This window comes from Arachis hypogaea, chromosome 20 (assembly GCF_003086295.3).
Source record: "Arachis hypogaea cultivar Tifrunner chromosome 20, arahy.Tifrunner.gnm2.J5K5, whole genome shotgun sequence".
NCBI classification, from domain to species: Eukaryota; Viridiplantae; Streptophyta; class Magnoliopsida; order Fabales; family Fabaceae; genus Arachis; species Arachis hypogaea.
This window is the reverse complement of record NC_092055.1, coordinates 57,508,984-57,581,072: the sequence shown is the minus strand read 5'-3', so window position 1 is coordinate 57,581,072 and position 72,089 is coordinate 57,508,984. Positions and strand designations below refer to the sequence as shown.

At 38.8% G+C, this 72,089-nt stretch overlaps 2 non-coding genes across 2 annotated transcripts; both read left to right on the top strand.

Annotated features, from left to right (window-relative positions):
- Positions 1–45,556: 45,556 nt before the first annotated feature.
- LOC112787159 (small nucleolar RNA R71) lies at positions 45,557–45,660 on the top strand. The gene has a single exon (XR_003194588.1). It is a non-coding gene; the product is annotated as a small nucleolar RNA R71 (small nucleolar RNA).
- Positions 45,661–59,434: 13,774 nt separating this feature from the next.
- LOC112788164 (small nucleolar RNA R71) lies at positions 59,435–59,540 on the top strand. Its single transcript, XR_003195540.1, has one exon. It is a non-coding gene; the product is annotated as a small nucleolar RNA R71 (small nucleolar RNA).
- The last annotated feature ends 12,549 nt before the right edge of the window (positions 59,541–72,089 follow it).

Genomic DNA, 72,089 nt, shown 5'->3' with positions numbered 1-72,089 from the left:
CATTCTACTCTTGAATTGCTGAGATGATGGCTGGGGTCCGAGGTACCTTCATATGACGCCATGTCGGGAGCTTTAAAATCTTTCGGAACTTTAGTTTTCATGATCTCTTTACTGAAGGGATCTTGGTCCTTATGGGAGTTATCCTTATGGTCAGAATGAGTAGTTCTGGTTTTGAGGTCGGCTTTGAGCTTTAGCAGCTTATCCTCTAAATTCCGTCGTTGCCTAGTTTCTCGGCGGAGGTCTCTTTCAGCTTCTCGCTGATGTTCAGCCTCTTGTCTGAGCTGTTTGAGGCGATCTTGTTGTTCTCGGATGGCTTACAAGATTTCTGTGTTTGTGTTGGAGGGTTGTTTGTCCCCCTTATTTTGAGGCACATCTTTTGATGTGGCATCCGTATTTTTAAGAGGAGTTCTTTCCTCCAAACCATAGTTGTGGTCGTTGTCATGGTCGTCCGCCATGGTGATGGGATGACTTCTAAGTTCCCCAGCAACGGCGCCAATGTTTCGACGGTTACCTGAAACTGTAGGTCGATCTCGGTCGAAATCTGCGGTGGTGGCTGAAGCTGTCATGTCCAACCTGCTGGACTTGATGGTGCTGCTGATCCTTCGTCACTGGAGGGTGGTAGTACTTGCAAGAGACTCCGATGCTTAAGTTATCATCGGCTTTGAGCAGGTTTATTGTGTAAAATCAGAGTATGAGTTATACCTAGGTACTCCAGTGTATTTATAGTAGTGTAGGTTGACCTCTCTAGATAAGATAAGTTAGATTGGGCTGTGTCCCTTTATTTGGGCCCGTTCGGGCCTCTCTTGTCGATTTGGCCGAACTCTTTTAAAGAAGAGGTCGGGGGTCCTGACCTGAAGAGGTCAGTTGTTTTGTCTTCGATCTCCCTAGGTCGGATAGCTCGAACCAAGGTATGAACACCTTCTCTACCCCAGCTTCATCACACAGCCTTTGGATGATGCTTGGGAAGGCTAATTGATGAATCCATATTTTATGGTGTTTATTTGCTCTATTTGGGTGGATTTCATTGACCTTTCTTGCACTTATCCATTGATATAGCATGCTTTTGTGTTTTCTCCCTAGATTGTTCCTAAATGTGAAAACATGCATTTTTGCGCTTAAATTAGTTATTTTAAGCCCACTTTTATGCCACTCGATGCCATGACATGTTTGATGAGTGATTTTAGGTCCTAAGGGCAAGTTTAGCAAGGCAAAAGTGGAAGGAAGCATGTACAAAGGGAGAAAACATGAACAAAACAAAGGAGAAGCACACATTAGATTGTGCGTGCGCACGACCTAGTGTGCGTACGCACAAAAGCCGCAAAACCATGTATGCGTACTAGTACACAAAATCGTGATCGCACACTTTTCACACAACTCCGTGCAGCTGACTAGCAAGTGCACTGGGTCGTCCAAGTAATAACTTACGTGAGTAAGGGTCGATCCCACGGAGATTGTCGGCTTGAAGCAAGCTATGGTCATCCTTGTAAATCTCAGTCAGGTGGATTCAAATGGTTTGGGATTTTGATAATTAAAACAAAAAATAAGATAGAAGTACTTATGTAATTCATTGGTGGGATTTCAGATAAGCATATGAAGATGCTTTGTTCCTTCTGAACCTCTGCTTTCCTATTGCCTTCATCCAATCATTCATACTCCTTTCCATGACAAGCTGTATGTTGGGGGATCACCGTTGTCAATGGCTACCGTCCGTCCTCTCAGTGAAAATGGTCCAAATGCGCTGTCACCGCACGGCTAATCATCTGTCGGTTCTCACTCATATTGGAATAGGATCCATTGATCCTTTTGCGTCTGTTACTACACCCAACACTCGCGAGTTTGAAGCTCGTCACAGTCATCCCATCCCAGATCCTACTCGGAATACCACAGACAAGGTTTAGACTTTTCGGATCTCAAGAATGTTGCCAATTGATTCTAGCTTATACCACGAAGACTCTGATCTCACGGAATGGAAGGCTCTGTTGTCAGGAGAGGCAACCATGCGTCATGAACCGGGAGGCTAAGAGATATGCATTCAAGCTCGTTTTCAGGTAGAACAGAAATGGTTGTCAGGCACCCGTTTATAAGTGAGAATGGTGATGAGTGTCACTTGATCATCACATTCATCATGTTGAAGTGTGAATGGATATCATAGAATAAAAATAAGCTTGAATTGAATGGAAAATAGTAGTAATTGCATTAATTCATGAAGAACAGCAGAGCTCCACACCTTAATTTATGAGGTGTAGAAATTCCACCGTTGAAAATACATAAGAACAAGGTCCAGGCATGGCCGAATGGCCAGCCCCCTAAACGTGATCAAGAGATCAAAAGTGATACAAAGATAGTCTCAAAAATGATCTAAAGATGAAAATACAATAGCAAGAGGTCCTATTTATAATGAACTAGTGACCTAGGGTTTACAAAAATAAGTAAATGATGCAGAAATCCATTTCCGGGGCCCACTTGGTGTGTGCTTGGGCTGAGCATTGAAGCTTTCATGTGCATAGGCTGTTCCTGGAGTTAAACGCCAGCTTTAGTGCTAGTTTGGGCATTTAACTCCAGCTTTTATGCCAGTTCTGGCGTTTTACGCCAGAAATTTTAGGCTGACTTTGAACGCCAGTTTGGGCCATCAAATCTCGGGCAAAGTATGAACTATTAAATATTTTTGGAGAGCTCAGGATGTCTACTTTCTAACGAAATTGAGAGCGCGCCAATTAGGCTTCTGTAGCTCCAAAAAATCCACTTCGAGTGCAGGGAGTTAAGAATCCAATAGCATCTGCAGTCCTTTTTCAGCCTCTGAATCAGATTTTTGCTCAGGTCCCTTAATTTTAGCTAGAAAATACCTGAAATCACAGAAAAACACACAAACTCATAGTAAAGTCCAGAAATGTGATTTTTGAATAAAAACTAATAAAATTATACTAAAAACTAACTAAATTATACTAAAAACTACCTAAAAACAATGCTAAAAAGCGTATAAATTTTCTGCTCATCACAACACCAAACTTAAATTGTTGCTTGTCCCCAAGCAACTGAAAACAAAATAGGATAAAAAGAAGAGAATATACAATTAATTCCAAACTTATCAATGAACTTAGTTCCAATTAGATGAGCGAGACTTGTAGCTTTTTTGCTTCTGAACAGTTTTGGCATCTCACTTTATCCTTTGAAGTTTAGAATGATTGGCATCTATAGGAACTCAGAATTCAGATAGTATTATTGATTCTCCTAGTTCAGTATGTTGATTCTTGAACACAGTTACTTTATGAGTCTTGGCCGTGACCCTAAGCATTTTGTTTTCCAGTATTACCACCGGATACATAAATGCCACAGACACATAACTGGGTGAACCATTTCAGATTGTGACTCAGCTTTGCTAGAGTCCCCAGTTAGAGGTGTCCAGAGCTCTTAAGCACACTCTTTTTGCTTTAGACCACGACTTTAACCGCTCAGTCTCAAACTTTTCACTTGACACCTTCACGCCACAAGCACATGGTTAGGGACAGCTTGGTTTAGCCACTTAGGCCAGGATTTTATTCCTGTGGGCCCTCCTATCCATTAATGCTTAAAGCGTTGGATCATTTTTATTTTACCCTTGCCTTTTGGTTTAAAGGGTTATTGGCTTTTTTTGCTTGCTTTTTCTTTTTTTTTTTTCATTTTTTTCGCCACTTTTTTCTTTCTACAAGCTTTTCACTGCTTTTTCTTGCTTCAAGAATCAATTTTTTTTTTTACTTTTCAGATTATCAATAATATTTCTCCTTTTTCTTTATTCTTTCAAGAGCCAACAATTTAACATTCATAAATAACAAATTAAAAAATATGCACTGTTCAAGCATTCATTCAGAAAACAAAAAGTATTGCCACCACATCAAAATATTTAAACTAATTTCAAGATAGAATTCAAAATCATGTACTTCTTGTTCTTTTGTAATTAAAAACATCTTTCATTTAAGAAAGGTGATAAATTCATAGGACATTCATAGCTTTAAGACATAGATACTAGACACTAATGATCATGTAATAAAGACACAAATATAAATAAAACATAAGACATAAGAAACGAAAAACAGAAAATAAAGAACTAGGAAATTAAAGAACGGGTCCACCTTCGTGATGGCGGCTAGTTCTTCCTCTTGAAGATCTGATGGAGTGCTTTAGCTCCTCAATGTCTCTTCCTTGCCTTTGTTGCTCTTCCCTCATGGCTATTTGATCTTTTCTAATTTCATGGAGAATAATGGAGTGCTCTTGGTGCTCCATTTTTAGTTGCTCCATATTGGAACTCAAATCTCCTAAGAAGGTGTTGATTTGCTCCCAATAGTTGTGTGGAGGAAAATGCATCCCTTTTGAGCATGAAAGGGACCTCAGGGATCACCTTCTTCATGGCCACAACTTCATAGAAGTGGTCTTGATGGACCTTTGAGATGAATCTCTCCATCTCCCATGACTCGGAGGTGGAAGCAATTGCCTTCCTTTTCCTATTTCTAGAGGTTTCTACGGCCTTAGGTGGCATAAATGGTTATGGAAAAACAAAAAGCGACGCTTTTACCACACCAAACTTAAAATGGTTGCTCGTCCTCGAGCAAAGGAAGAAAGAAGGGAGTGGAAGAAGAAGAAAATGGAGGAGATGGAGAGGTATGAGTGGTTCGGCCAAAAGGAGGAAAGAAGTGTTTATGATGTGTGAAAATGAAGGAAGGATGAGGTGTGTATATAGGAGTGGAGAGAGGGGTAGGGTTCGTGTATTAGGGTTTTGGTTTGGGAGGGAAAGGTTTTTGAATTGGAATTGTGAGCAGGTGATTGGTGAGGGGTATTTTAGGAGGGGTGTTATGGGAAGGTGTGAAGAAGAGAGAGAGAGAGAATTGAGGTAGGTGGGGATCCTGTGAGGTCCACAGATCCTGAGGTGTCAAGGATTTCTCATCCCTGCACCATTTTAGCGTGTAAACGCCCCTTGGAGTGCCAATCCTGGCGTTAAACGCCAGGTTGCTGCCCATTTCTGGTGTTTAACGCCAGCTTTTCTTCCCTTTCTGGCGTTAAAATGCCAGCTTTGTGCCCTTTTCTGGCGTTGAACGCCAGTCTGGTGCCCTTTTCTGGCGTTTAAACGCCAGTAAGATCATCCTCCAGGGTGTGCTATTTTCAATGCTGTTTTCCATTCTGTTTTTGAATTTTCAGTTGTTTTTTTGACTTCACATGATCATCAACCTAAAGAAAACATAAAATAATAGTAGAAAATAGAAATTTATCATAGATAAGTAAAGATTGGGTTGCCTCCCAACAAGCTCTTCTTTAATGTCAATAGCTTGACAGTGGGCTCTCATGGAGCCTCACAGATACTCAGAGCATGATGATGGCCTCCCAACACCAAACTTAGAGTTTGAATGTGGGGGCTCTGTTTGACCCTGCATTGAGCGAAGCTTTTCATGCTTCCTCTCCATGGTGACAGAGGGAGATCTTTGAGCTTTAAACACAAGGTAGTCCTCATTCACTTGAAGGATCAACTCTCCTCTGTCAACATGAATCATAGCTTTTGCTGTGGCTAGGAAGGGTCTGCTAAGGATGATGGATTCATCCATATTCTACCCAGTGTCCAGGATTATGAAGTCAGCAGGGATGTAAAGGCCTTCAACCTTTACCAAGACATCCTCTACAAGTCTATAAGCCTGTTTCCTTGAATTGTCTGCCATTTCTAGTGAGATTTTTACAGCTTGGAACTCAAAGATCCATAGTTTCTCCATTACAGAGAGTGGCATGAGGTTTATATTTGATCCCAGGTCACACAGAGCCTTCTCAAAGGTCATGGTGCCTATGGTACACGGTATTGAGAACTTTCCAGGATCCTGTCTCTTCTGAGGTAATTTCAGTTGAACCGGATCATTTAGTTCATTGATGAGCAATGGAGGTTCATCCTCCCAAGTCTCATTACCAAATAACTTGGCATTTAGCTTCATGATTGCTCCAAGGTACTTAGCAACTTGCTCTTCAGCAATATCTTCATCCTCTTCAGAGGAAGAATACTTATCAGAGCTCATGAATGGCAGAAGGAAGCTCAGTGGAATCTCTATGGTCTCTATACGAGCCTCAGATTTCTTTGGTTCCTCATTAGGAAACTCCTTGGAGGCCAGTGGACGTCCATTGAGGTCTTCCTCACAGGAAATCACTGTCTTTTCTTCCTCTCCAGGTTCGGCCGTGTGGGATATATTGATGGCCTTGCACTCTCTTTTTGGATTCTCTTCTGTATTGCTTGGGAGAGTACTAGGAGGGAGTTCAGTAATTTTCTTACTCAGCTGACCCACTTGTGCCTCAAAATTTCTAATAGAGGACCTTGCTTCAGTCATGAAACTAAGAGTGGTCTTAGATAGATCAGAGACTACAGTTGCTAAGTTAGAGTGGCTCTGCTTAGAATTCTCTATCTGTTGCTGAGAAGATGATGGAAAAGGTTTGCTATTGCCAAACCTGTTTCTTCCACCATTATTATTATTGAAGCCTTGATTAGGCTTCTGTTGATCCTTCCATGAGAGATTACAATGATTCCTCCATGAAGGATTGTAAGTGTTTCCATAAGAATCTCCCATGTAATTCACTTCTTCCATTCCAGGATTCTCAGGATCATAAGCTTCTCCTTCAGGGGAAGCTTCCTTAGTATTGCCTGATGTAGCTTGCATTCCAGACAGACTCTGAGAAATCATATTGACTTGCTGAGTCAATATTTTGTTCTGAGCCAGTATGGCATTCAGAGTATCAATCTCCAGAACTCCTTTCTTCTGTGTTGTCCCATTATTCACAGGATTTCTTTCAGAAGTGTACATAAACTAGTTATTTGTAACCATTTCAATGAGTTCCTGGGCTTCTTTAGGCGTCTTCTTTAGATAAAGAGATCCATCAGCAGAGTTGTCCAATGACATCTTGGACAGTTCAGACAGACCATCATAGAATATGCATATGATGCTCCATTCTGAAAGCATGCCAGAAGGACACCTTCTGATCAATTGCTTGTATCTTTCCCAAGCTTCATAGAGGGATTTGCCTTCCTTCTGTCTGAAGGTCTGGACTTCTACTCTAAGCTTACTCAATTTTTAAGGTGGAAAGAACTTTGCCAAGAAGGCATTGACCAGCTTTTCCCAAGAGTTCAGGCTTTCTTTAGGCTGTGAATCCAACCATGTTCTAGCTCTGTCTCTTACAACAAAAGGGGAAAAGCATAAGTCTATAGACCTCAGGGTCAACCCCATGGGTCTTAACAGTGTCACAGATTTGCAAGAATTCAGCTAAAAACTGATGAGGATCTTCCAATGGATGTCCAAGATACTTGCAATTCTGTTGCATTAGAGAAACTAATTGAGGCTTAAGCTCAAAATTGTTTGCTCCAATTGCAGGAATTGAGATGCTCCTTCCACAGAAGTCAAAAGAGGGTGCAATAAAGTCACCAAGCATCTTCCTTGCATTGTTGGCATTGTTGTTATTCTCAGCTGCCATGTCTTCTTCTTTTTCGAAAATTTATGTCAGGTCCTCTCCAGAGAGTTGTGCTTTAGCTTCTCTTAGCTTCCTCTTCAAGGTCCTTTCAGGTTCAGGATTAGCTTCAACAAGAATGCCTTTGTCCTTGTTCCTGCTCATAAGAAAGAAAAGAGAACAAGAAAGTATGGAATTCTCTATGTCACAGTATAGAGATTCCTTGAGGTGTCAGAGGAAAACAAGAATAGAGAAATGAGGTAGGTAGATAAGAATTCAAACATATGAAGAAGGAGGGAGACTCCGAATTGCTAATTGAGAAGGAGTGTTAGTCCTTAAATAGAAGAAGGTGAGGAGGGGGGAAAATTTTTGAAAATTGGAGAGAGAAAAGTAGTAAGGTGGTTTTGAAAAAGATATGATTAAAATAGAAAACTTTTAAAATCAAACAAAAAGTTAAGTAGTTAATTGAAAAAGATTTGAAAATCAAATTTTAAAAAGATAAGAACTTAGAAAAAGATTTTGAAATTAAAATTTTAAAAAGATATGATTGAAATTTACTTTGAAAAAGATTTGAAAAGGAAATTAAAAAGATTTGATTTTGAAATTAAAGTTGATTACTTGACTAACAAGAAACTAAAAGATATGATTTTAGACTTTAAAGTTTGATCCTTTCTTAATAGGCAAGTAACAACTTGAAAAATTTTTTGAATCAAAATATTAAATGCTAGCATTAATTTTGAAAATTATGAAATAAAAATAAGAAAAAGATTTTTAAAATCAAATTTTTAAAATTTTAGAAAAACAGGAAAGAAGAATGAAAAAGGTTTGATTTTTGAAAAAGATTTGAAAAATATTTGAATTAAAAACTAACTTACCTCCCTTGTGTTGTCCTGGCGTTAAACGCCCAGAATGGTATCCATTCTGGCGTTTAACGCCCAAAATACTACCCTTTTGGGCGTTTAACGCCCAGCCAGGTACCCTGGCTGGCGTTTAAACGCCAGATTGCCTTCCTCACTGGGTGTTTTGAACGTTCTGTAATTCCTCTGCTGAATGTTCTGAATCTTCAATTCTCTGTATTGTTGACTTGAAAAAGATATATTTTTGAATTTTTTTTTGAAATTTTAATGATGAGAGAGAACAACAACAAAATGAAACTAATCATGAAAAACTAAGATCAAATAAACAATGCATGCAAGACACCAAACTTAGAAATTTTCATATTAGAGACACTAATAAATCGAGAATGTACATGAGAAACAACAAAAGACACAAAACAAGAGAATTTAAAGATCAGACCCAAGAAAATCATCAAGAACAACTTGAAGATCAATGAAGAACAAAACTCTAATGCATGGATTTTCAAAAATTTAAAGAAAAAAATCAAAATATTCAATTGACACCAAACTTAAAATTTGACACTAGACTCAAACAGGAAACACAAAATTTTTGGTTTTTATGATTTTATTAATTTTTTTGGTTTTTTTCGAAAATTATTTTGGGAAGAACAAAAAAGAAGAATTTTTTTTTGTATTTTTCGAAAATAAGAAATAAAAAGCTTAAAATTAAAATAAAATTACCTAATCTGAGCAACAAGATGAACCGTCAGTTGTCCAAACTCGAACAATCCCCGGCAACGGCGCCAAAAACTTGGTACACGAAATCGTGATCGCACACTTTTCACACAAGTCCGTGCAGCTGACCAGCAAGTGCACTGGGTCGTCCAAGTAATTCCTTACGTGAGTAAGAGTCGATCCCATGGAGATTGTCGGCTTGAAGCAAGCTATGGTCATCCTTGTAAATCTCAGTCAGGCGAATTCAAATGGTTATGGGATTTTGATAATTAAAATAGAAAATAAGATAGAAGTACTTATGTAATTCATTGGTGGGATTTCAGATAAGCATATGAAGATGCTTTGTTCCTTCTGAACCTCTGCTTTCCTATTGTCTTCATCCAATCATTCATACTCCTTTCCATGGTAAGCTGTATGTTGGGGGATCACCGTTGTCAACGGCTACCATCCGTCTTCTCAGTGAAAATGGTCCAAATGCGCTGTCACCGCACGGCTAATCATCTGTCGGTTCTCACTCATGTTGGAATAGGATCTATTGATCCTTTTGCGTCTGTCACTACACCCGACACTCGCGAGTTTGAAGCTCGTCATAGTCATCCTATCTCAGATCCTACTCGGAATACCACAGACAAGGTTCAGACTTTCGGGATCTCAAGAATGCTGCCAATTGATTCTAGCTTATACCATAAAGATTCTGATCTCACGGAATGGAAGGCTCTGTTGTCAGGAGAGGCAACCTTGCGTCGTGAACCTGGAGGCTAAGAGATATGCATTCAAGCTCGTTTTCAGGTAGAACGGAAGTGGTTGTCAGGCACGCGTTCATAAGTGAGAATGGTGATGAGTGTCACTTGATCATGACATTCATCATGTTGAAGTGCGAATGGATATCTTAGAATAAGAATAAGCTTGAATTGAATGGAAAACAGTAGGAATTGCATTAATTCATGAAGAACAGTAGAGCTCCACACCTTAATATATGGGGTGTAGAAATTCCACCGTTGAAAATACATAAGAACAAGGTCCAGGCATGGCCGATTGGCCAGCCCCCTAGACGTGATCAAGAGATCAAAAGTGATACAAAGATAGTCTCAAAAATGATCTAAAGATGAAAATACAATAGCAAGAAGTCCTATTTATAATGAACTAGTGACCTAGGGTTTACAGAAATAAGTAAATGATGCAGAAATCCACTTTCGGGGCCCACTTGGTGTGTGCTTGGGCTGAGCATTGAAGCTTTCATGTGCATAGGCTGTTTCTGGAGTTAAACGCCAACTTTGGTGCCAGTTTGGGCGTTTAACTCCAGCTTTTATGCCAGTTCTGGCGTTTTACGCCAGAAATTTTAGGCTGACTTTGAACGCCGGTTTGGGCCACCAAATCTCAGGAAAAGTATAGACTATTATACATTGCTGGAAATCCCAGGACGTCTACTTTCCAATGCAATTGAGAGCGCGTCAATTGGGTTTCTTTAGCTCTAAAAAATCTACTTCGAGTGTAGGGAGGTCAGAATCCAACAGCATCTGCAGTCCTTTTTCAGCCTCTGAATCAGATTTTTGCTCAGGTCTCTCAATTTCAGCCAGAAAATACCTGAAATCACAGAAAAACACACAAACTCATAGTAAAGTCCAGAAATGTGAGTTTTGAATAAAAACTAGTAAAATTATACTAAAAACTAACTAAATCATACTAAAAACTACCTAAAAACAATGCTAAAAAGCGTATAAATTATCCACTCATCACGTACGCACGACCACCTGTGCGTATGCACAAGCGGAAAATCAGCATGTGTGTGGACGCAAACACCTGTGCGACCGCACACGTCCCAGTGTGTGATTCATTTAATGGAAATCGCTGGGGGTAATTTCTGGGCCTCCAAAGCCGAGTTTTTGGACTTTTTGATGCTGATTCTTCCTATATTAAGCAAGGCCTCACTCCATTTGAGGGGGGAGCAATTAGGGTATATTTTTATCACGTAGTTCATTTTCTAGAGAGAGAAGCTCCCCCTTCTCTCTAAAAATTAGTGTTCTTAGTTTACTTTCCTTGTAATTTGCCTTTTTAATTCTTGTTTTACTTTAGTTTCTTCTACCTTTCCTTGTTCTGTTGTCTTAATTTCATTATTTTATCCTGTCACTTTCTCCATTTTTGCCATTTTTATATATTTGCACTCTTGTTACTTTAATTTACATTTAATGCAATTTTATGTTTCATGCCTCTTTATTGCTTTCTTGAGTTGCTATCTTTATTTTCCTTGCAATTGGTAGTTGTAGCATTTATTATTTCTTGTCATTTACCATGCTTTCTTTTCATGTCCACCAAGTGTTTGATAAAATGCTTGGTTGGGTTTTTGCATAGTTCTTCTCACTCTTGGTTGAGAATTGGATACCTAGGTGACCTTGAGTCATAGATGTCCATTCGATATTGTGATTAAGATTGTTAGTTGGTTTGGTTTCTACTAATGCTAGTCTTTCACTAAGTTAATTAGTAAGTTGATTAGTATTTGTGGATTGAGATCAGTTATGCCCTTCTGACTTATCCTCGATGTTAGGATTGACTAATTGGGATTAATCCTTAGCAATTATCATGCTTGTGGTCTATGATTATGATAGGAACCCTTAATCCCCAATCCTTGCCAAGAGTCATTTTTGCCATTTGATTTCCCTTTTTGCTTTATTCTCTTTGAGCTTTAATTCCTTGCATGCTTCTTTACTTTCTTGCCCTCTAATTTTCTTGCTTCTTGCTATCACAAACCCCAATTCCCTCATAGCCAATAATATGACACTTAATTGCAATTCCTAGGAAGAATGACCCGGGAGTTTAAATACTCTTGGTTATTTGTTTTGTATTAACTTTATTATTTGATCTTGAGAATTCATTGTTGGTTTGGACTATGCTACTAACGAATTGATGCTTGTCTTGATCGATTCCGAACCGACATAAAATTCTCTTTATCACCAATCTTGTGCTGTCTTTGGTACTTTTTAGCACCCTATGAATGTTGTTGGCAATCATCTCCCCCACGTTGACATTTTCCCCTTTCATGATGCTGTATATGAGCACAGCTCTCTCCAAAGTGACCTCCGAAGTGTTGGAGGTGGGGTTGAGAGATCTCCTCACAAAGTCCAACCATCCTCTAGCTTGAGGGCATAAATCTCTTCTCCTCAATCGATTGGGCCTCCCATCCTTGTCATTAATCCATTGCACATTGAGAACACAGATTTCATTCAAAATTTCTTCAAATCCAGGGTCAACTTACTTCACCCTTTCTTCATAACTCTGGGTGGAGTTTGTGCTCTTCACCATCAGCATTTTGTCTATATTGGAGGGGCTGTAGTCAATGCTCTTCCCCCTCACATAGCTCTGATAATCATAAGGTTTCCCAGGCTGAGGCATTGCGTTGGCATAAAATTCTCTTACTAAGCTCTTCACCACCTTCTTTAGTGGATTGCACAAAAGTGCCCAGCCTCTGTTGTTAATATCTATGTTGATCTCTCTGTGCTCATTCCTTCCAAGTTTGAAGCCCACCTCCGGAATGATTTACCTCTCACTCATCCACCCATAAAACTGGTTTTGGTGGAAGAGTGAGAGGAACTTGAACTCATTGAAGCTTGATGAACCAGAGCCACTTTCCTTAGTTTTTCTTTTCTTTGATGAAGTAGCTTTTGGTGGTGCCATTTGGATGAGGAGAGAGGGTTGGACGGGTGATGAAGGAATAGAGAAAGAAGAAAAGAAAGAAAGCAAATCAAAGGTTTGCTTCAACACCAAACTTAAGACTTGATTGTCCCAATCAAGAATGGAAGAGTAAAGAAAGAAAGAAAGTAACGAAAACAAGAAAGTAGAGAGAGGGATAGTAGAGGTTTCAGAGTAGAGGAGTTTGAAGTGTGAATAAGAGGGTTGAGTGAGTACATTATATAGAGAAGGAGGGAAAAATCTAGAAGGTGTGAATTAAAGTTAGAAATTGAATGTTTCTGATGAGCGGATATTTTATACGCTTTTTGGGGGTAATTTCATGTAGTTTTTAGCATGTTTTAGTTATTTTTTAGTATATTTTTATTAGTTTCTAGGAAAAATTCATATTTCTGGACTTTACTATGAGTTTGTGTGATTTTCTGTGATTTCAGGTATTTTCTAGCTGAAATTGAGGGAGCTGAGCAAAAATCTAATTCAGGCTGAAAAAGGACTGCAGATGTTGTTGGATTCTAACCTCCTTGCACTCGAAATGGATTTTCTGAAGCTACAGGAGTCTAAATGGCGCGCTCTTAATTGCGTTGGAAAGTAGACATTCAGGGCTTTTCAGAAATATATAATAGTTCATACTTTGCTCAAGGATAAATGACGTAAACTGGCGTTCAACGCCAGTTCCATGTTGTATTCTGGCGTTAAACGCCAGAAACAGGTTACAAGTTGGAGTTAAATGCCAGAAATAGGTTACAACCTGGCGTTTGACTCTGGAAATAGCCTAAGCATGTGTAAAGCTCAAGTCTCAGCCCCAGCACACACCAAGTGGGCCTCAGAAGTGGATTTCTGCACTATCTATCTTAGTTTACTCAGTTTCTGTAAACCTAGGTTACTAGTTTAATATTTAAACAACTTTTAGAGATTTATTTTGCACCTCATGACATTTTTAGATCTGAACTTTGTACTCTCTGACGACATGAGTCTCTAAACTCCATTGTTGGGGGTGAGGAGCTCTGTTGTGTCTCGATGAATTAATGCAATTATTTCTGTTTTCTATTCAAAGACGCTTGTTTCTATATAAGATGTTCATTCGCACTTCAATATGATGAATGTGATGATCCGTGACACTCATCACCATTCTCAATCTATGAACGCGTGCCTGACAACCACTTCCATTCTACCTTCGATTGAATGAGTATCTCTTGGATTCCTTAATCAGAATCTTCGTGGTATAAGCTAGAATCCATTGGCAACATTCTTGAGAATCCGGAAAGTTGAAACCTTGTCTGTGGTATTCCGAGTAGGATTCAGGGATTGAATGACTGTGACGAGCTTTAAACTCACAAGGGTTGGGCGTAGTGACAGACGCAAAAGGATCAATGGATCCTATTCCAGCATGAGTGAGAACCGACAGATGATTAGCCGTGCGGTGACAGTGCACCTGGACCATTTTCACTAAGAGGACAGATGGTAGCCATTGACAACGGTGATCCACCAACACACAGCTTGCCATAGGAGGAACCTTGCGTGTGTGAAGAAGAAGACAGGGGGAAAGCAGAGATTCAGAAGACAAAGCATCTCCAAAACTCCAACATATTCTCCATTACTGCATAACAAGTATTTATTTCATGCTCTTTTATTTTTCGAAATTCAAACTGATAATCATAATTAATCTCCTGACTAAGATTTATAAGGTAACCATAGATTGCCTCAAGCCAACAATCTCTGTGGGATCGACCCTTACCCACGTAAGGTATTACTTGGACGACCCAGTGCACTTGCTGGTTAGTTGTGCGGAGTTGTGAAAAGTGTGAATCACAATTTTGTGCACCAAGTTTTTGGTACCGTTGCCAGGGATTGTTTGAGTTTGGACAACTGACGGTTTATTTTGTTGCTTAGATTAGGAAAAATTTTTCTTTTTTTGGTTTAGAGTCTTCTATCATTGTTTTTGGTTGAATTTTTTTTAAATTCTTATTTTATCTTTTTAAATTTTTCGAAAATTTTTACAAACTAATAATTGAGTTTTTCTGTTTGAGTTTAGTTTCATATTTTAAGTTTGGTGTCAATTGCATGTTTTTATTTTCTTTTAAATTTTCGAATTTATATTCATTGTTCTTTCTTAATCTTCAAGTTGTTCTTGTTTATTTTCCTTGTTTGATCTTTAGTTTTTCTTGTTTTGTGATTTTTCTTGTTTTTCTTGTGCTTTTTCAAAATATCAGTTTTTAAAAAAATTTTATACATTAAATACCTTATTAAAACACTTTAAATTTATAACTCAATTGGCTAGAGCGTTGTGTTTATGTTCCTGGTAATTAGGAATTTTCCTTTTAAAACTTTTTCAAAAATAATTTTTCTTTGATTAAATCTGGTGCCAAACTTTTAAGTTTGGTGTTCTCTTTTTATTTTTCTTTAATTTTCGAAAAGTTATTCTTAGTTTTCTAAAATTTTTAAGTTTGGTGTTCCCTTTTATGTTCTTGAATCTTTGAATCTTGTTCTTGTTGTTCTTATGAGTCTTCAAGGTGTTCTTGAGTCTTCTTTGTATTTTGATCTTAAAATTTTTAAGTTTGGTGTTCATTGGTGTTTTCCCTCCAAAATTTTCGAAAATAAGGAGCATTGGATCTAAAAATTTCAAGTTTTGTGTCTTTTTATTGTTTTTCTCTTTCCTCATTGAATTCAAAAATATCTTTTCCCTTTATTTTAATTGATTTTTCGAAATTTACCTTTAAAAATTCAGATTTTTATTTTAAAAATCAAATCTTTTCAAAATTCAAAATCTTATTCAAAAATCATATTCAAAAATTTTCAAATCTTTTCAAATAATTAGCCAATTCAACATTCAAATTTCTTTTTATTTTCTTTTTATTTTAATTTTTGAAATCTATATTTTATTTTCTAATTATTTTACTTTATATTATTTCATTTTTTTCGATTATTTTTAATTAAACAAAACAAAAAAACAAAAAAAAATAAAAATATATTTTACTTGCAATTCACATCATCTCCCTTTCTCCGTCATGGATCTAAGTGGAAATGAGCAGTCCAGAAGGACTCTGGAGTCATATGCTAACCCCACTACTACTGCATATGGGAGTAGTATCTGTATACCCTTCATCAAAGTAGGCAGTTTTGAGCTAAATCCTCAGCTCATTGTCATGGTGCAGCAAAACTGCTAGTATTTTGGTCTTTCACAGGAAGAACCTACTGAGTTTCTGGCACAATTCTTACAAATTGCTGACACAGTATGTGACAAGGAGGTAGATTAGGATGTATACAGATTGTTACTGTTTCCGTTTTCTATAAAAGATCAAGCTAAAAGGTGGTTAAATAACCAACCCACAGCAAGCATAAGGACATGGAAACAGTTATCAGACAAATTCCTGAATCAATATTTCCCTCCAAAAAGGATGACACAGCTAAGGCTGGATATCCAAGGCTTTAAACAAGAGGATGATGAATCCCTTTATAATGCCTGAGAAAGGTACAGAGGGATGCTAAGGAAATGCCCCTCTGAAATGTTTTTAGAGTGGGTGCAGTTAGACATCTTCTACTATGGGCTTACAGAAGGAGCTTAGATGTCCCTAGACCACTCAGCTGGTGGATCTATACACATAAGGAAAACTATTGAAGAGGCTCAAGAGCTTATTCATATAGTTGCCAGAAACCAGCATCTGTACATAAGTAATGTGTCCTCCAGAACAAGTTGCTGAACTCAATCAACAATTATGCTTTCTAACAAAATAACTAGCAGAATTCAAGGAGATGCTACAAGACACTAAAAATGCTAATAAAAATATGCAGGCAAAATTGAATCAGACAAAACAGCAGTTATCAAAGCAGATAACAGAAGAGTGCCAGGCAGTTCAATTAAAAAGTGGAAAAATATTAAATACCTCACTTCAGAGCAGCAGAAAGCCAAGAAAAGAACAACTGACAGAGGATGAGCAAAATATCATCCAAAATCCCTCTGAGGACAGTAAGAGCCCAGAGAGGAATGATTCTGGCGCTCAAACGCCAGAAAAGGATGGAGATCTGGTGTTAAACGCCCAACCCATGCTAAGTTCTGGCATTCAAACGCCACAAACAAGCAAGGACTTGGCGTTAAACACCCAAAGGAAGTTCAGTTCTAGCGTTCAAACGCCAGGAATAGGTAAGGAGTTGGCGTCCAACGCCAATCCAGCTTTCACCCCTAGCATTCAAACGCCAGTGAGGGATCAGACACACACAAGTGCTGATAACAAGCCCTCTAAAAAGGCTTCTCCAACCACCTCTGTAGGAAATAAACCTGTAGCAACCAAGGTTGAAGAATACAAAGCCAAAATGCCTTATCCTAAAAAACTCCGCCAAGAGGAGCAGGATAGGCAATTTTCTCGCTTTGCAGACTATCTTAGGACTCTTGAAATAAAGATTCTGTTTGCAGAGGCACTTGAGCAAATACCTTTTTATGCCAAGTTCATGAAAGAGATCTTGAGTCATAAGAAGGATTGGAGAGAAACTGAAAGAGTTCTCCTCACTGAAGAATGCAGTGCAGTCATTCTAAAAAGCTTCCCAAAAAAGCTTAAAGATCCCGGGAGCTTCATGATACCATACACATTAGAGGGTAATTGCACCAAGACAGCTTTATGTGATCTTGGGACAAGTATCAATCTAATACCTGCATCCACTATCAGAAAGCTTGGTTTAACTGAAGAAGTCAAACCAACCCAGATATGTCTCCAACTTGCTGATGGCTCCATTAAATACCCATCAGGCGTGATTGAAGACATGATTGTCAGGGTTGGGCCATTCGCCTTCCCCACTGACTTTGTAGTGCTGGAAATGGAGGAGCACAAGAGTGCTACTCTTATTCTAGGAAGACCTTTCCTAGCAACTGGACGAACTCTCATTGATGTCCAAAAGGGGGAAGTAACCTTGAGAGTCAATGAGGATGAGTTTAAGTTGAATGCTGTCAAAGCCATGTAGCATCCAGACACACCAAAAGACTGCATGAAAGTTGATCTTATTGACCCTTTAGTAGAGGAGATCAACATGGCTGCGAGTCTCGAATCAGAGCTGGAAGACATCTTTAAGGATGTTCAACCTGATCTGGAGGATTCAGAGGAATTGAAAGAGCCTCTGAAAATTCCTCAGGAAGAGGAAAAACCTCCTAAACCCGAGCTCAAACCATTACCTCCATCCCTGAAATATGCATTTCTGGGAGAAGGTGACACTTTTCCAGTGATCATAAGCTCTGCTTTGAATTCACAGGAAGAGGAAGCACTACTTCAAGTGCTAAGGACACACAAGACAGCTCTTGGGTGGTCTATAAGTGACCTTAAGGGCATAAGCCCAACTAGATGCATGCACAAGATCCTATTGGAGGATGATGCTAAGCCAGTGGTTCAACCACATAGGTGGTTAAATCCAGCCATGAAGGAAGTAGTGCAGAAAGAGGTCACCAAGTTACTGGAGGCTGGGATTATTTATCCTATTTCTGATAGCCCCTGGGTGAGCCCTGTTCAAGTTGTCCCCAAAAAAAGAAGCACGACAGTGGTTCATAATGAAAAAAATGAACTAGTTCCTACAAGAACAGTTACAGGGTGGCGCATGTGTATTGACTACAGAAGGCTCAATACAGCCACCAGAAAGGATCATTTTCCTTTACCATTCATAGACCAGATGCTAGAGAGACTAGCAGGTCATTATTTTTACTGCTTTTTGGATGGCTATTCAGGTTATAACCAAATTGCAGTAGATCCCCAGGATCAAGAGAAAACTGCATTTACATGTCCATCTGGAGTATTTACCTACAGAAGGATGCCATTTGGGCTGTGTAATGCACCTGCAACCTTTCAGAGATGCATGCTCTCGATCTTCTCTGATATGGTGGAAAATTTTCTGGAAGTCTTCATGGATGACTTCTCAGTATATAGAGACTCATTCAGCTCTTGTCTTGATCACCTAACACTAGTTCTGAAAAGATGCCAAGAGACTAACCTGGTTTTGAACTGGGAAAAATGTCACTTTATAGTGACTGAAGGGATTGTCCTTGGGCATAAAATTTCAAAAAAAGGAATAGAGGTAGATCAAGCTAAAGTGGAAGTAATTGAAAAATTACCACCACCTGCCAATGTTAAGGCAATCAGAAGCTTTTTGGGGCATGCAGGATTCTATAGGAGGTTTATAAAGAATTTTTCAAAAATCGCAAAACCTCTGAGCAATCTGCTAGCTGCTGACACGCCATTTGTGTTTGACACAGAGTGTTTGCAGGCGTTTGAAACCCTGAAAGCTAAGCTGGTCACAGCACCTGTTATTTCCGCACCAGACTGGACATTATCATTCGAATTAATGTGTGATGCCAGTGACCAAGCCATTGGTGCAGTATTGGGGCAGAGGCACGACAAGCTCCTGCATGTCATTTATTATGCTAGCCGTGTTTTAAATGATGCCCAGAAAAATTACACAACCACGGAAAAGGAATTGCTTGCAGTGGTTTATGCCATTGACAAGTTTAGATCATACTTAGTAGGATCAAAAGTGATTGTGTACACTGACCATGCTGCTCTTAAATATCTACTTACAAAGCAGGATTCAAAACCCAGGCTCATAAGATGGGTGTTTGACGTTAAGATTTTTGCCAGTAAAGAATTTCATAAAAACAGTTGCGTTGTAGATATAGTCTCTAAACCAACCAAAATCCCTTCGTACAAACGTTTTGGTTGTCACAAGTAACAAATCCCTTAAAAATTGTTAACCGAGTATTCAAACCTCGGGTCGTCTTCTCAAGGAACTGCAAGGAAGTATGTTCTTATTATTGGCTATAAAGGTTGTAATCGGGGTTTAGAAGGTGAGAAGCTAGTGATTTAAATGACAAGTAAAGTAAATGGCAATTAAAATAAATAAAACTATAAAGCAAACTTTTGGCAAGGTAAGAGAAATTGGAAGTCCAACTTAATTATCTCTCTCAACAATAATGAAAGTTGAATCTAAATTCCACTTAGTTAACCTTTACTAAAGTAAAGGAAAGTCAAGGGACTAATTAGTTTGACCTTCGAATCCTATTTATTTCCTAAGAAAAAGTTGGGATTATTGAAGTTCAGTTCAATTAGCAAGATAACGATTATCAATTATGCTGAGTTTAATAATGTTGAGTTACTTATTTCTTAACCAAGACCAAAAAGGGAAAAAGTAAAATTGTTGGAATAAAAATGTCCTTAGATGGGATGCAATAATAACTTAAATTAAAGAGAACAATAATAAACTGAAATACCTCAAATAATCATTAATTCAAATAATAATCTGTAACATAGAATAATTCATAAGCCAATTGGGCAACATCTGTAGATACGAATAAAAGCATTAAAGTAAAAGTAGCATAGAAACATAAATTAAAGTAAATATTAAACTTGGATCGAGAGTCACTCTTAAAAACTAAGAGAAGTCCTAAATCCTAATCCTAAGAGAGAGAGGAGAGAACCTCTCTCAAACTAAATCTAAATCATGGAAAGTAATAAAAATGCGAGCTCTCCCTGAATGGATGCATTCCCTCACTTTATAGCCTCTAATCTGTGTTTTTTGGGCCAAAAACTGGGTCAAAAATAGTCCAGAAATCGCCCCCTGCGTATTCTGGTACGTTCAGGTCGCGGACAAGTGACGCGGAGGCATCGTCCATGCGGCCGCACGGATTGAAGTTCGCAGATGCGACGCGTTCGCGTAGATCACGCGTTTGCGTCGCCTAGCCTCAGGGAAACTATGACATATTATATATCAAATAGAAGCCCCGAACGTTAGGTTTCCAATGCAACTGGAACCGCATCATTTGGACCTCTGTAGCTAAAGTTATGGCCGTTTGAGTGCGAAGAGGTCAGGCTGGACAGCTTAGCAATTTCTCCAACTTATTGTATTCCTTCCACTTTTGCATGCTTCCTTTCCATCCTCTGAGCCATTCCTACCCTGTAATCTCTGAAAACACTTAACACACATATCAAGGCATCTAATGGTAATAAGATAGGATTAATATTAGCAAAGATAAGTCCAAAGAAACATGTTTTCAGTTATAGCACATAATTAGGAAGGCAAATGTAAAACCATGCAAATAGTATGAATAAGTGGGTAAAGAGTAGATAAAACCCACTCAATTGAGCACAAGATAAACCATAAAATAGTGGTTTATCAGTGTTGCTTCTGCAAGAGTTTGATATAGAAATAAGAGACAGAAAAGGGATAGAAAACCAAGTGGCTGATCATCTGTCCCGGATAGAGCCAGTAGAAGGGGCGTCCTTTCCCTCTGTTGAAATCTCTAAAACCTTTCCGGATGAGTATTTATTTGCCATTCAGGAAACACCATGGTTTGGAGACATTGCAAACTATAAAGCTGCAAGGTTCATACCCAAGGAGTACAGCAGACAATAAAAGAAAAAATTAATTACTGTTGCAAAGTATTACTTGTGGGATGAACCCTATCTCTTTAAGAGGTGTGCAGACGGAATAATCAGAAGGTGTGTTCCTATAGAAGAAGCACAAAAGTTCTTATGGCATTGCCATGGGTCACAATATGGAGGACATTTCAGAAGTGAGTGAACAGCCACCAAGGTCCTCCAATGTGGCTTCTACTGGCCTACCCTCTATAGAGATTCTCGAGAGTTTGTACGTAATTGTGACAGTTACCAGAGAGCTGGTAATCTGCCTCATGGTTATGCCATGCCTCAACAAGAAATCTTGGAGATAGAGTTATTTGATGTATGGGGTATTGACTTCATGGGGCCTTTCCCACCATCATACTCAAACACTTATATTCTGGTTGCAGTCAATTATGTATCTAAATGGGTAGAGGCCATTACCACACCCACTAATGATACTAAGACAGTGCTGAAGTTCCTCCAAAAACATATCTTCAGCAGGTTTGGTTTCCCTAGAGTACTAATCAGTGATGGGGGCACTCACTTCTGCAACAAACAGCTTTACTCTGCATGGTCCGATATGGAATTAGCCACAAAGTGGCAACTCCATATCATCCACAGACAAATGGGCAAGCTGAAGTCTCTAACAGAGAACTAAAAAGAATCCTAGAACGGACTGTAAGTACCCGTAGAAAGGCTTGGGCAAGAAGCTTGGATGATGCTCTGTGAGCTTACAGAACAGCATTCAAGACTCCTATAGGGACCTCTCCATACCAGCTTGTGTATGGTAAGGCCTGTCATCTGCCCGTGGAACTGGAATACAAAGCCTACTGGGCAACCAGATTCCTAAACTTTGATGCCAAATTAGCTGGAGAAAAAAGATTGCTCCAGCTGAATGAGCTAGAGGAATTCAGACTCACTGCTTTCGAAAATGCCAAGCTTTACAAAGAGAAAACAAAAAGGTGGCATGACAGAAAGCTGTCATCTAGAGTCTTTGAACCAGGATAGAAGGTTCTGCTGTTTAACTCTAGGCTCAGGCTATTCCCCGGGAAACTAAAATCCCGGTGGAAGGGACCATATGTGATTACAAGTGTGTCACCATATGGCTATGTGGAGCTTCAAGACATTGATTCTAATAAGAAGTTCATTGTTAATGGACAGAAAATCAAACATTATCTTGAAGGTAATGTTGAGCAAGAATGCTCAAGGCTGAGGCTAGATTAAAAAGCTCAGCAAGGTCCAGCTAAAGACAATAAAGAAGCGCTTGCTGGGAGGCAACCCAGCCATTAGCAAAACTCTTTCTGTTATTTTATTTTATTCTATTCTTTATTTTATTTATTTTTAAAGCATATAAGTTCAATATTAACAAGGTAAAGAATCAATTGCATAAGTTCACAGGGCTACAGAAGGATTCAGAGCACAAAACAGGAAAAAAGAGCTCACTGGCAAGAAAGCGCCAGTAAGAGGCACAATTGGGCGTTAAACACCCAAAAGGAGCATCTACTGGGCGTTTAACGCCGGTAGAGATAGCCATTTGGGCGTTAAACGCTAGAAAGAAGCAGCTTCTGGGCGTTTAACGCCAGATTTACAGCATCCTGGGCATTCAGAAAAACGCCCAGTGACAAAGGAGTTTCTGGCGTTTAACGCCAGCTAGAAGCAACAGCTGGGCGTTAAACGCCCAGACCAAGCACCAGTTGTGCGTTAAACACCCAAAACATGCAGCAGTTGGGTGTTTAATGCCAGGATTGTGGGGAGTAGGCAATTTCATTTTCAATTCAAATTTTTTTCCATTTTTTATGTTTCAATGCATGATTTCTTGCACAAACATGTTACAAATCCTAATTTTTCAAATCCTTTTTCAAAAGATATCAAATGTATCTTAATTCATAAACCCCTTTTTTTATCCTCTTCAAATTATTTTCAAACCCTTTTCAAAACAAATCTATCTCTTTTCCTTCTACAATCTTTTCAACTCATCAATATCTTTTTCAAATCTTCACAACATCTTTTTCAAAACAAAGCTATCTTTTTCAAATATCTTCCATATTATTCATATCTTTTAAATTTTAAAGTGCATCCTTTTCCTATCATAGTTATCTTTTACAAATCATATCTTTTATCATATCTTCTTCAAAATTTTTGAAAAACCAACCCCCTTCCCTTTAAATCCTAGTTCGGCCTCCCTCCCCACCTCCACAATTCGGACTTAGCTCTCCTCATATCCCTCTCCTTTCTTTTCTTTTTCTTGAGGACAAGCAAACCTCTATGTTTGGTGTGTTTATCCGTGATCACTAAGCCAATACCCACCAAGATCATGACTCCTAAGGGAAAACAAACCAACTCAAGAGGCAAGAAAGAGAATATTCCAAAACCACTTTGGAATCAAGGGAAGTTCTTAACCAAAGAACATTCAGACCATTACTACAAAATAATGGGTCTAAGTTCAGTGATCCCGGAAGTTAAATTCGATCTGAAAGAAGACGAATATCCGGAGATCCAAGAGCAAATTCAAAACAGGAGCTGGAAAGTCCTAGCTAATCCTGAAACAAAGGTGAGAAGAAACATGGTTCAGGAATTCTACGCAAATCTGTGGCAGACGGACAGGCAGAGAATAGCGGGAACCGCATTCTATAACTGTAGAACTCTGGTTAGAGGGAAGATTGTTCACACGCACCCTGATAAAATAAGGGAGATCTTCAAGCTGCCTCAACTGCAAGATGACCCAGACTCCTTTAATAGGAGAATGATGAGATCAAACCTGAACTTGGACAAGATCCTAGAGGACATATGTCTCCCTGGAGCTAAATGGACAACCAACACAAAGGGTGCCCCAAACCAAATCAAAAGAGGAGATCTCAAACCAGTCGCCAGAGGCATGCTGGACTTCATTGGGCGCTCTATATTGCCCACTAGCAACCACTCTGAGGTCACCATCAGAAGAGCCATGATGATTCATTGCATTATGCTGGAAAAAGAAGTGGAAGTTCATCAGCTGATTGCTTGTGAGCTTTACAAGATTGCAAACAAGAACTCCAAAGATGCCAGATTGGCTTATCCAAGCTTGGTCTCTCTGTTATGTAAAGATGCTGGGATAAAAATGGGAGTAGATGAGTACATCCTAGTTGAGCCACCAATCACCAAAAAGTCTATGGAAGGACAACAAGTGCAGGACGAACCCATCAAGAGGAGAGCACAGGAGATCCTCCCGGAAATCCCTCAAATTGAATACTGGGAGCACCTAGAAGCATCTATCACCAACTTGCAAGAAGCTGTGGATCAATTGAAGGAAGAACAGCGAAATCAAAACAGCGTGCTCTATAAACTGCTTAGAGAACAAGAAGAGCAAGGGCGTGAACTGAAGGAACTGAAGCGCCAGAAGCTATCTCTTGAAGGGCCAAGCACTCCACAGACTAAAGAGGCATCCACCTCCCAAATTCAAGGTTGTTAAGTTCTAATCTTAGCCTTAACTCTGTGATAATTGTTCTTATTAGAAATTCACCTTAGAAGTTATATATGAGTAGTAGTAATTAGTATCTCTATTTTGATTTTATCTCCAATTAAGCTATAATTTATTTTTCTCATCATCATCAAACATGAATAAAATAGCAGATTTTTAGAATAAGGAGGCAATATTTTTTCGAGTTCTTAATAAGGAAAATTCTAATTATCTATATGTGGTGGCAATACTTTTTGTCTTCTGAATGAATGCCTGAATAGTGCATGTTTTTTATATTGAATTTTATGAATGTTAAAATTGTTGGCTCCTGAAAGAATGATGAACAAGAGAAACGTTATTGATGATCTGAAAAATCATGAAATTGATTCTTGAAGCAAGAAAAAGCAGCAAAAAAAAAAGAAAGAGAAAGAAGAAGAAGGAGCACTAGAAAAAGCCAGTAGCCCTTAAAACCAAAAGGCAAGGGTAAAAAGGATCCAAGGCTTTGAGCATTAATGGATAGGAGGGTCTAAAAGGAATAAAATCCTAGCCTAAGCGGCTAAACTAAGCTATCCCTAACCACGTGCTTGTGGCGTGAAGGTGTTCAGAAGCAAAAAGTGAGATGCCAAAACTGTTCAGAAGCAAAAAGCTACTAGTCCCACTCATCTAATTAAAATCTGAGCTTTACTTAAAACTCTGAGATATTATTGCTTTTCGATTTATCCTATTTTATTTGTCTAGTTTCTTGGGGACAAGCAACAGTTTAAGTTTGGTGTTGTGATGAGCGGATATTTTATACGCTTTTTGGGGGTAATTTCAGGTAGTTTTTAGCATGTTTTAGTTAGTTTTTAGTATATTTTTATTAGTTTCTAGGCAAAATTCATATTTCTAGACTTTACTATGAGTTTGTGTGTTTTTCTGTGATTTCAGGTATTTTTTGGCTGAAATTGAGGGAGCTGAGCAAAAATCTGATTCAGGTTGAAAAAGGACTGTAGATGTTGTTGGATTCTGACCTACTTGCACTCGAATCAGATTTTCTAGAGCTACAAGAGTTCAAATGGCGCGCTCTCAATTCCGTTGGAAATTAGACATCCAGGGCTTTCCAGCAATATATAATAGTTCATACTTTGCTCAAGGATAAATGACGTAAACGGGCGTTCAACGCCAGTTTCATGTTGCATTCTGGCGTTAAACGCCAGAAACAGGTTACAAGTTGGAGTTAAACGCCAGAAACACGTTACAAACTGGCGTTTGACTCTAGAAACAGCCTAAGCACGTGTAAAGCTCAAGTCTCAACCCCAGCACACACCAAGTGGGCCCCAGAAGTGGATTTCTGCACTATCTATCTTAGTTTACTCATTTTCTGTAAACCTAGGTTACTAGTTTAATATTTAAACAACTTTTAGAGATTTATTTTGCACCTCATGATGTTTTTAGATCTGAACTTTGTACTCTTTGACGGCATGAGTCTCTAAACTCCATTTTTGGGGGTGAAGAGCTCTGCTGTGTCTCGATGAATTATTGCAATTATTTCTGTTTTCTATTCAAACACGCTTGTTTCTATCTAAGATGTTCCTTCGCACTTCAATATGATGAATGTGATGATCCATGACACTCATCACCATTCTCAATCTATGAACGCGTGCCAGACAACCACTTCTATTCTACCTTCGATTGAATGAGTATCTCTTGGATTCCTTAATCAGAATCTTCGTGGTATAAGCTAGAATCCATTGGCAGCATTCTTGAGAATCCGGAAAGTCTAAACCTTGTCTGTGGTATTCCGAGTAGGATTCAGGAATTGAATGACTGTGACGAGCTTCAAACTCACAAGGGTTGGGCGTAGTGACAGACGCAAAAGGATCAATGGATCCTATTCCAGCATGAATGAGAACCGACAGATGATTAGCCGTGCGGTGACAGCGCACCTGGACCATTTTCACTGAGAGGACGGATGGTAGCCATTGACAACGGTGATCCACCAACACACAGCTTTCCATAGGAGGAACCTTGCGTGCGTGAAAAAGAAGACAGGGGGAAAGCAGAGATTCAGAAGACAAAGCATCTCCAAAACTCCAACATATTCTCCATTACTGCATAACAAGTATTTATTTCATGCTCTTTTATTTTTCGCAATTCAAACTAATAATCATAATTAATCTCCTGACTAAGATTTACAAGGTAACCATAGATTGCTTCAAGCCAACAATCTCCGTGGGATCGACCCTTACTCACAATTTCATGCACCAGTTTCCCACTTGGGAGTGGCGCCTAGCGTGTGGTGAGGTGCCAACCCCTATCTCTTCAGCTTCTTCTGAATTTTGAGTTCCAAAGTGTAAGTACACTTTGACTCCCTGATAATCCCCAATTTTGTGGTTTATATTGTGTAGAATTTGAGGGGTTTTGTCAATATTTCTCACACTTATTCACAAGAATTGCATGATTTTGTGTTTTCTTCCTAATATTACTTTATGATGGAAAACATGCTTCTTTTGCCCTAGAATTGCTACATTTCGATCCTCTTTTATTACCATTCGATGCTGTAACGTGTTTGTTGAGTGATTTCAGAATTTATAGGGCAAGAATGGCCTAGAAAAGAGAAAGAAAGCATGCACAAGTGGGTGCGGACAGCTGGAAGCGGTGTGCAAAGATCGGCGCATCCGCGCGGATTATAGAAATTAACACCGACGCACGTGCGCACATGGCATGCACGCGTCGATCGCAAAATCAATAAGCGCGCACGCGTGCATGGCGCGTACGCGCGACAAGCTGCACGTGAACTCATTAAAGGAAATCGTGCCTGGCGATTTCTGAGGCTCAAGAGGCCCAAATTCAAGCTGGTTCTGCATGGAAAGGACCCAAGGATGCTAGGGGAAAGGGGAGGATCATTCCTTCACACTGAGACATAATTTTTAGCTAGTTTTTTGTTTTTGTTCTTCTAGAGAAAGAAACCCTTGTTCTTCTCTAGATCTAGTTTGATTTGATCTTTCCTTATTGAATTCTGAATTGGATCTTGTTAATTACTAGTTTTAATTGCTTAATTTGAATTCCTTAGTATAATTTTGTTTAGATCTTGTGTTAGATTTATGTTTTCTTGTTACTTGTCATTTTCTACCCATTTTGTGAATCCTATGGATCTTGAATTGTTAATGTTACATTGATGATTTTCATGATTAATTGTGTTATTTGAGTGAATTTACATTGATAATTGTTAGTGGGTACTTGTTAATTTCAATTTAATTGCAATTTGAATATGTCTTTTAGTAATGCTTATCATGTGTTTGATGAAATGTTTCCTTTGATTATGGAGTAGTTCTCTTTACTCTTGGCCTAGGCTAAGGGAATTGGGTAAACTTGAGTCATTGGGTCTAATGGATTTGATGATTTGGGAACCCTTAGTGGTCAATTTGATAACCATTGACACTAGCCTACTATTAAGTCAATTAGTGGCTAGGTTGGACCTTATGGGTTGATGTTGACCAAACCATTTAATATACTTCAAGTATAGAAGTAAACTTAATGAGTTTGATTCCTTATAATTGTCAAGATACGGTTATTAGACAAGGATGGTGACCCCAATTCCCATGCTTAGCCAAGAGTTGCTTTTATTATTCTTATTTGAAAATCTAAAAATCCTAATTGCTTTGTGATAAACCCCAATTTTGTGGTCTATCTTGTGCTTAATTTGGGGGATTTTATCACCTTTTCCCACATTTATTCAATGAAATAGCATGGTTTTGCAATTCTCCCTTGATTTGTGCTTACATGTGAAAACATGTTTTTTAGCCCTTAAAATAGCTAAATTTAATTCACTTTAATTCCATTCGATGCCTTGATGTATTTGTTGAGTGATTTCAGGTTCATAGGGCAAGTATTGGATGGAAGAAGTGAGGAGAAAAGCATACAAAGTGGGAGAACTCAGGAAGAAATGAAGGAACCGTAAAGCTGTCAAGTCCGACCTCTTTGCACTCAATTGACCATAACTTGAGCTACAGAGGTCCAAATGAGGTGGTTCTAGTTGCGTTGGAAAGATAACATCCGGGGCTTCGAAATGATATAAAATTTTTCATATGTTACTTCGCCCTCAGGGGCGCTCACGCGCCATGTACACGTGCGCACCGATGTTGTCCGTGGCCCACTAAAGTGAAATCGCCCCCATCGATTTCTGAAACACTTTAGGCCCAACCCAACTCATTTCTAATGCTATTTCATGCAGAATTCAAGCTTGGGCAAAGGGGGAGCAATTGTTTGTAGCATTAGCATCATGTAGCTTAGTTTCTAGAGAGAGAAGCTCCCTCTTCTCTCTAGAATTAGGATTAGAATTTCTTAGATCTAGGTTTAATTCATGCTTTGATTTACTTTCCCTTTACAATTCCTTGTTCCTCTACTCTTCTTCTCTCTAATTTTGTATTTCATTCTTATGATTCTCTACTTTTATGCTCATGCACTTTTGTTTCTTCTATTTTCATTTCAATGCAATTTATGTTTTCATGTTCCTTTATTGTTCATTTGATTTGTTGTTGTTTAATTTCTTGCAATTGAATACTGTAGATTTAATTTCCTTGCACTTTTTACTATGCTTTGCTTTTATTCCTTCTAAGTGTTTGATAAAATTCTTAGTTGGATTTTAGAGTAGAATTTTGTGCTCTTGGCTTGGGAAGGTAACTTAGGAACTCTTGAGTTACTAATGTCCAAGTGATTGACAATTGGGAGCCATTAACGCTAGATCTCACCAATTGATTAGGTGTAGAACTAGGACTTATGGACTTGGATTGACATAGCTCATTTGACTTTCTTTTATTAGTTAGAGGATGACTTAATGGGGTTGATCCTTGCCAAGACATTTGTAGCTATTAGTTTACTTCCTTGTCATTTATCTTTCATGTCTCTTATCAAAAATCCCAAAACATACCTCATAACCAATAACAAGACACTTTATTGTAATTCCTAGGGAGAATGACCTGAGGTTTAAATACTTCGGTTTACAAATTTAGTGGTTTGTACTAGTGACAAACACAATTTTTGTATGAAAGGACTATTGTTGGTTTAGAAACTATACTTTACAACGAGAAGTCATTAGTGGAATTCTAGACCACACAAAAGTTCGTTCATCACTTTGTCTTAGTTATAGTTATTTGTTTAGTTTTAGAGTAGAACTATATTTGATGTTATCTTATTAGTTTGGAATTGCTCACATCTTGCTTTAGTCACTTGAATTAGTTCCTTGCATTTTAGGATTACTTGCTTCTTAGGATTCTTAGTTTAATTTCTTGCTCATGACTTGCAACCCTGGAATTCTAACCAATGTTGATGCATATGTTTGCCCATTTCTTGTCAGACGACCTGAGGTTTGAATACTTCGATTATTTTTATTGGGGTTGAACTTGTGACAACCAATTCCATTGAAATTTGATCGAGAGTTATTAGTTGGTTTGGAACTATACTTACAACGAAGTTCTATTTCTATTAAGAGAGATTCTAGACCGCCAATAACCATCGCCATCACTCCCTGACTTGATGAGTGATGAGTCCATATTTTTCGATGTATTTTGGCTTGATTTGAATGGATTCTAGCACATGAACTCACACTTAATCACCAAAATAGCATACTTTTGTGTTTGGTCCCTAATTTGATTCTAAATGTGAAATCATGCATTTTAATGCTTAGATTAGTGATTTTTAATTCCACTTTTAAGTCATTTGATGTCGTGATATGGTTTATGAGTGATTTCAGGCCTTAGAGACAAGAATGGATGGCTAAAAATGGAAGAAAGCATGTACAAGGGAAAAAACATGAAGAAAATAAGGAAAAACACACACGGTGAAGTGTGCGTTCGCATAGCCCTACGTGCGTGCGCACAAGCGAATATTTCTATGTGTGCGTGCGTATAAGTACCTGTGTGTACGCACAGGTCAACTTTCAGCCGAGTGTGCGTATGCACACGGCACACGTCTGTGCATCCGCACAGGTCCCTGCACGTGATTGCATTAATGAAACACATGCTGCACGAATTTAGAGGCCTTTGGCTCATTTTTGGAAAGCTGAAATGCTGAATGGCAGTGCTATATAAAGGGGAATTCAACACTTATGACGGGAGCTCACTTTTAAGTAGGTTTTTGTTAAGTTTTTCATAGTATTAGGAGTAGGAGTACTGTAGAGTAGAAAGCTCTCCTAGGGTTTAATTTCCATCTCCATTGTAGCATTTTATAGCAAGCTTTTCTTTTGGATTTTGCTTCTTCAATTGTAAGTACTCTTGATCTTGTCTTTAATTACATTACTTTTGTCTTTATTTTCTTATGGTTCAAGTTACTTTGTTCATACTTGCAATTTTATGTTTTTTTGAAATTTTGATCAATGAATTTAATGTTTCATGCTTTCTTTATACTTGATTACTTGTTCATATTTGGTTTTGTTGATAGTTGGTTATAGATCTCTATTTTTCCTTGCAATTTCCATGTTTTATTTTTATGCACGCAAGGTGTTTGTGAAAATGCCAACTTTAGATTTTGAGTAGATTTTCACACCTTGACTTGAGATTTGAGTTCCTAGGATACTAGAGCGTAATATCCGACATTTAGTGGTAACTCTAGGGTAGTTAGTTGACTCTTGTTTCTATTGACGCTAGCCTTTTATCAACTAGTTTGGTAAGTTGGTTAGGACTTATGGATTGAGGTCAATTATGCTTGCTTGACTTACTCCTCGATGGTTGGGGTTAACTAGGTGAGATTGACTCATCATACTTATCATAGTTGTGGTTATGGCAATGATAGAATTCCTTGGACCCTCAATTCCCAAATCAAGGCTTCTTTTATGCATTTTCACTAGTTTTGATCTTACCTCCTCTTTATTTGCATTAATTATAATTTTGAGCATCTCTTAGTTCTTTTATTACTTAGTTTCTTTAATCCTTCATTCTTTAATTCAAAACCCCTTTTGTCCTCTTAACAACCGAAGGAGAAACATTTCGATTGTGTCCAAGGGAGAACGACCCGAGGTTGAAGTACTCTTGATCTCAGTTATTTGATTTGAATTTAAACATTAGATTGATGGTCAATTGTTGGGTTTGGACTATACTTACAATGGACAAATTCTACTTTTAGTGTGAAAATTCAAACCCGTACCATTGGCCTTCGTCAATGAGCTATCAATGTCATGTGGGCCCCTCTTTTTTCTGAAAACCCAAATTGAAACCCCCATCAGTAATCAGAATGAAATTGCTTCATATTCTTCTAGCTAAATGGCATTTAGTAGGTGTCCTTTGGACACCAAACTTAGATTCACGGCATGTGGTAATTGGTTTCATAATTAGACTTTATTGTGTGCATTATGAATGGAATAATTTTAATTCATATTCTTCCACTTCCAATTCATACGTACACAATAAAGTACTCATTTATGCACCCACCAATTGCCTTCGAACATGAATGAATTGGGCTATATGTAAGAAGTTATTATGATGGTGGCCACACCAAACTTAATTTTTGGCTTACTCCCAAGGTTAATCCAATTAGTTTGATGTAAGCTCAAATTAAGTGGGTTAGTGGCCACATCAAACTTAGCTCTTTAGCTAGTTTTTCAACCCAATAAACCAACCTCAAATAGTGTAACATGAAACTTTACAATCCTAGTTAACTAGAAAACTATGAGCAAAAACAAATCAAAGGACTATCAACTAATTAACAACTGAAATTGAAAATCAAACAATCCAAGTGGCTAAACATGTACTAGAAGGCATGAAATCGAAAGGATATGAGTGTTGGGGTGCCTCCCAACTAGCACTTCTTTAATATCATTAGCATGACGATTCTCCCTCTTCAGCTGAGGGTGTAGTTCACTCTTTGTTCATCCAATTAGTCTCCCAAATAGTGCTTAAGCCTGTGGCCATTGACAGTGAAGGTTCTTTGTGTCTTCTCCTCCATAAGATCTACATGACCATCGGAAGAGGCTTTGAGGATTGTGAAGGGTCTAGACCATCTTGACTTTAGCTTCCTTGGGAAGAACCTGAGCCTTGAGTTGTATAATAACACCTTTTGGCCTTCTACAAACTCTCTTCTTGCTAGCTTTTGATCATGCCATTTCTTTGTATTCTCCTTGTAAATTTTGGCATTTTTATAAGTTTGAGATCTGAATTCTTCTAGCTCATTGAATTGTAGTAATCTTCTTTTTCCAGCAGTTTGATTATCAAAGTTTAACATCTTTAGAGCCCAAAATGCTCTATGTTCAAGCTCCACTGGTAGATAACAAGCTTTTCCAAACACCAATTAGTATGGAGACATACCAATAGGTGTCTCGAAAGCTATTCTATAGGCCCATAATGCATCATCTAGCTTCTTGGACCAATCTTTTCTTGAGTTTCCAACAGTCTTCTCAAGGATTCTCTTGAGCTCTCTATTTGAAATTTCAGCTTGATCATTGGTTTGTGGATGGCATGGAGTTGCTACCTTGTGCTTGACACCATATTTTAGGAGGAGTGTCTCAAGTTGCTTGTTGCAAAAGTGAGTTCTCCCATCACTTATAAGAGCTCTAGGAACTCCAAACCGGCTGAATATATTCCTCCTCAATAAGTTGATCACCACTTTGTTGTCATTTGTTGATGTAGCTATGGCCTCTACCCACTTTGACACATAATCTACAGCCACTAGTATGTAATTGTTTGAGTATGAAGGTGGGAATGGTCCCATGAAATCAATTCCCCAAATATCAAACAACTCCAACTCCATAATGAATCTCTGTGGTATTTCATTCTTTTTGGGTAGGTTCTGAGCTCTTTGACACTCATTACACCTTATCACAAACTCTTTAGCATCCTTGAATATTGTAGGCCAAAAGAATCCATATTGCAACACCTTGGCGGCAGTCCTTTCTCCACTAAAATGTCCTCCATAACTAGATCCATGGCAATGCCAAAGGACCTCTTATCCTTCCTCATGGGAGGTGCATCTTTTTAGAATACCGTCAGCACTTTTCTTGAATAAGTAAGGATCATCAGAAATGTAGTGCTTGGCATCATTGATGAGCTTTCTTCTCATGTGCTTGTTGATGTTAGATGGTAGCTACCCAATAGCCTTGAAATTGGCTATATCCGCAAACTAGGGAGCTTCTTGGATCATCATCAACTGTTCACCCGAAAAGCTCTCATTCATTGCAAGGTTGTGTGCTCTATCTTCCTCATTTAGGATTCTTGATAAGTGATCAGCCACTTTGTTCTCTTCCCACTTCTATCCTTAATCTCAATATTGAATTCTTGAAGTAGCAAGACCCATCTTATCAGTCTAGGCTTAGATTCTTGCTTGGTTAACATGTACTTAAGAGCTGCATAATCAGTAAACACAATGACTTTAGAACCAATAAGATATGATCTAAACTTATCAAATGCAAAAACAGTGACAAGAAGTTCTTTCTCTGTGGTGGTGTAGTTCATTTGATTCTCATTAAGAACCTTGCTAGCATAATAGATGACATGCACTAGTTTATCTCTCCTTTGTCCTAAAACAGCACCAATAGCAAAATCTGATGCATCACACATCAACTCAAAAGATAAATTCCAGCTAGGTGGTGCTATAATAGGTGCAAAAGAAAGCCTACTTTTTAACTCCTTAAAGGCTAGCATACATTCTCTATAAAAAACAAAAGGTACATTAGAGACAAGTAAGTTACTTAAAGGTTTGGCAATCTTTGAAAAGTCTCTAATGAACCTTCTATAAAACCCAGCATATCCTAAGAAACTTCTAATTGCTTTGACATTACAAGGTGGGGGTAATTTCTCAATCACTTCCACCTTAGCCTTGTCCACCTCTATGCCTTTCTTAGAGATTTTGTGACCAAAGACCACCCTTCGGTGACCATAAAATGATACTTTTCCCAGTTTAAGACTAGGTTGGTCTCTTGGCATCTCTTTAGCACCACGGTAAGATGGTGTAAGCACTTAGAAAATGAATCACCAAACACAGAGAAATCATCCATGAAAACCTTAATAAACCTTTCAATCATGTCAGAGAATATAGAGAGCATGCACCTTTGAAATGTGGTAGGTGCATTGTACAATCCAAAGGGTATTCTCCTATATGTAAAGACACCATAAGGACAAGTAAAGGAAGTCTTCTCTTGGTCTTTGGAGTCTACTACAATCTGATTATAGCCTGAGTATCCATCTAAGAAATAGTAATATTCATGTCCAGCTAGCCTTTCCAACATTTGATCCATGAAAGGTAGGGGAAAATGATCCTTTCTTGTGGCTTCATTGAGCTTCCTATAATCTATGCACATGCGCCATCCAGTCACTGTTCTTGTTGGTATTAATTCATTTCTTTCATTTGGCACAATAGTGACTCCTCCCTTCTTAGGAACTACTTGCACTGGGCTCACCCAAGGGTTATCTGAGATTGGGTATATCACCTCTACTTGCCACAACTTCAGCACTTCATTTTGCACCACTTCATTCATTGTTGGATTTAGTCTTCTTTGTGGTTGTCTTGAAGGCATAGCACCTTCCTCAAGAAGGATTTTATGCATGCACATTGAAGGACTAATCCCCTTTAGATCTGAAAGTGTCCATCCTATGGCATCCTTGTGTTGTCTCAACACATTGATAAGCTCCTCTTCTTGCTCTTTACTCAAGCTTGAGTTGATGATAACTGGATATGTGTTGTTGTCACCCAAGTAGGCATACTTCAAGCTTGAAGGCAAGGTCTTCAACTCCAATTTTGGTGCTTCCACTTCCTTATTGCTTGCCTTGTCTAACATGATTGAACCTTCTATGATTTCCTGTGGTATTTCACCACATGATGCTTGTTGATCTTGCTCCATTGATTCCCCACATTGTTCTTCTTCTAGAACTCCTTGAACTAGCTTCTCCATTGTGTCCACCATCATGCATTCACCAATGGACTCTGATAAACCCATATTTCATGAGTTCTTTTGTGCTTAATTAGAGTGATTTATTCAACTCTTCACCTACTTATTCACATTAATTGCATGGTTTTACTTTCCCTTCCTTATTATGTCATATTGTGAAAAACATGTTTCCTAAGCTTTAAAATCAATTAATTTAATTACCTTTATTTCCATTCGATACCATGATTAGTGTGTTGAGTAGTTTCAGATTTTCTAAGGCAGAATGACTTAAAGGATGAAAAAGGAAACATACTAAAATGGAAGGAGGAAGCAAAACGGAGCTTTAAGGAAACTGGTATCGACGCGATCGCATGGATGACGCGATCGCGTGCCAAGCATGAATCAGAAGCGACGCGGCCGCATGACTGACGCGACCGCATGCCTTAAGCAGAACACATATGACGCGGTCGCATGACTGACGCGACCGCGTGGCAGGGAAAGGCTCCAAATGACGCGACTGCGTGACCCACGCGGACGCGTGACAGGCCCACATATCAGAATTTACAGAATGCGCCCCCAGCGAATTCTGAAGCCCTTTTTGGCCCAAATCCAAGTACAGACAGCATAGACCAGAGGTTATAAAGTGTGGGAATGCATCCATTCAAAGGGAGCTCGCATATTTTACCTTTCAATGATTTAGATTTAGTTGAGAGGGAGATCTTCTCTCTCTCTCTTTTAGGATTTAGGATTTCTTCTTGTTTTAAGAGTAACTCTGGATCCCAGGTTTAATGTTCTTTTATTTTAGTTTTACTTTTATCTATTTATTCCAACATTTGAATTGATTATTATAATTTGATCTAAGAATTCTTCCATGTTACAGACAGTTATTTGAATTAATGATATTTGAGGTATTTTCAGTTTATGATTGCTCCCTTTGATTTAAGTTACCATTAATTCCCATCTAAGGATATTTTTATTATTCCAGCAATTTTACTTTTTCCCCTTTTGGTTCTGGTTAAGAATTTAGTAACTCAACAGTTATTAAACTCAACATAATTGATAATCGTTATCTTGCTAATTGAGCTGAACCTAAGTAATCCTAACCTTTTCTTAGGAAATAAATAGGATTCAAAGGTCAATTCAATTAGTCCCTTGACTTTCCTTGCCCTGGTACAGGTTGACCAAGTGGAATTAAGATACAACTTTCATTATTGTTGAGAGGGATAGCTAAGTTGGACTTCTAATTTCCCTTATCTTGCCAAAAGTTGTTTTACAGTTATTATTTATTTTTAATCGCCATTTAATTCACTCGTCAGTTAAATTACTTGCTTCTCACCTTCTAAACCCCGATTATAACCTTTATAACCAATAATAAGAACATACTTCCTCGCAGCTCCTTGAGAAGACGACCCGAGGTTTGAATACTCGGTTAACAATTTCTAAGGGGTTTGTTACTTGTGACACCCAAAACGTTTGTTCGAAGGGATTTTTGTCGGTTTAGAGACTATATCTACAACGCGACTATTTTTATGACATTCTTTACCAGCAGAAATCCTAACGTCAAAATGGCGCCGTTGCCGGGGAACTGCTAACGTGTGCCTTATTATTGGTTATTGTAAATATTTTTCTTTTGCTTGTTTATTTATTTTTGTTTTTCCTTTTTATCTTTATTTGCTACTATGAACTCTCACCCCTCTCGCTTTGAGTTTGGTTCTAATATTGTTAAAGGAAATAGAAGTTACAGCAGGAATGTGCATCAAGGTCAGACCAATCAAGGATGGATGGAACCAAGAGGATCTAATCAACCCTTTTGGCAGCAACACCCTCCGAGTTATCCTGGACAAAGACCATTCTACCGTGCATACCCAGCTGAAAGACATGGTGGACAACCTTGTAACTACCAACAAGCCCCACCCCGTGCATATGAACCATCCTTTTAACATAACCTCGAACCACCACACTCACAAGCTTCTCTTCACCATTCGCCATCATATGATCCTTCCTTACCCCAATACCAATCCAATTGTTCCCAATCATCACCACTTTCCTTTGTATCATGTCCAAGTCTGGCAAACCGCGAAGTAAAGGATCGCCTAAAAGAAACAGTAATTAAATTTAAAACAACCATTCAACAACTGGAGCAAACACTAATTCAATGGGTCACTAGACGCTCAAATATACAAGGATCGACCACAGCTCCATGTGGACAGCCCGATGAAGAGCGTAGCATGAAAGAAATACTAGAGACTCCAGTGGACAAGACAGAGAATGAATTCGTACTAGAACAAGTGGAAGAAGCTGTCATTGTTCAAGAAGAAGAGTTGGTTGATGATCTAGGAGATGCTGAACTTCCTTGAGAATCCAGAATTGAGGAAAACTCCGTCCAAGATGCTACAGTTGATGCTAAGGAGGAATACCGTACAATCTCCAAGGCAAGTCGTTTACGAAGAATCAGACGGAATAATCCAAGAAGCAAATTTCCTTGATGATGATAGTCACAAGTCTAGTTCTCCTAGTGATGAACTTGCGTCCGCAAGTGAATTCTCTGAGATCGAAAGATTTTTCCCAAGTGAATATGAAGATGATGCGGAGGTAGATTTCTCTCAACCTCCAATCTATGACTCGAGTGATGAGGAAGACATAGAAGACTTTGACCAGGATACAGATACAATTGAAGATCTTTGCAAGGAAGTGGAAGAATTCATAGAAGAGCACAAGGAAATGGAACTTGCAGAACCACCAAAAACACCTATCCCAAGGCCATTACCACCTAATACAAGCTTCAAGTGGGTACAATCCTTAACTTATAATTTTACTTATTCACTTGAATATGGTTTGCTTGAAACAGATGGCCAACTTAGAGCTCTCTGCGGCTTTAAGAGTAAGAGGGAATTGGCTCGTACTCAGAGCTGGTGCACCAGGTTCAATAAGGTTCCACGCTTCACCTCGAAGTACACGGATTGGTATCATGCTCAATTGCATGGATCACGGAGAACGTTTGGTCACCACGGTGAGATTCTACTTTTTAACCCGCCCGAATGGAAACTTACAATTCAAAACGGAGGCGGATCTAAAAATACAGCTTGGGATCATGGATTATATTCTGACATTCGTCATCCCGGGAGGCTGAATATCTGTTTGAAGCTGCTCAGAAGCTTTAGATGCCTAGTTTGGGACCCCGGAGGCTATTGACATTCCAAGCACTGGTGGAAATTTTTGGACGAATTTAAACATAAGCCACCATAACAGGATACTCTTCCAATGTCCAACTTAAGGACTTTAACTAAAAGTGCTAGGTGGGAGACAACCCACCATGGTATGGTCGTTTCTTTCTTAATCTATTTCTTGTTTATTGTTTTCAATTTACCTTTTTTTATTTTATTTTAACATTAACCTGGAATCATGCATAGCATTCATGTTAATCACTGCATCCTGCATTTTTCAGTTTAAAAAAAAAAAAAGAGGTTGCACAACGCGACCGCATACCTCATGCGATCGCGTCATATCGCGGAAAACACCACCCATGCGACCGCGTGACCCACGCGGCCGCGTGATATATATATCGGCGTAAGGATCCAATGAACAGAAAGTTAGGCTGGAATCGTGCGGCCCCTGTGCGTTTCGCACAAATTGGCCCACGCGATCGCATGCCCCATGCGACCGCGTCACTTGCACAATTACCAATCCCACGCGACCGCGTGAGCGATGCGATCGCGTCGCATGGATTGCACATCACCCCAAAAGGAGACAGAGAGTTGCGCTAAAACGGCGCTGGAGTCGTGCGTTCAGCACAAATTCCAGCGACGCGATCGCGCGACCCACGCGATCGCGTCACCCTTCTTCCCCCCTCTCATGCGATCGCGCACCCCACGCAATCGCGTCCCCCCCATTTTCACCCCAACCACGCGGCCGCGTGGATTCGAAAATATAACCCCCCAGCCCGCGAACCCTATCAGTCGCGAGCCCCCATATTTCATGAGTTCTTTTGTGCTTAATTAGAGTGATTTATTCAACTATTCACCTACTTATTCACATTAATTGCATGGTTTTACTTTCCCTTCCTTATTATGTCATATTGTGAAAAACATGTTTTCTAAGCTTTAAAATCAATTAATTTAATTACCTTTATTTCCATTCGATGCCGTGATTAGTGTGTTGAGTAGTTTCAGATTTTCTAAGCCAGAATGACTTAAAGGATGAAAAAGGAAACATACTAAAATGGAAGGAGGAAGCAAAACGGAGCTTTAAGGAAACTGATATCGACGCGATCGCATGGATGACGCGATCGCGTGCCAAGCACGAATCAGCAGCGACGCGGCCACATGACTGACGCGACCGCGCGCCTTAAGCAGAACGCATATGACGCGGTCGCATGACTGACGCGACCGCGTGGCAAGGAAAGGCTCCAAATGATGCGACCGCGTGACCCATGCGGACGCGTGACAGGGGCTGATGTGCATAAACTTGATATGCTACGATTTAGGAAATTGCACGATCGGCAAAATTCCTTCCGGCAAGTGCACCGGTTATCGTCAAGTAAAAACTCACAATAGAGTGAGGTCGAATCCCACAAGGATTGGTTGAGTGAGCAATTCGGATTAGAAGTATGTTCTAGTTGAGCGGAATCAAGATTTAGATGAGAATTACGGAATGTAAAATTGCATGAATTAAAGAGCGAGAAGCTAAATTGCTGAAATTAAAAGGGATGGGGGTGATTGCATGAATTTAATTGCAGAATGTAAAGAGAAAGTGGTAAATCAGAAATGGGGAGTTCATTGGGTGTTAGGAGATATTGAGATCTCCGAATCAAAACAACTTTTATCCCTTCCTCAACCAATGCATTCATTGAATTTTGCTTGGCAATCTTATATGATTGGATCCCAATCCCTTGGCTCACCAATTCTCTCTAAAAACAAACAAATTCCCAATCCCTTGGTTTAAATGTTCATAAGAAGAGATGATGCTCGATCACTGATTATACCACACAGTTTCATGAACCACAATTTGGTAGGATTACATGTCACAATATCCATCCAAACCCCAATCCAATTCACTGTGGGAAAGCTTTTCTAGCATGAATCCTCCATTCCTTTCCCAAGGTTCCGAAGGATTCCAATTATGGGTAGTTTCTTTCCCAAGACAACTACCCAATGGAATTAGATCGAGAAGCTTTCTAACAAAATTCAAGAGAAAAGATTGAAGAAGAAGATAAAACTATTATTGATTCATTGAATTACAATAGAGCTCCCTAACCCAATGAAAGGGGTTTAGTGAGTCATAGCTCTGAATTCAATTACAAAACTAAAAAAAAATGATCCAAAGTTCCCCGTGTCCCAAAAAGTCCCCAATTAACTTAAATTCTATCCTATTTATACACTTTCTAAATTGAGCTTCTGTTGTGTTTCTTGGGCTTTGAGGCCTTTCCCTGATTTCCTTTTGCTTTGGGTTTATGGTCCATAATCCTGATGAGGCTGTGATCCAATTCTGTGACATTCATTGAGCAAACTTAGTGATAAACAAGTAATGACACAAGACTCAACAAATTGAAGCTCCAGACTCATCAATTCTTCAGGCCCAATCCCATAAACCATGATATTCAATTGGGTTTCATATCATAATACGTTTAAGTTAATGTTTGTGCTCAAATGCTAACTTAAACTTCAATATATTTGGCCTAGAAATCCTTTCAAAAAGTGGCGTTTAAGTTGAAGTTTAAGTTTTAGTTTAAGGTTAAACTGAAACTTAAACGTGGAAATGGAAGAAAGCAACCCAGGAGTGTGAAATGTCGAACACGTTTAAGCTTCAGTTTAACCTTAAACGTGGAAATGAAGAAAGCAACCCTGGAGGAGCAATTGGGTCGAACACGTTTAAGCTTCAGTTTAAGGTTAAACTGAAGCTTAAACGTGGAAATGAGAAAGCAACCCTGGAGGAGAGAAATAGTCGAACACGTTTAAGCTCCAGTTTAACCTTAAACTGGAGCTTAAACGTGGAAATGCTCCTGGTGCCTTTCTTACTTCTGGCGTTTAACTTCCAGTTTAAGGTTAAACTGAAGGTTAAACGCCAGTTCCAGCATTTCTTAGCCTTCATGATTCTGGCGTTTAAGCTCCAGTTTAGGCTTAAACTGGAACTTAAACGCCATTTCCAGCATTATATGGTTTGGTAGTTTAAGTTCCAGTTTAAGCTTAAACTGGAACTTAAACTCCACATGTGATATTCAAGCTTCCTTTATTGATTTTGTTGCTTCCTTGCCTAGCCTCTTCTTCCCTGAAATCATCCAAACAATTGCATCAAAGTCTTGCAAAATTTCATGAGAAATCTTCCATTCATAGCATTCAAGTAATATAACTAAAAACTCATGGAATTTGCATCAAAATCATACTGTTTGGATGGTTCATTGCTTTGTTATTCATTTAACCATTCTTGGTTACTTTAAGCTCAAGAAAATGCATAAAACAACTAAAACTAACAGAAAAATGCTAGTGAAACTAGCCTAAGATGCCTTGGCATCACAACACCAAACTTAATACTTGCTTGTCCCTAAGCAAGTCCTGAGTTATTTGAGGAGAAAGTATGAAACAGAAAGCAATTACATTGGCTATATTAGCAAGCATTTGAAGTTCATCAAAAGGGTTTTATGCAGAAAGTTGCAGCATCACTTTTTCATTCTTATCAGGTGAGATTATCACTTTTTCATTGCATCCATCAAACACTGCTATGGCCTCTTGTTATTCTTATGTCCTTGGCACTTTTCTCTTCTTTGTTTTTCTTTTCTTTTCTTAGAGCTCCTTTGCTCCTTGTTTGCTTAGTGTCATGTGTTGCACAAGCCTTTGGCATTTTCTTTTTCTTATCAGTGCACTACACATATCCACTCCAGGCATTTTAGTTCACATTTCTTCTTGAGACATTGGTGCCCAGCACCTCTTTGTGTGACTAAATATTTTGTATTTAGGTTGCTCTTGATAATGGACTTTTGGTTGATAATCCCGGGTTAGTTAACCCAAGTTACCAAGTGTTGAAACACTCCTCAGAACCTATTCATCCAAGCATATCCTTAATACATAAACACCACAGGCATTTGTCTCAGAAGTTCAAACCATTGGTGCCTAGCTTATTTTCTCAATTTTTTTGCTTTTTGGTTGCCCTTTTTCAGTGGCTTTTTCTTCTTCTTTTTCTTTCTTTTTCATGGCCAAAGACATTTATTCATCAAGATCCATAGACAGTTTTCAATTTCTACACAAAAATGATAATTCTACACTCTATTTCCAGTGATCTGACTAAACAATCAAGCATGCATACCACCACTTAATTCTACTTGATTTGTCACTAATTGAGCCAAGTTACTTTTGTTCAAACTTTTCTTTTATTTTTGGAAACAGAACAAGCATGGCAAGCATTTGTTTAAGAAGGTGAAGTTATATCCAAACATCTAGGCATTCACTTTATTCAAAGCAATAAACAGACAAACATACTAGAAACTTCACATTCCAGAAAGATTCAACAATTACAGTTTAAACCAGAACAAGCATGCTTTTGTTTGCCCTTTTTAAAGAATTGTCAAGGAACAACACCACCTTGTGAAATTCCTTGTTTTCTCTTTGTTGCCAGGAAACAATTTGATTTCTCCTTCTTCTCCTAGTTGTTGCTTCATGCTTTAAGATCCTTGTTTCCTTTCCTGCAAAGAGTGATGAAGTTGCTTGCTTCTCAAGCACTTGAGTGGTTAGCTCAACTATGTATGGGTAAGTGTCTGAGTCTTAAGTTGGTGTGTGAACACCAAACTTAGTCTCCTACTTACTTCTCTGTTCTTTAAATCCTTGAGTTCTCCTTGGAATGAAGTTGCTGCTAAGGATTTTAAGCATTTCTGTGATTGCTTAGAATGGTTGTTCCTTTCATATAATTCAAAGGTTGTTGTGTTCAGTTTATCTTTATGGTGGAACACTAAACTTAGAGTCACACATTCCCCTTTGAATTATTGATCCACGAATTCATTGTTTGGTGTGAAACACCAAACTTAATTCTTTGCAATGCACAGAAACTACTTCACCTTTTTATTGAAACAAATAAAAGAAACAGCAAGGGAGTATTACCTCAGGTTGGGTTGCCTCCCAACAAGCGCTTCTTTAACGTCATTAGCTTGACGGTTGCCCCTTGTTAGGGTGGATTGTAGTGCTTGATGTCCTCTCCTTTCACTATGAAAACGTCCCCATTTGATTCCTTCATGATTTCCAAATGTTCCATAGAAAGAACTTTCCTGATTGTGAACACTTAAGGGAGCTGGGAAGGAATGGTTTTTAGGCCAGGTGGGATTGGCAGATAATGACTTGATATCACTTTATCTCCCGGAGAGAAACCTTCAGTGGGAATTTTCTTGTTTCTCCACCCTCTTGGCAATTTCTTTACAATTCTTCCCTTTCTCTTGAGGATTTCTTCATTGACCCTTATGCCAGGAGGATCCTTCTGATCTGTTTCTATTGATTCTTGTGGCTTTAACTCTTGTAATTCTTGTTTGCCTTCCAAGGACTGTTTCAGAGTTTCAGCTGCTGGATTGCTTTCCTCCAAACACAGATGGCTACTATCATCCTTAGGCTTTTCAGGTTCTGGTTCAGGCTCAGATGCAGGTTTGAAAACATTGAAAATGAGCTGTTCATCATGTATTCTCAAGATTAGCTCTCCTTGTTCTACATCTATGAGCGCTCTAGCAGTGGCTAGAAATGGCCTTCCCAGAATGATACGGTGTAGGTAGCTTTCCTCCATGTCCAAAATGACAAAGTCTGTGGGGAAGAAATAATTTCCCACTTTCACCAGCACATTTTCAACTACCCCTTCAGCTTGCTTCTGAGTTTTGTCAGCCAGTTGTATGATTACATCAGTGTATCTCACCTCATTCAGTTGTAGCCTCTTCATAAGAGTCAGAGGCATCACATTTATGCTAGCTCCTAGATCACAGAATCCTCTGTCAATTTTTGTTTCCCCTATGATGCAGGGGATATGAAAACTTCCTGGGTCTGTTTTCTTAGAGACTATGTCCTTCTTGATGAGGGCACTGCATTCTTTGTTCATTATTACAGTTTGTCCTCCCTTCAAAACTCTTTTCTTGCTCAGCAATTCCTTTAAATACTTGATATATGTAGGCATCTGCTGGAGAATCTCAAGAAAGGGAATATTGATATGGAGAGACTTAAATGTCTCTAAAAACCTTGAATAGGTTTTCCCTTTTTCACCTCCTCCTAACCTCTGAGGAAATGGTGCTTTTGGTTAGTATGTTTCCAGCATGCCTTTTTGCAGTTCCTTGGCTTGCTCAGTTTCACTTTCCTGCTTAGCTTCTTCCACACCTTCCTTCAAGATTTCTGGCTCCTGTTCTGAGGGTCTGATTCCTTCTTCTTCTGAGACTTCCTTCAATATGGTGATGGCCTTGCATTCTTCCCATCTCACTCCCTTTTGTTCCCCTTTAGGATTCTTTTCTGTGTCACTAGGGAACACTGCAGTTGACTTGGGGGCCTGTTGAGATAGCTCTCCTACTTGAGACTCCATCCTCTTGAGTTTTTCACCATGGTTCCTTAAGGTAGATCTCACATCATCCCTAAAGCTTTTCAACTCACTTATGTCCTGACCCATGTTTGTCAGCACTCCTTCTATCCTGTTTAATTGATCTTGAAATTGTTGGTTCGGATTAGGTTGGGTAGGTTGATTATTTTGGCCATGATATGATGGTTGGGAGTAAGTGTTTTGTGTGGCTTGGTATGATCTTTGGTTGGAGTTTTGGTATGTGGACTTGTTATGTTGGTTTTGCTGGTTTTCCCACCCAAAGTTTGGATGGTTTTTCCAGCCTGGGTTGTAAGTGTTGCAATGTGGATCATATGGTTGCCTTTGTTGATTTCCTATATAATTGGCCTCTTCCCAATCACCTCCTTCAGTGCTTACTTCCTCTTGATCTTGTGTGTGTATTGCAGCCACTTGCTTTGTTTCTAATTTCCTGGTGAGCTCTGCTAGTTGCTTGGCAAACACCTTGTTTTGGGCTAAAATTGTATCAACATGGTTCAGCTCCATGACTCCCTTAGTGTTGTGTCTCTCTGAAGCATAGTAGTACTCATTCTCAGCCACTGTCTCAATCACTTCAATGGCTTCTTCCACAGTCTTTTTCCTGTTCAATGAACCTCCTGATGAATGGTCTACAGCCTTCCTTGATTCATAAGAAAGTCCATCATAGAAAATATGCAATTGCACCCAGTCATGGAACATGTCTGGTGGGCATTTCCTTGTCAAATCCTTGAATCTCTCCCATGCCTCGTAGAGAGTTTCACCATCTTGTTGTCTAAAAGTCTGAACCTCAGATCGAAGCCTATTGACCTTTTGTGGGGGGGTAGAAACGTGCCAGAAACTTGCTTTCCACCTCATCCCAGGTTGTTAGGCTCCCCCTTGGGAATGATTCCAGCCACTTAGCTGCCTTGTCCCTAAGTGAAAATGGGAACAAGAGCAGTTTATAGGTATCTTCCTGGACTCCATTGGACTTCACAGTGTCGCAAATTCTCAGGAATTTTGTGAGATGTTGGTTTGGATCTTCATTAGCACTCCCACCAAATGAACAATGATCCTCCACAAGTGATATTAGCTGTGGTTTGAGTTCAAAATTGTTGGCCTGAATGGGTGGTTTCTGAATGCTGCTACCACAATTCCCAGAGGTTGGGTTTATGTATGAACCAAGAACCCTCCTCTCAGGAATGGCATTGTTTCCATCAGCCCTCTCATGGTTGTGAACTTCTCTATCCATGTTGAGATCTAAAGCTTCCTCAAAATTGTCCTCAGATTCTCCTTCAGATTCCTCTTCTCTCAGTACTCTCTTCCCTCTTGCTTCCCTTCTAAGTCTATGAAGGGTCCTCTCTGATTCGGTATATGGAGGAGTTAATGTCTCTCCTCTCCTACCTGTCATACAAGAACACAGCATAGGCACCAGACAAGTGAAATACTCTTGGTTAATGGAAGAGTATGGTTAGAGCAGTTGAGGAATTAATTCAAATAGTTAGTGAGTCAGTGAGTTAGTTGCTTGAATTTAAAGGCATAAAGAAAGAAAACAAGTAACAGAGTGCAGAAGTTAAAATTCAACAAGTAACTTGAACTAAATTATCAAAACAAAAAAAAATGCTCAATCTAGTTAACTTCCAATTTGAGAATTGTCAATCGAAAACCAATCCCCGGCAACGGCGCCATAAACTTGATGTGCATAAACTTGATATGCTACGATTTAGGAAATTGCACGATCGGCAAAATTCCTTCCGGCAAGTGCACCGGTTATCGTCAAGTAAAAACTCACAATAGAGTGAGGTCGAATCCCACAAGGATTGGTTGAGTGAGCAATTCGGATTAGAAGTATGTTCTAGTTGAGCGGAATCAAGATTTAGATGAGAATTACGGAATGTAAAATTGCATGAATTAAAGAGCGAGAAGCTAAATTGCTAAAATTAAAAGGGATGGGGGTGATTGCATGAATTTAATTGCAGAATGTAAAGAGAAAGTGGTAAATCAGAAATGGGGAGTTCATTGGGTGTTAGGAGATATTGAGATCTCCGAATCAAAACAACTTTTATCCCTTCCTCAACCAATGCATTCATTGAATTTTGCTTGGCAATCTTATATGATTGGATCCCAATCCCTTGGCTCACCAATTCTCTCTAAAAACAAACAAATTCCCAATCCCTTGGTTTAAATGTTCATAAGAAGAGATGATGCTCGATCACTGATTATACCACACAGTTTCATGAACCACAATTTGGTAGGATTACATGTCACAATATCCATCCAAACCCCAATCCAATTCACTGTGGGAAAGCTTCTCTAGCATGAATCCTCCATTCCTTTCCCAAGGTTCCGAAGGATTCCAATTATGGGTAGTTTCTTTCCCAAGACAACTACCCAATGGAATTAGATCGAGAAGCTTTCTAACAAAATTCAAGAGAAAAGATTGAAGAAGAAGATAAAACTATTATTGATTCATTGAATTACAATAGAGCTCCCTAACCCAATGAAAGGGGTTTAGTGAGTCATAGCTCTGAATTCAATTACAAAACTAAAAGAAAATGATCCAAAGTTCCCCGTGTCCCAAAAAGTCCCCAACCAACTTAAATTCTATCCTATTTATACACTTTCTAAATTGAGCTTCTGTTGTGTTTCTTGGGCTTTGAGGCCTTTCCCTGATTTCCTTTTGCTTTGGGTTTATGGTCCATAATCCTGATGAGGCTGTGATCCAATTCTGTAACATTCATTGAGCAAACTTAGTGATAAACAAGTAATGACACAAGACTCAACAAATTGAAGCTCCAGACTCATCAATTCTTCAGGCCCAATCCCATAAACCATGATATTCAATTGGGTTTCATATCATAATACGTTTAAGTTAATGTTTGTGCTCAAACGCTAACTTAAACTTCAATATATTTGGCCCAGAAATCCTTTCAAAAAGTGGCGTTTAAGTTGAAGTTTAAGTTTTAGTTTAAGGTTAAACTGAAACTTAAACGTGGAAATGGAAGAAAGCAACCCAGGAGTGTGAAATGTCGAACACGTTTAAGCTTCAGTTTAAGGTTAAACTGAAGCTTAAACGTGGAAATGAAGAAAGCAACCCTGGAGGAGCAATTGGGTCGAACACGTTTAAGCTTCAGTTTAAGGTTAAACTGAAGCTTAAACGTGGAAATGAGAAAGCAACCCTGGAGGAGAGAAATAGTCGAACACGTTTAAGCTCCAGTTTAACCTTAAACTGGAGCTTAAACGTGGAAATGCTCCTGGTGCCTTTCTTACTTCTGGCGTTTAACTTCCAGTTTAAGGTTAAACTGGAGGTTAAACGCCAGTTCCAGCATTTCTTAGCCTTCATGATTCTGGCGTTTAAGCTCCAGTTTAGGCTTAAACTGGAACTTAAACGCCATTTCCAGCATTATATGGTTTGGTAGTTTAAGTTCCAGTTTAAGCTTAAACTGGAACTTAAACTCCACATGTGATATTCAAGCTTCCTTTATTGATTTTGTTGCTTCCTTGCCTAGCCTCTTCTTCCCTGAAATCATCCGAACAATTGCATCAAAGTCTTGCAAAATTTCATGAGAAATCTTCCATTCATAGCATTCAAGTAATATAACTAAAAACTCATGGAATTTGCATCAAAATCATACTGTTTGGATGGTTCATTGCTTTGTTATTCATTTAACCATTCTTGGTTACTTTAAGCTCAAGAAAATGCATAAAACAACTAAAACTAACAGAAAAATGCTAGTGAAACTAGCCTAAGATGCCTTGGCATCAGGGGCCACGTATCAGAATTTACAGAATGTGCCCCCAGCGAATTCTGAAGCCCTTTTTGGCCCAAATCCAAGTACAGACAGCATAGACCAGAGGTTATAAAGTGTGGGAATGCATCCATTCAAAGGGAGCTCGCATATTTTACCTTTCAATGATTTAGATTTAGTTGAGAGGGAGATCTTCTCTCTCTCTCTTTTAGGATTTAGGATTTCTTCTTGTTTTAAGAGTAACTCTGGATCCCAGGTTTAATGTTCTTTTATTTTAGTTTTACTTTTATCTATTTATTCCAACATTTGAATTGATTATTATAATTTGATCTAAGAATTCTTCCATGTTACAGACAGTTATTTGAATTAATGATATTTGAGGTATTTTCAGTTTATGATTGTTCCCTTTGATTTAAGTTACCATTGCTTCCCATCTAAGGATATTTTTATTATTCCAGCAATTTTACTTTTTCCCCTTTTGGTTCTGGTTAAGAATTTAGTAACTCAACAGTTATTAAACTCAACATAATTGATAATCGTTATCTTGCTAATTGAGCTGAACCTAAGTAATCCCAACCTTTTCTTAGGAAATAAATAGGATTCAAAGGTCAATTCAATTAGTCCCTTGACTTTCCTTGCCCTGGTATAGGTTGACCAAGTGGAATTAAGATACAACTTTCATTATTGTTGAGAGGGATAGCTAAGTTGGACTTCTAATTTCCCTTATCTTGCCAAAAGTTGTTTTACAGTTATTATTTATTTTTAATTGCCATTTAATTCACTCGTCATTTAAATTACTTGCTTCTCACCTTCTAAACCCCGATTATAACCTTTATAACCAATAATAAGAACATACTTCCTCGCAGTTCCTTGAGAAGACGACCCGATGTTTGAATACTCGGTTAAAAATTTCTAAGGGGTTTGTTACTTGTGACACCCAAAACGTTTGTACGAAGGGATTTTTGTCAGTTTAGAGACTATATCTACAACGCGACTGTTTTTATGACATTCTTTACCGGCAGAAATCCTAACGTCAGACTCCTTTGGGTAACTCATTGCTTTGAAAACATTAAATACCATCTTCTCTTCATGCAGTCTCAAGACTAACTCTCCCTTTTATACATCAATTATGGCCCCTGTTGTAGCTAAGAATGGTTGATGCCAGGGCATCTTGGCTAGTTTTACTAGCCATTTTTTGTATGCTTTTGGTTGGTTTCATACATTTTCTTAGGAAATAAGAAAGTATTTGGTTGAAAATGCATTCATACCATTATTCAAGTAAAAATTGTGAATTTTGAATGATTTCATGAGAATTATGCATGAATTGAATGATAAAATAGATGATGCATGATCTCATGAGTAAGAGCAAGACTTTGATGCACTTTATTTGATAAATTTCAGGTAACAAGAAGAAGAGAAGAGCCACGTTAGTGGCTACGTTAGTGCCACTAACGTGGCCATTAACGTGGAAGGAAGGAAAGTTTAATTTGCAATATTAGTGGTAAAGTTAACACCACTAACGTCTTCGAAGGTCATCTCAGCCCACGTTAGTTGCCCCGTTAGTGCCACTAACGTGGAAGAAGAGGAGAAGCCTCAACATTAGTGAGAAAGTTTATGGTATTAACGTGGAAGAAAGGAGGCAGTTGTGAAAGTTAGTGGAAAAAGTGAACGCCACTAACATTTGCGAAGCCAAGAGCACCCACGTTAGTGCCACTAACGTGGGCATTAACGTGGAACAAATGAGGCAGCTGTAAAAGTTAGTGAAAAAAGTAAACGCCACTAACATTTGCGAATCAAAGAAGGCCACGATAGTGCCACTAACATGGACACTAACGTGGGCAAAATCTCACCCGGCAGCCTGACCATGCCTTCTTCAAACAAAAATAACTTGAGCCACAAAACTCAAAATGAAGTGATTCCAGTGGCATTGGAAAGTAGGAATCCAGAGCTTTCCAAGCATATATGGCACTACATGGTGGATGCTAAATTTGAGGGTGAAAACCTACCCCGAAAGTGCAAAGATGAACATGGTATCAACCTGTAGTAAGGCCAGCTAACCTCTTCACCTTCCAAGAAGTGTAACTCGAGCTGTAGAGCTCCAAATGATACGCTTCCAAACACGTTGGAAAGTAGACATCCAGGGCTTTCCAGCAATATATCATAGTATGGGGGTGCACATTAAGTTTGAGCTCCAGAACCTGGCAATATTAATCCCCTGAACGCGGACGTTATTGGCACTCACTTTTTCCAATAACGCCAGCGACTATGCCAACGACCTTGTCCACATCAAAGGAGCATAACTTGAGTTACAGAGATCCAATTGAGGTGATTTCAGTTGTGTTAGAAAGTTGACATTCAGAGCTTTCCAACGATATATAATACTCTATTGTGGGCATGAAATTGAAGCACAAACTAGAGGCATCTTTTAAGCCCAAAAAACACCAACTGGGTAGCAAGTGTGACGTTAGCCACACTAACTTCAGCACTAACGCCACACTTGTAGCGTTCGTGTGGCTAACGGTAGCACTAACGATTAGCACCTGGACCTCAACTTGATTCACTTCTCTTTCAAGGACTACCCAACCACAAGGAAGCAACCCCACAAGTGTCAACCAATCAAGGTCACAAGAAGCATCTAGAATAGGAATTTTCATTTAATTGTAATTTACTTTTAGTTTCATTTCATTTTGTAATTTAGGAGAGCCTATATAAAGGCCTTAGTTTTAACATTCAATTCATCCGGGGATTGGAGGGGGGATTCTATATTGGGGTCTTCGGACTCCCTCCCCTCACACATTTTTCTTTATCTTTCCTTAGTAGTAGTTCATTTTATAGTTTGTAATTTTCCAATTATGAATGTTAAAGTCTCAATTTCAGTTTTAATCTTCATCTTTATTTTTTTGCATTTCTTTTCTTTTCTGTTTTGGTAGAGCAATGAACAACTAACTCTTTTCATTGGGTTAGAGAGCTCTGTTACAATTCAATGGATTAATTTGTTTTTATCATTCATCTTCCTCTTTCTTTTCTCTTGATTTTACTAGAAAGCTTTCGATCTTAAATCAATTGGTTAGTTGTCTTGGAAAAGAAACTCTCTATAATTGGATCTCCTCTGAGCCTTGGAAAAGGGATGAGGAGATCATGCTAGAATTGCTTTCTCATGTTGGACCAAATTGGGGTTTGGATGGATATAGTGACATATAATCCTACCAACACTTTGATTTGGAAATACATGTGGTATAATCAGTGACCATACTTCATCTCTTCCCTTGAGCAATTAAATCAAGGAATTAGGCAATTGTTCAAGCTTAGAGAGATTGGGTTGCCAAGGAATTGGGATCCAATCACTTAAGATTGCCAAGGAGATCAATGAATGCATTGATTGAGGAAGAGATGAAAGCAATTGATCTGGAGATTACAATATCTCTCTATCCCAATGCTTTCTTTTCTTTTTATTTTTAGTTATTACTTTCTTGTTATTTTACATTCCTGTCATTCTTCTTCCTGCACTTTATTGCTTTTCTTTTCTTTTCTGTCAATTTACAATTCCTGCTGTTTATCACTCCAATATGATTTGTCTAACTAGGATAATCAATTAACCATTGATTGCTTAGTCCGTTAATCCCTGTGGATTCAACCTCACTCTATTATGAGTTTTTACTTGACGACAATTCGGTATACTTGCCAATGGGAGATTTGCTGAGAGACAAGTTTCCGTGCATCAAGTTTATGGCGCTGTTGCCGGGGATTAATTGTGATTAACAAACTATCGGTTGATTGATTTACTAGATTAGATACTTTTCTTTTGTCTTTGTTTTCTTTTGTTTCTTATTTTCTTTTGCTAACTAATTGTTTGTGATATTGCCTCACTAAGAATCCCTCATTTATTACAATGGAGATCCCAATTTCTTTTGGTGATTATTGTTTGAGACAGAGCTTTTTGCAGGAAAGAAAGGAGCATCCATCATATTTTAGTCAATCAAATTTCATGGGAAACTCTCCACCACCACAGAATGATTCACACTACTATGCTCATGGTGGGTGGGAGTATCAAGAACATGAAATGGGGTACTTTCCAGAGCCACAAAATGGTCCATATTTTGGTAAAATTGATCACTACTCAAGTTGTGGCTGGGAAGATCAAAATCAAAGATATTTCACTCATTCATACCCCATTCATCAAGAGCCGTCACCTCTCAATTATCCAACCTCACCTCCAAGTTTTACATGCCTAAATTCTTCATCACTTGAGTATACCTCAGCACAAAATTCTGTCCCAAATCCATACAATTCATTTCACCATCCACAAAACTCAATCCATTACCCACAAGAGTCATACCACTTTCAAAACACACAACCACAAAACAACCAATTCCATTCACAAGCCAATCCAGACCAACCATTACAACCTACCCAACTCCTTTAGATAGACTTGCTAGGATGGAACTCATCATTGAAGAACTCAAAAAAAGTAGAGAAGAAGAGAGACTCGCTAGGATAGAACTCCTCCTTGAAGAAATGATAAAGACAAACGAAGAGGAGAAAATAGCAAAAAGAGACCATGAAGAAAAATTGAGACAGAATGCACAACTCTATTCTAAAGAACAATTCATTGAAGAGCTGAAATTACAAAGAGAAACCACTTCACTCTCTCCAGAAATAGAGGAGTTCATTCAAAGGTCAAGAACAAGGGAAGAATCAGAAGAACAAGAAAAAGAGGCAGCCATACCAAGTGAGATTCATATGAAGAAGGAGGAGGTTGTGAGAATATATAAGCCCAAAGCTCCATACCCACAGAGGCTACTAAGGGTGACAAAGGAACATGCAAACTCACTCCCAAAAGGCTCAATGCAACATCATGCAGAAGAAAGGGAGGAAGTCAATCAAGGGAGTCCACACTACTCCAATAAAATAGAGAGTTGCATAAAGGATGAGTTCATTGAACCACCAATTCAAGAAGCTCTTGATGAAGATGATGCTCCAACCATCATAAAACACCCAAGTACTGAAATCAAGATGGTGAAGGCAATCAACATGAGCACTAAAATGAGGATGGTGACCAAGAAAAGAAGGACAATATCCATGAAGAAGAAAAGGTCAACCAAAAGCCATCCCACCCCTACCCCAACAAGCAAGTTTACTCAGGCTAACAACAAAAGAAAGCTTGCTGGGGAGAGGCACTCAAAACAAGGAGCATTAACTGGCTCCTCTTTCCTCTTGAGGTCATTCCTCTTAACAAACTGGAAGAAGAGGAAGAAATTCATGAACAACAGGTCAAGCTAATGACATTAAAAGAGCGCTTGTTGGGAGGCAACCCAACCATAGGTAACATTTTCTTTCCTTGCTTAGTTTACTTTCAATAATTTGACATATGATTGCATTCTAAGTTTGGTGTTTCCATGCAACAATTTGATTTTCAATCTTCATTGGGTACTTGCAACATTCTAAATTGAGAGTGTCACACTAAGTTTGGTGTTGCCACTTATCTTTCATGCAAGGTACCAAGCACACCACTTATTAATGCAATCAAAATGTCTCTGTTTGTATCTCTTATGCCTTTATTGTATCCTTATTCTTGGTTGCTGAAACACATGCATACTCACACTTCATTCTAAGACATTCATGATCCATCATAGACCCCATCACTACTGTTTTAATTGTTGCTTGAGTATAAGCAATCATTCTAAGTCTGCTATGGGAAGGGGAAGAATAGGAGGAAAATGACAACAACAATGAAGATGAACTACAAGGTGGTAAAGTTCCTTTTTTCCTCTTACTTATTTCCAGCACTTTAAATTGCATGATTGTCTTCTATTTTCTTTGTATGCATGTGTGATTACTCCTTGTGAATAAGCATAATTTGATATTTGATTTGTAACATGTTGCTATGATATCATGATTATCATCTTGAATTTTACTTGCACCCAATATCTTTAAGAATGCAACAAAGAAATCATTCTTTTGGAAGGAAAATGTTGAAGAATTTTATAAATCTTGGGGCAAGCAAAAGATTAAGAGGAGTGGAGGTTCTGATTGTATGATTGTGTATTGAGGTTGCATGTTTGTGAAAACTTGCATGGGAGCTCATAGACAGGAATTAAAATTTAGAGAAGTATTATGGAATTTCTCAAACATCTATTGATCCAAGAAGCAGCAATAAAAGAAAAAAAAAGAAAAAGAAAAACAAAGAACAAGCCCAAGGCTCTGAGCATCAATTACTAGGAAGAAAAAGAAAGAAACAAGAACTCAAAGAGTTATTGTCCTAGTTAAATGCTTGTGGTGGATTTGTGTCAAAGAGAGAGGCTTGAGCAAGTATATCCTAAGGGGTGCTTCAACACCTAATACCTTAGACCACCTGGTTTGGGAGTATTGCTTGAAAGCTTATCTTAAAAAGCCACTTTGAGACATGATACCTAGAGTCGAGGCCAAGATACAAAAAGAAAAGAAAAATGCTAGAAAATAAGTGCTGCTTCAAAGGTGACAATCTATAAAGAGGATTCCATAATATCATTTGAATGAAAGTCCTAAGATCTAAGACTTTCAAAATGTAAGGACTAATGAGCACTGGAATCCTTGCATAAGCATACAAATTAGAGTTAACCCCACTGTCACTTATTCACTTCACCCACTAAGGCATCATAAGCAATTCTTCAATACATTCCAATTAAGAGAATTCTTTGTGCATAGTTCTTTTCTTGCTTGGGGCAAGCAAGATTTAAGTTTGGTGTTGTGATGGCAAGGCATCTTGGCTAGTTTTACTAGCCATTTTTTGTATGCTTTAGGTTGGTTTCATGCATTTTTTTAGGAAATAAGAAAGTATTTGGTTGAAAATGCATTCATACCATGATTCAAGCAAACATTGTGAATTTTGAATGATTTCATGAGAATTATGCATGAATTGAATGATAAAATGGATGATGCATGATCTCATTAGTAAGAGCAAGACTTTGATGCACTTTGTTTGATTGATTTCAGGTAATAAGAAGAAGAGAAGAGCCACGTTAGTGGCTACGTTAGTGCCACTAACGTGGCCATTAACGGGGATGGAAGGAAAGTTTGCAATGTTAGTGGTAAAGTTAACACCACTAACGTCTTCGAAGGTCATCTCAGTCCACGTTAGTTGCCCCGTTAGCGCCACTAATGTGGGCACTAACATGGAAGAAGAGGAGAAGCCTCAACGTTAGTGAGAAAGTTAATGGTATTAACATGGAAGAAAGGAGGCAGCTGTAAAAGTTAGTGGAAAAAGTGAACGCCACTAACGTTTGCGAAGCCAAGAACACCCATGTTAGTGCCACTAACGTGGGCATTAACGTGGAAAAAGTGAACGCCACTGACGTTTACGAAGCAAAGAAGGCCACATTAGTGCCACTAACGTGGACACTAACGTGGGCAAAATCTCACTCGGCAGCCTGACCATGCCTTCTTCAAATAAGAATAACTTGAGCCAAAAAACTCCAAATGAAGTGATTCCAGTGGAATTGGAAAGTAGGAATCCAGAGCTTTCCAAGCATATATGGCACTACATGGTGGACACTAAATTTGAGGGAGAAAACCTGCGTCGAAGGTGCAAAGATGAACATGGTATCAACTTGTAGTAAGGCCAGCTGACCTCTTCACCTTCCATGAAGTGTAACTCGAGCTGTCGAGCTCCAAATGATGTGCTTTTAAAAGCGTTGGAAAGTAGACATCCAGGGCTTTCCAACAATATATCATAGTATGGGGTGCACATTAAGGTTGAGCTCCAGAACCTGGCAATATTAATCCCCTTAATGTAGACGTTATTGGCACTCACTTTTTCCAATAACGCCAGCGACTATGCCAACGACCTTGTCCACATCAAAGGAGCATAACTTGAGTTACAGAGATCCAATTGAGGTGATTTCAGTTGTGTTAGAAAGCTGACATTCAGAACTTTCCAACGATATATAATACGCTATAGTGGGCATGAAATTGGAGCACAAACTAGAGGCATCATTTAAGCCCTAAAAACACCAACTGGGTAGCAAGTGTGACGTTAGCCACACTAACTTCAGCACTAACGCCACACTTGTAGCGTTAGTGTGGCTAAAGGTAGCACTAACGATTAGCACCTGGACCTCAACTTGATTCACTTCTCTTTCATGGACCACCCAACCATAAGGAAGCAAGCTCACAAGTGTCAACCAATCAAGGTCACAAGAAGCATCTAGAATAGGAATTTTTATTTCATTGTAATTTACTTTTAGTTTCATTTCATTTTGTAATTTAGGAGAGCCTATATAAAGGCCTTAGTTTTAACATTCAATTCATCTGGGGATTGGAGGGGGGATTCTTTATTGGGGACTTCGGACTCCCTTTCCTCACACACTTTTCTTTATTTTTCTTTCCTTAGTAGTAGTTCATTTTATAGTTTGTAATTTTCCAATTATGAATGTTGAAGTCTCAATTTCAGTTTTAATCTTCATCTTTATTTTTTTGCACTTCTTTTTTTTTCTATTTTGGTAGAGCAATGAACAACTAACTCTTTTTATTGGGTTAGAGAGCTCTGTTACAATTCAATGGATTAATTTGTTTTTATCATTCATCTTCCTCTTTCTTTTCTCTTGATTTTACTAGAAAGCTTTCGATCTTAAATCAATTGGTTCGTTGTCTTGGAAAAGAGACTCTCCATAATTGGATCTCCTCTGAGCCTTGGAAAAGGGATGAGGAGATCATGCTAGAATTTCTTTCGCATGTTGGACCAAATTGGGGTTTGGATGGATATAGTGACATATAATCTTACCAACACTTTGATTTGGAAATACATGTGTTATAATTAGTGACCATACTTCATCTCTTCCCATGAGCAATTAAATCAAGGAATTGGGTAATTGTTCAAGCTTAGAGAGATTGGGTTGCCAAGGAATTGGGATCCAATCACTTAAGATTGCCAAGGAGATCAATGAATGCATTGATTGAGGAAGAGATGAAAGTAATTGATCTGGAGATTACAATATCTCTCTATCCCAATGCTTTCTTTTCTTTTTACTTTTAGTTATTACTTTCTTGTTATTTTACATTCCTGTCATTCTTCTTCCTACACTTTATTGCTTTTTTTTTCTTTTCTATCAATTTACAATTCATGCTATTTATCACTCCAATTTGATTTGTCTAACTAGGATAATCAATTAACCATTGATTGCTTAATCCGTTAAGGGAGATTTATTGGATTCAACCTCACTCTATTGTGAATTTTTACTTGACGACAATTCGGTATACTTGCCGAAGGGAGATTTATTGAGATGCAAGTTTTCGTGCATCAATGGTCTTCCCAATATGATTGATGCATTGGACTCTTCCTCCATGTCAAGCACAACAAAGTCTTCTGGGAATATAAATTCTCCCACTTTCACCAATAAGTCCTCCACTACCCCATGAGAAAATTTTAATGTTCTATTAGCTAATTGAAGAGCCATTCTTGTTGGTTTGGCCTCTTCAATTCTCATTCTCTTCATCATGGTTAAGGACATAAGGTTGATGCTAGCTCCCAGATCACATAATGCCTTTTCAATGTTGATATCTCCTATAATGCAGGGAAGCTCCCAGGGTCCTTCATCTTTTGGGGTAGCTTCTTTTGTATGATAGCATTACATTCCTCTGTAAGCACTACAGTTTCCTTTTCTCCCCAATTTCTTTTCCTTGTCATGAGCTCCTTTAGAAACTTGGCATAGAGTGGCATTTGCTCTAATGCCTCAGCAAAAGTTATGTTGATTTGAAGCTTCATAAAGATCTCCAAGAATCTAGAAAATTGGCTGTCCTTCCCATCTTTTCTCAGCCTTTGTGGGTAGGGTACTTTCGATACATATGACTTTAAGACTTATTTTGTTGGATTTAGTTCGGGTGTCTCTTCTTCCTTCATTCTTCCTAGATCAATTGTAGCTTTTTCTCCTTGCAATTTGTGGTTTGAGGGAGCCTCTTCCACCACCTTTCCACTTCTTAGTTTGATAGCTTTGCATTCCCCTCTTGGGTTGGCCATAGTATCGCTTGGAAATATGTGTGTGGGCATTGGTATCTGTTTGGATAAACTCCCTAGTTGTGCTTCCAGTTTTGGAATTGCTGCCCTTTAGTTCCTTATGTTGGATCTGGCCTCCTCTTAGATTGAGTCTATCTTTTTCTCAGCTTGCAATTACCTCTTTGCAATAGTGGCAATACTCCCTGTCAATTGTGCCATAGCAGCTTCTAATCTTGCAAAGTTGTTGCTGATATCACATGGTTATGGGGCTGAGGATGCTACATCTCATGAGTGGTTATTGTATGGTTGTTGGGTTGGGTGGTAGGATGCATTTTGTGAGTTGTGGTAGGGTCTATTATTGCTTGATTGGTGGTTGGAATTGTGATTGTATTGGTTAGAGTGGTATAGTTTGTGATCATGGTTGTGGTTTTGTTGGTTTTTCCACCCAAAATTTGGGTGGTTCTTCCAACCTGGGTTATATGTTTGGGCATTGGGGTCATATGGTGGCCTGGAGGAATTGTTCACATAGTTGGCTTGCTCCTATTCACATTCAACTTCTGGGGTATCTTCTTCTTGTGGAGGTGCTTGAGCTTGGACAGCTAAGACTTGGTTCTTCTTCATCTGCTTGGTTAGAGCTGCTAGTTGAGCTGTGATCACCTTGTTTTGAGCCAGTAGAGCATCCATGGAGTTGAGCTCCATCGCTCCCCTTCTTGGGTTTCTATCAGAGGCATAGAAGTACTCATTGTTGACCACAGTTTCTATGATGTCTATGGCCTCCTCAATTGTATTCTTCTTGTTGAATGAGCCTCCTGAAGAGTAATCTAAAGCCTTCTTGGATTCTTGTGTCAACCCTTCATAGAAGATATGCAATTGTACCCATTGAACATGTCCGTAGGATATTTTCTTGTTAAGTCCTTAAATCTCTCCCATGCCTCATAGAAAGTTTTTCCATCTTGTTGTCTAAAGGTTTACACCTCAGCTCTCAATCTATTAACTCTTTAGGGGGTAGAATCTTGCCAAGAACTTGTTTACTACTTCTTCCCAAGTTGTCAAACTCTCCTTAGGAAATGATTCTAACCACTTCGATGCCATATCCCTGAGAGAAAAGGGAAACAATAACAGCTTATATGTATCCGGACACCATTAGCCTTCACTACATCACAGATCCTCAAGAATGTGGTTAAATGTTGGTTGGGATCTTTCTGTGCACTTCCTCCAAATGAGCAATTGTTTTGAACAAGGGTGATGAATTGAGGTTTTAACTTGAAATTGTTAGCATGAATGGTTGGTTTTAGGATGCTACTTCCACAGTTTCCTAGATTTGGGGTAATGTAAGAGTCTAGAACTCTTCTCTCCTGCCCAACATGGTTACAAGCACCTTCCCTAACATGATTATGTATTTCCTCCTCCGTAGTAACATCCAGATCTTCTTTTACTACTTCCTCTCCAACTATTCCCTTGCCTCTTGCTTCCCTCCTTAGTCTAATGAAGGTCCTCTCAAGTTCACTATCAAAAGAGGATGAAGTTTCTCCTCTTCTACCTGTCATACATTCAGCAACAAACAAGCAAAAGACAAGTGAAGGAATCACTCTTGTTAAGATTTATGGTTAAATTGATTGGTGCAATTAATCGAACACATAGTGGATTAGTACGTTAGGATGGAAATATATACAGTGAACAATGAAAATTAAAATGCTAAAGGAAAAGAAAATAGGAAACTAAGTTTAGAGGAATTCACAAGGTAAACAAAAATGCTTAATCTAACTACCTATCAATTTAGTCATTGTCAAATTCAAACCATTCCCCGGCAATGGTGCCATAAAACTTGATGACCGGAATTCACTCCCCATATAAAATGAATCCGTTCTTTGGCAAGTGCACCAAATATCGTCAAATAATAACCCACTAGGAGTGGGGTTGAATCCCACAGAGATTGGTAGATTTGAGCAATTTTAATCAATGGGTGAATTAGTCAAGCTAAACAATAGAGATTGTAAGTGCAGAATTCTACATAAACAGAAATGTAAATGACTTAAAGGTAAAGAAAAGCAATAAAGTGCAGAAAGGTAAATGACAAGAATGTAAAGTGCTAAAACATAAATGACTGAATAGTAAATGGGGAATGGAGAATAGCAGAAATTAAAGAAAGCTATAAAGAATAGGGAAGATAAGGATAGGGGAAATTCATTGGGATTAGGAGATGTTGCTCTCTTTGGATTAAATCTAAATCATCTCATATTCAATCATGCAACTCATTGACCTCTTGGCAATCATGATTTATTGAACCCCAATCCCTCGGTGATTCAATCTCTCAAATCTTGATAATCAGCCAATTCCTTGGTCTAATTACTCATGAAGAGAGATATGCTTGGTCCCTGATTATATCACACATTCTCATAGATCCAAATAGTGGGTGGATTATATATCACCATATCCAATCCCGAAACCCAGATCTACTCAAGTGTGAGAAGGGATTTCAAGCATGGTTTCATGTTTCCTTTTCCAAGGTTTCCATGAAACCCATTTTGCATTCAACCTCTTTCCTAAGATGATTGAACACTAGCATGAAGAACAAAATTCCTTCTAGAAAATCAAAGGGAAGATGAAGAGAAGAAGAAATTCACTATCATTAATCCATTAAGTACAACAGAGCTCCCTCTCCCAATGAGAGGGAGTTTAGCTACTCATAGCTTAGAGAAAAGTACAAGAAATGGAGAAGATGAAGTGTAGAAGTAAAAGTAAAGCTAACTATCAATCCAACTTTCTAATCCACTTGCCAACCCCCCTTTTCAGTACTTCTAAGGGTTATTTATACTACTCCTATTACTAGAATTAAGAAAATACAAAAGAGAAAAGAAAACTACAACTGAAAGGAAAAGGAAAACTCATAAAATGAACCATGTTCCTGGCATGTGATTGCCGTTTGAGTGGCGTGCCACGCCTAGCTTCTTAGCTTGGCTTAGCGTGCCACACCCGGCTTCCTAAGTGGTACGCTTGATGCGTGATATTTTGTCAGTATAGAATTTTACCAATAAATTCCGGTCGTGAGTATAGTCTAAACCAACAAGCTATAATGCATCAAACGTAGAAAATGTGTGTTGGTACACGAAATCGTGATTCACACTTTTCACACAACTCCGTGCAGCTGACCAGCAAGTGCACTGGGTCGTCCAAGTAATACCTTACGTGAGTAAGGGTCGATCCCACGGAGATTGTCGGCTTGAAGCAAGATATGGTCATCTTGTAAATCTCAGTCAGGCGAATTAAAATGGTTTTGAGATATTGATAATTAAAATATAATTAAAACAGAAAATAAGATAGAAATACTTATGTAATTCATTGATAGGATTTCAGATAAGCGTATGGAGATGCTTGTTACTTCTAAATCTCTGCTTTCCTATTGCCTTCATCCAATCATTCATACTCCTTTCTATGGCAAGCTGTGTGTTGGGGGATCACCGTTGTCAATGGTTACCGTCCGTCCTCTTAGTGAAAATAGTCCGGCTGCGCTGTCACCGCAGGGCTAATCATCTGTCGGTTCTCACTCATGTTGGAATAGGATCCATTGATCCTTTTGCGTCTATCAGTACGCCCAACACTCGCGAGTTTGAAGCTCGTCATAGTCATGCCATCCCAGATCCTACTCGGAATACCACAGACAAGGTTTAGACTTTCCGGATCTCAAGAATGCTGCCAATTGATTCTAGCTTATACCACAAAGACTCTGATCTCATGGAATGGAGGGCTCTGTTGTCAGGAGAGGCAACCATGCGTCGTGAACTAGGAGGTTAAGAGATACACACTCAAGCTATTGCAGATAGAACGGAAGTGGTTGTCAGGCACGCGTTCATAAGTGAGAATGATGATGAGTGTCACGGATCATCACATTCATCAGGTTGAAGTGCGAGTGAATATCATAGAGAAGAAGTAGGCATGAATTGAATAGAAAAATAGTAGTAATTGCATTAATTCATGAAGAACAGTAGAGCTCCACACCTTAATCTATGGGGTGTAGAAACTCCACCGTTGAAAATACAAAAGTGATGAAGGTCCAGGCATGGCCGAATGGCCAGCCCCCTAAACGTGATCAAGAGATCAAAAGTGATACAAAGATAGTCTCAAAAATGATCCCCAGATGAAAATATAATAGCAAAAGGTCCTATTTATAGAAAACTAGTAACCTAGGGTTTACAAAAATGAGTAAGTGATGCAGAAATCCACTTCTGGGCCCACTTGGTATGTGCTTGGGTTGAGCATTGAAGCTTTCACATGTAGAGACTTTTCTTGGAGTTAAATGCCAACTCTGGTGCCAGTTTGGGTGTTTAACTCCAGCTTTTATGCCAGTTCTGGCGTTTAACGCCAGAATAGGGTAGAAAGTTGCATTTAAACGCCATTTTGCATTATCAAAACTCGGGCAAAGTATGGACTATTATATATTGCTGGAAAGCTCAGGATGTCTACTTTCCAACACAATTGAGAGCGTGCCAATTGGGCTTCTGTAGCTCTAGAAAATCCACTTCGAGTGCAGGGAGGTCAGAATCCAACAGCATCTGCAGTCCTTTTTCAGCCTCTGAATCAGATTTTTGCTCAGGTCCCTCAATTTCAGCCAGAAAATACCTAAAATCATAGAAAAATACACAAACTCATAGTAAAGTCCAGAAATGTGATTTTTATTTAAAAACTAATAAAAATATAATAAAAAATAACTAAAACAAATTAAAAACTACCTAAAAACAATGCCAAAAAGCGTATAAATTATCCGCTCATCATGTGTCCACTATTCAAAATCAATAATTGAGAGTATTAGTCCCGAGTCATTCTCCTTAGGAGTTGCCTTAAGATGCACATCTTTGGTTAGGAGTTCTCTTGGTGTTTTGAGATTGGATACGAGAAATGCAAATAGACTTGAATTAAAACAATGAACAAGTAACAATGAGACTAAGGGACACAAGTGAGAATTGGCTAGGGGTGAGAATTGGAATTCCTATCCTCGTTGCCTCCATCAATTGTGATAAGAATTGGTTATTGCTCCACTTAGTTAACCTCTAACTATGAAGGAAAGTCAAGCGGAGGTAATCAATTTGAGTCCACAAGTCCTAGTCAAATCCTAAGGAAAGACTAGAGTTAGTGTCATTCAAATCAATTAGCAATTTCCAATTATTAATCAACAAAACGCTTTGACAATTCAAGTGTTTCCAATTACCCAACCCCCAAGCCAAGAGTGAAGATCTACTCTATAACTATAGTAGACATTTTCTCAAGCAATGATAAACCCCATTTTTAGGGTTTATCTTGTGTTGAATTTAGAGGGTTTTGTCAACTTGTGTTGACTTTCCTTCATAGTTAGAGGTTAACTAAGTCGGAGCAGTAAACAATTCTCATGTCACAATTGATGACGATAATTAGGATAGGACTTCTAATTCTCATACCTTCCCAAGAGCTTCCTTAATTGTTAGTTTACTTCTTTTGCCATTTACATTTCTTGTTTCATATCTCAAAAACCCCAAAAGATACTTCATAGCCAATAATTGAACACTTCATTACAATTTCTAGGTAGAACGACCCGAGGTTTGAATACTTCGATTATTTTTATAGGGGTTTGTACTTGTGACAACCAAATGTTTGATGTGAGGAATTGTTTGTTGGTTTAGAACTATGCTTACAACGAGATTTCTTTAAGAAATTATTTACCAACGACAATTTCTCTCTCATCAAGCACTTAGTGAGCAATAATGCAAGACATTGTGAAATTGAGAAGAGGATTCAAAATTAGAGCTATGTACTACAAGCAATCAACAACCATAAAGCAATTAACAACAATGAACATGAAATTCCTCAATGCATTAATAGAAATCAAAGTAACAAGATCCAAATCCAAGATCTACAATGCTAGAGTAACAAGAACACTAAAATGAGAGTAGAAGAATGAGATCTACAAATTAGAACAATGTAAAATTGAATTAAAATCATATATAACCAAAGGATCCAAGTGAAATTGAAAATGAGAAAGCCAAAACCAAGAGAGAAGTTGGAGTTTCTCTCTCTAAAAACATAAACTCCAAAAACTAGCTAAGAAAGTGTGTAATGTGTGAATCCCCTTCATGTCTTAGTCCCTTAGGTCTTTTTCCCTCTAGAATTCAACTCAAACTGGGCCTGGAGCTCCCCTAAAATTTTCAGCCACAATTTCATTAAAGAAGTCATGTGCCGAGCGTCACGCGTACGCATGGGTCACGAGTACGCGTCATCTGGGTTTTTGCGATCCACGCGTACGCGTCAAACGTGTGTATGCATCGATGAGATTTCTGCCCAGCCACGCGAAGGCGTCACTTTCGCGTGCCAATCCCAGGTCCAAGCTCTGATGCCAGGGCATTTTGGCCAGTTTAACTGACCTTTTCTTTACTGTTTTTAAGGTAGTTTCATGCATTTTCTTAAAAAATAAGCTAGTTTTGGGTAGATATTAACTTACATCTTGATTCAAGCATACATTGTGCACTTTACATGATTTCATGAGAATTTTGCATGAATTATATGATAAATTGGATGATGCATGATCCCATGATTAAGAGCAAGACTTTGATGCACTTTGTTTGATTGATTTCAGGCCAAAAGAAGAAGAGAAGAGCCACGTTAGTAGCTACGTTAGTTACACTAACGTGGGCACTAACGTGGAAGGAAGGAAAGCCACAACGTTAGTGAGAGAAAAGTTAGTGGCATTAACTTTGAAGAAAGGAAATGGAGCCAATGTTAGTGACACTTAACATTATCACTAACGTTGGACCAAGCTCATAAGTGGCCACGTTAGTTGCCACGTTAACTTAGTTAACGTGGCCTCTAACGTTAAGAAGTAAAGGGGAAGCCAGCGTTAGTGACATTCAACTTTATCACTAACGTTGGCCAAGTCACAATAAGCCACGTTAACTCCCACGTTAACCTAGTTAACGTGGAAGCTAACGTGAAGAAACAAGGTGGTCGACAACGTTAGTGACACCAAACATTGTCACTAACGTTGGAAGGAACCCACACAAGCCCCAATAAGCCACGTTAACTCCCACGTTAACCTAGTTAACGTGGAAGCTAACGTGAAGAAGGGAGGTGATCGCCAACGTTAGTGACACCCAACATTGTCACTAACGTTGGAATGAGCCAAACAAGCCACTATGAGCCACGTTAACTCCCACGTTAACTTAGTTAACGTGGAAGTTAACGTGGGCAAAAGTCCCACCTGACAGCCTGACCATGCCTTCTTCAAACACGCATAACTTGAGCCACAAAGCTCCAAATGAGGTGATTCCAGTGGCATTGGAAAGTAGGATTCCAGAGCTTTCCAAGCATATATGGCGCTACATGGTTGACACTAAATTTGAGGGAGAAAACCTGCCCCGAAAGTGCAATGATGAACATGGTATCAACCTGTATTAAGGCCAACTGACCTCTTCACCTTCCAAGAAGTATAACTCGAGTTGTAGAGCTCCAAATGATGCGCTTCCAAAGGCATTGGAAAGTAGACACCCAGGATTTCCAACAATATATAATAGTATGGGGTGGACACTAAGTTTGAGCTTCAGAAACTGGCAATAATAAAGCCTTGATCGCTAGCGTTAATGGCACTCAAGTTTTCCATTAACGCTAGCAACTATGCCAGCAACCATGTCCACTTCAAAGGGGCATAACTTGAGCTACAGAGGTCCAATTGAGGTGATTTCAGTTGCGTTAGAAAGCTGACATTCAGAGCTTTCCAACGATATATAATACTCTATATTAGGCATGAAATTGGAGCACAAACAAGAGGCATATTTTAAGCCCCAAAAACACCAACTGGGCAGCAAGTGCAACGTTAGCCACAATAACTTTAACACTAACGCCACACTTGTAACGTTAGAGTGGCTAACTTTAGCACTAACTTTAGCACCTGGACCTCAACTTGACTCACTCTCTCTCAAGTCCACTTCAAAGCTCAAGCAAGTAAGCCCATAATTGTCAACCAATCAAGTCCATAAGAAGCATCTAGAATAGGAATTTTCATTTAATTGTAATTTGCTTTTAATTTCATTTTGTAATTTAGGAGAGCCTATATAAAGGCCTTAGTTTTTACATTGAAAGGAAGCTTGAAAAGGGGGGACTGAATTCTGGAATGGGGGATTGAAGAGGGGTCTTCGGACTCCCTCCCCTCACACACTTTTCCTTCTCTTTCTTTTAGTTGTAATTTTCATTTATGAATGTTGAATTTTCAATTTCAGTTTTTATCTTCATCTTTACTTTTCTGCACTTTCTTTCTTTTCTATTTTTGTAGAGCAATGATCAACTAACTCTTTATATTGGGTTAGAGAGCTCTATTGTGATTCAATGGATTAAGTGTAGTTCTTATTCTTCTTCTTCTTTCTTTCCTCTTGATTTTACTAGAGAGCTTTCGATCTTCATCCAATTGGGTAGTTATCTTGAAAAAGAAACTATTTATACTTGGATCTCTTCTGAACCTTGGAAAAGGAATGAAGAGATCATGCTAGAAATGCTTTTTCATGCTGGACCAAATTGGGTGTGGATGGATATGTGACTATAATCCTTCCAACACTTGATTTGGGAAATGCATGTGGTATAATCAGTGACCATACTTCATCTCTTCTCATGAGCAATTGACCAAGGAATTGGCTATTGATCAAGATTTGAGAGATTGAATTCCAAGAAATTAGAATTCGATCAATTAAGATTTCCAAGGAGATCAATGAATGCATTGATTGAGGAAGAGATGAGAATGAACTTGATCCGGAGGATTGCAATATCTCTTGATCCCAATGTTCATTTTATTTTTTTTAGTTCTTACATTTTATTTTCTTGCCATTTTACTTCTCTGCACTTTATCGCTTTCTTTACTTTCATGCAATTTACATTTCCTTGCTGCTTATCACTCCAATATGATTCGTCTAACTAGAATAATCAATTAACCATTGATTGCTAAATCCGTTAATCTCTGTGGGATTCGACCTCACTCTATTTTGAGTTTTTACTTGATGACAAATTCGGTACACTTACCGAAGGGAGATTTGTTGAGAGACAAGTTTTCCGTGCATCATGTTTATGGCGCCGTTTCCGGGGATTAATTATGATTAACAAACTACCGGTTGATTGATTTACTAGATTAGACACTTTTCTTTTGTCTTTATTTTCTTTTGCTTCTTTATTTTCTTTTGCTAACTAACTGTTTGTGATATTGCCTCACTGGGAATTTCCTAATCTGTGACAATGGAGATTCCAATTTCTTTTGGTGATTATTGTTTGAGACAGAGCTTTCTGCAGGAAAGAAAGGAGCATCCATCATATTTTAGTCAATCAAATTTCATGGGAAACTCTCCACCACCACAGAATGATTCATTTTACTATGCTCATGGTGGGTGGGAGTATCAAGAACATGAAATGGGGTACTTTCCAGAGCCACAAAATGGTCCATATTTTGGTGAAATTGATCACTACTCAAGTTGTGGCTGGGAATATCAAAATCAAAGAGATTTCACTCATTCATACCCCAGTCATCAAGAGCCATCACCTCTCAATTATACAATCTCACCTCCAAGTTTTACATGCCTGAATTCTTCATCATTTGAGTATACCTCAGCACAAAAGTCTATCCCAAATCCATACAATTCATTTCACCATCCACAAAACTCAATCCACTACCCACAAGAGTCATACCACTTTCAGAACACACAACCACAAAACAACCAATTCCATTCACAAAGTAGCCACCCTCAACCTCCAAATTTCACCCCAGCTGCACACCCTCCCCTCGAGGATAAGCTATCAAAGATAGAGAACCTACTGGCAATGCTCTTGAAAGAATCTAAGGACACAAGGATTTTCCAAGAGGAAGTAAAAACCATTATGCAGAACCGGTGGGTTGCCATTAAGAAGCTTGAGGCACAAGTTGGATATCTATCAAAGCAAATTACTACCCACAATTCTCTCAGTGATACCATGGCAAACCCAAGGGAGGAATCAGAAGAACAAGAGAAAGAGACACCCATACCAAGTGAGATTTCTATGAAGAAGGAGGAGGTTATGAGAGTATATAAGCCTAAGGCTCCATACCCACAGAGGTTACTAGTGGTGACAAAGGAACATGCAAACTCATTCCCAAAAGACTCAATGCAACATCATGTAGAAGAAAGGGAGGAAGTCAATCAAGGGAGTCCACACTCTAAGGAAACAGAGAGTTGCATAGAGGGTGAGTTCATTGAACCACCAATTCAAGAAGTTCTTGATGAAGAGGATGCTCCAACCATCATACAATACCCAAGTCCTGAAATCAAGGTGGTAAAGGCAATCAACATGAACACTAACAAAAGGATGGTGATCAAGAAAAGAAGGACAATATTCATGAAGAAGAAAAGGTCAACCAAAAGCCATCCCACCCCTACCCCCAACAAGCAAGTTTACTCAAGCTAACAACAGAAGAAGGCTTGCTGGGGAGAGGCACTCAAAACAAGGGGCATTAACTGGCTCCTCTTTCCTCTTGAGGTCATTCCTCTTAACAAACTGGAAGAAGAGGAAGAAAGTCGTGAATAACATGTCAAGCTAATGACATTAAAAGAGCGCTTGTTGGGAGGCAACCCAACCGTAGGTAACATTTCCTTGCTTTGCTTAGTTTACTTTCAATAATTTGGCATATGATTGCACTCTAAGTTTGGTGTTGCCATGCAACAATTTGAATTTCAATCTTCATTGGGTACTTGCAACATTCTAGATTGACAGTGGCACACTAAGTTTGGTGTTGCCACTTAACTTTCATGCAAAGTACCATGCCAACACCACTTATTAATGCAATCAAAATTGTTTCTGTTTTACTTCTTGTGCTTTTGTTGTGATCCATAATCTTGCTTGCTGAAACACATGCATACTCACACTTTATTTTAAGACATTCATGATCCATCATAAACCCCGTCACCACTGTTTTAATTGTTGCTTGAGTATAAGCAATCATTCTATGTCTGGTGTGGGAAGGGGAAGAATAGGAGGAAAAAAGCAACAACAATGAAGATAAAATACAAGGTGGTAAAGTTCCTTTCTCCTCTTACTTATTTCCAGCACTTTAATTTGCATGATTGTCTTCTATGTTCTTTGTATGTATGTGTGCTTTCTCCTTGTGAATAAGCATGTCAATTCTGTCTTTTAAACTTTCTATTGATTAAGGCTGTGTTTTCTAGTCTGAATGTCATTACTGCATCCTTACTTTGCTTACTAGTATGCTTGTCCCTTTTGAATCAAATGAAAAGAGAATGAGTGTTTTATAAACGACCAGAGTGGAGTTCATACTATTGAGTAAGTTCCTGAGTTTGTGGTGTGGTCATAAGTTAGCTAAGTTGGTTCAACCACAAGGTGGGAAGACAACTATCTGTCCTGAATCATATGCTTTGAACACACCCCATGAGACTAGCTAAATAAGAAGATCCTAATAAGAAAAAGGGAAAGAACAATAAAGGTTGAAAAAGAAAAGAAAAAGAGTAAGCAATAAGGCTGGGCACCAATGGTTTTAATCTCGAGGCATGTGTCTGTGGTGCTCCTGTGTGAGGGATCTACTTGGATGAATAAGCTCTTAGGAGTGCCTTATCACTTGGTAACTTGGGTTAACTAACTCGGGATTATCAGCTGAAAGTCCACTATCAAGAGTAATCCTCAATACAGAGCATTTAGTAACCCAAAGAGGTGCTGGACACCAAGGTCTCAAGAAAAGAAAATAAATAAACTATGTGCCTGTGGTGTGTATGTATGGGGGAGAGACTTGAGCAAGTAAGTCCTTAGGGGTGCTTCAACACCTAGCACCTTGAACCAACTGGTTCGGGAGTGTTGGCTGAAAGCTTATTTTAAAGAGTTGTCCCCTTACAGAGCACTTAGCTTAAGAACAAAAATAAGCCCTGAAATGACAACAAAAGGATCAATGAATAAAAGTCTCATGGGATGCAATCACAGTGAGTATTCTAGGACATGATAAAGGTCTGAAAGCCAGGAATGAACCTAAGTTGCTATGCATGAAACCACCATAAAACCAGGGACATGACTTCCACAAGAATGACTCATTTCTCTTGGCATTCCATTCATCATTCTCTTGTTCCAGTACTTGCTTAGAGACAAGCAAGCTTTAAGTTTGGTGTTGTGATGCCAGGGCATTTTGGCCAGTTTCACTGATCTTTTCTTTACTGTTTTTAAGGCAGTTTCATGCATTTTCTTAGGAAATAAGCTAGTTTTGGATAGATATTCACTTACATCTTGATTCAAGCATACATTGTGCACTTTACATGATTTCATGAGAATTTTGCATGAATTATATGATAAATTGGATGATGCATGATCCCATGATTAAGAGCAAGACTTTGATGCACTTTGTTTGATTAATTTCAGGCCAAAAGAAGAAGAGAGGAGCCACGTTAGTAGATACATTAGTTACACTAACGTGGGCACTAACGTGGAAGGAAGGAAAGCCACAACGTTAGTGAGAAAAGTTAGTGGCATTAACTTTGAAGAAAGGAAATGGAGCCAACGTTAGTGACACTTAACATTATCACTAACGTTGGACCAAGCTCATAAGTGGCCACGTTAGTTGCCATATTAACTTAGTTAACGTGGCCTCTAACGTTAAGAAGTAAAGGGGAAGCCAGCGTTAGTGACATTCAACTTTATCACTAACGTTGGCCAAGTCACAATAAACCACGTTAACCTAGTTAACGTGGAAGCTAACGTGAAGAAACAAGGTGGTCGACAACGTTAGTGACACCAAACATTGTCACTAACATTGGAAGGAACCCACACAAGCCCCAATAAGCCACGTTAACTCCCACGTTAACCTAGTTAACGTGGAAGCTAACGTGAAGAAGGGAGGTGATCGCCTACGTTAGTGACACCCAACATTGTCACTAACGTTGGAATGAGCCAAACAAGCCACTATGAGCCACGTTAACTCCCACGTTAACTTAGTTAACGTGGAAGTTAACGTGGGCAAAAGTCCCACCTGGCAGCCTGACCATGCCTTCTTCAAACACGCATAACTTGAGCCACAAAGCTCCAAATGAGGTGATTCCAGTGGCATTGGAAAGTAGGATTCCAGAGATTTCCAAGAATATATGGCACTACATGGTTGACACTAAATTTGACGGAGAAAACCTGCCTCGAAAGTGCAATGATGAACATGGTATCAACCTGTATTAAGGCCAACTGACCTCTTCACCTTCCAAGAAGTATAACTCGAGTTGTAGAGCTCCAAATGATGCGCTTCCAAAGGCATTGGAAAGTAGACACCCAGGGCTTTCCAACAATATATAATAGTATGGGGTGGACACTAAGTTTGAGCTTCAAAAACTGGCAATAATAAAGCCCTGATCGCTAGCGTTAATGGCACTCAAGTTTTCCATTAACGCTAGCAACTATGCCAGCGACCATGTCCACTTCAAACGAGCATAACTTGAGCTACAGAGGTCCCATTGAAGTGATTCCAGTTGCGTTAGAAAGCTGACATTCATAGCTTTCCAACAATATATAATACTCTATAGTAGGCA